This window comes from Bos indicus, chromosome 5, assembly GCF_029378745.1.
Source record: "Bos indicus isolate NIAB-ARS_2022 breed Sahiwal x Tharparkar chromosome 5, NIAB-ARS_B.indTharparkar_mat_pri_1.0, whole genome shotgun sequence".
In the NCBI taxonomy this organism is placed as follows: domain Eukaryota; kingdom Metazoa; phylum Chordata; class Mammalia; order Artiodactyla; family Bovidae; genus Bos; species Bos indicus.
In genome coordinates, this window is record NC_091764.1 from 80,629,317 (window position 1) to 80,701,405 (window position 72,089).

Consider the following 72,089-nt stretch of genomic DNA (forward strand, 5'->3'; position numbering starts at 1 on the left):
CAATTATAATAGACCACAGAAAGTCACCTTATGATAGAAGGAAACCATGTTCCTATAGATGTATTGATGGACTGGAACCAAAATACCGTTACTACTGCTAGACTTTTCAATATACCTGTGGTACAAGTACCCATGACCATGATGCCTCCTCAACCAGGTACATATAATATGGGAAACTGGATCATGATGACATGCTTGAAGACGAATTTTGCCCTAATCTAATGGAGCCAAGGGGAAAATAAGGAACACAACATGATAGGGTGTGTAAACTAGAATAGGTAATGAATATAACAATAGAAGCTGCATGGGTGCTAAGTCGCTTCAGTTGTGTCCGACTCTTTGTGACCATATGGACTGCAACCCACCAGGCTCCTCTGTCCATGGGGATTCTCCAAGGCAAGAATACTGGAGTGGGTTTCCACTCCCTTCTCCAGGGGACTTAACCAATCTAGGGGTCGAACTTGGGTCTCCCCCATGGAGGGCAGATTCTTTACTGTCTGAACTACTACAGAAACCCTATAGATAACTGCAAGAATTTCAAAGAAAACAAAAACATGCATTTCCTAAAATAATGACAGCCTTGAATGCTGCTGTTGCAGCTAGTGCTATGCAATGTGGTAACTCCTAGAGTTTTATAAAAATGCCATTTACAGGGAAATACAATAGTCAAGGAAGCTTAACTGAGTGGGTTAATAAACTTAAATTTTGATTTTTTGGTGATTGGATGTGACACCATATTAAAGAATTATTTGTTATATTTTTGCTGATAATATCAAATATTTATTTTAAAAATTTTGCAGTAGCAAAAACAGAAATTAAGGGGAAATTAGATTTTAAGTGATATAGACTCACAGGGTGGACTGATATTTTTGTGAACTTAGATTTGTTTGGGATTTTGGGCCCTTAGGATTAATTAGTCTATGAGTGGTGGGTCACAGGATGCATTGTTATGTATTGATTTGTTTATGATTTCAAATCCACTTGTTCCTAGTTTAAGTGAAGTTGTTTTGGTCTAAGGATGAATTTGCTCATATAGGGGAGGCCAAGTCAGGATGGTGTCATCAAATTGTGCTGCTGCTGCTGCTAAGTCGCTTCAGTCGTGTCCAACTCTGTGTGACCCCATAGACAGCAGCCCATCAGGCTCCCCCGTCCCTGGGATTGTGCTACTGTGTGCTTATTGACATGAAGTCATAGAGGAGCAACTATGATGTCATGGGCATTTAAACTTTAAATACCAAGAATATATGAAGATTTTCTGAAAGCATTAAATATGTGCAAGGCTACTCTTTGCTGATTTAAATAGCTCTCTGAAGACCTTAGGGCATCAGTTCTTGTCATGGGAAGGCTACTCTTGGCCAACATTGGTGAAAACTATATATTGGATCCATGAAGGGATCTTTTTCATCAACACTGGGGCCTCTGTTCTGTTAGCATTGTGCTCTAGAGAAAAGGAACTTTTGGTTTGCGCTAGCAGCTGGATGTCAGCTGCTGCTTGTGTCAGCTGACTCTTTTGAGAAGCAACTCAGAGAAAGGTACATCTGTACTAAACTTGACTTTATTTCTTTTCTCTCTCCTTCACTTGGAACAATAGTGTAATTGATCTGTCATTAGTTTGGAGTATCCTATTTCTTTATTGGTTTATTCAAAGGCATTATCCTGTATACTATTGGTTTGTGAAATATTGTTATTAAGTATAATTCCACAGTGAACAGGAGTTAAATATATTCCTGGCAAAGATAACCCTTGTCTGTGAGCATAATTTGGTGAAATAAAAAAGTGATGTGTGTGTGTGTGTCTGTGTGTGAGTGATTAGTGATTATAATGCTTCCTTTATTTTTCCTCTTCTTTTAAAATATTCAAATCTAAAAGTTGAAATCAAAATCTATTTACCTCGGTTCTAATCTACATATAGCCACTGGATTAAAACAGTCAATCTGAGCCTAAGTCAAGGAAGAGGATCCTAAGAGAACCAAAGTTCATTCTCACTGCTGACCAATGCGTTATCGGGCTTTTATGCTTGTTTAATAAATGGTGTTAGAAGGTAATAGAGCCCTCAAAATTACTGAGGGAGTTTGCAGCACAGAAACCAGATGCTGTCCTGATATTTCTCCTTCTACATCATAATTAATGGTGTCAGCTTTCATATCCTGAAGCCTTCCAAACATGTATCTCAGTAAAATAGGTGCTTGGGATAGATAATCCTCTTTGTACTCAGAGCTATCACACCCCAACTCTGTCCTCACATTAGAGTTAAAATAACTTAGTTCTGCCTGATGAACATTTATGAGTTCACTCTGATACAATTATGTCAGTCCTTTTTATCCCTAGCTAAACTCAATGGTTCAAGTAAAGGGCAAATTATACTTTGACTCATCTTCTCTTAATTTGTTCAAAGATGAATTGAAAAAATATGTACTCATCTTTTCTATTCTCATCTTCTTTCTCTTATTTTCTATATCCACTTATTTTTTCTGTTAATAAAAATAACCATACATAACAGATAATTTATATAATTGAATATATTATTTTAGCAACTGTTGATCACGGAAAAGACAGGCAGACTGTATTCTGTAACTGGGGCCTGAAAGGTCAGATGTGAATTTTCCCTAAAATTCTTAGGGCTATGAGGTACAATGAGAGTTTATTTAACACCTTGTTGTGCTGTGCTTAGTTGATCAGTCGTGTCTGACTCTTTGCAACCCCATGGATTGTAGCTCACCAGGCTCCTCTGTCCAGTCAAGAATACTGGTAAGTGGGTTGCCATTGCCTTCTCCAGGAGATCTTCTTGACCCAGGGATGGAATCTGTATCTCCTGCAATTCTTTACCACTGAGCCACCTGGGAGAACTATACAATTCTCAGAGAGAGAAATAAAGATGGTTTGTATGATTTAGAAAATTACCTTGAAAGTGACAAGGAAAGGAAAGAGAAACAAGTAAGAAGGAAAATTTACACCTTAGCTCTCAAAGGAAGAACTATACAAAAAAGATCATCATGACATGATGGTGATTGAGCTACAGGTGAGTGATCACTCACCTGTAGCCAGACGTCCTGGAATGAGAAGTCAAGTGGGCCTTAGAAAGCATCACTATGAACAAAGTTAGTAGCGGTGATGGAATTCCAGCTGAGCTATTTCAAATTGTAAAAGGTGATGCTATGAAAGTGCTACACTCAATATGCCAGCAAATTTGGAAAACTCAGCAGTGGCTACAGGACTGGAAAAGGTCAGTTTTCATTCCAATCCTAAAGAAAGGCAATGATGTAGAATGTTCAATCTACCGTACAATTGCACTCATCTCACATACTAGCAAAATAATGCTCAAAATTCTCCAAGCCCGGCTACAACAGTATGTGAACCATGAACTTCCAGATGTTCAAGCTGGATTTGGAAAAGGAAGAGGAACCAGAGATCAAATTGCCAATGTCTATTGGATCATCGAAAAAGCAAGAGAGTTCTAGAAAAACATTTACTTCTGCTTTATTGACTATGCAAAAGCCTTTGACTGCGTGGATAATGACAAAGTGTAGAGAATTCTTCAAGAGATGGGAATACCAGACCACCTTACCTACCTCCTGAGGAATCTGCATGCAGGTGAAGAAGCAACAGTTGGAAATGGACATGGAACAGCAGACTGGTTCCAAATCGGGAAAGGAGTACATCAAGGCTGTGTATTGTCACCCTGCTTGTTTAACTTACAAGCAGAGTACATCATGAGAAATGCTGGACTGGATGAAACACAAGCTGGAATCAAGATTGCCAGGAGAAATATCAATAAACTCAGATATGCAGATGACACCACCCTTATGGCAGAAAGCAAAGAAGAACTAAAGAGCCTCTTGATGAAAGTGAAAGAGGAGAGTGAAAAACCTGGCTTGGTCCCATCACTTCATGACAAATAGACGGTGAAACAGTTGAAACAATGACAGACTTTATTTTTGGGGGCTCCAAAATCACTGCAGATGGTGATTATAGCCATAAAATTAAAACACACTTGCTCCTTGGAAGGAAAGTTATCGCCAACTTAGACAGATTATTAAAAAGCAGGGACATCACTTTGCCAACAAAGATCCCTCTAGTCAAAGTTATGGTTTTTCCAGTTGTCATGTATGGATGTGAGAGTTGGACTATAAAGAAATCTAAGCATCAACGAATTGATGTTTTGAACTTTGGTGTTGGAGAAGACTCTTGAGAGTCCCTTGGACTGCAAGGAAATTGAACTAGTCAGTCCTAAAGGAAATCAGTCCTGAGTGTTCATTAAAAGGACTGATACTGAAGCTGATGCTGCAATACTTTGGCCACCTGATGCAAAGAACTGACTCATTTGAAAAGACCCTGATGCTGGGAAAGATTGAAGGTGGGAGGAGAAGGGGACAACAGAGGATGAGATGGTTGAATGGCATCACTGACACAATGGACATGAGTTTGAGTAAACTCCGGGACTTGGTGAAGGACAGGGAGGCCTGGCATGCTGCCATCCATGGTGTCGCAAAGAGGCAGACACGACTATGTGACTGAACTGAACCGAACTGGAAGGAAGCCAAATTTAAACCCACAGTGTTGGCCAAAGATAGTTATTTAAAGAGATAAGATAGAGATTGGGATAAAGATAAGATAAAAATTGCTACTGAGGCAAAAATCAATCAACTGAAGCTGAAGCTCCAATACTTTGGCCACTTGATGCAAACAGCAAAGAGACTCATTGGAAAAGACCCTCATGCTGGAAAAGATTGAGGTCAGGAAAAGGGGGTGACAGAGGATGAGATGATTGGATGGCATCACTGACTCAATTGACATGAGTTTGAACAAACTCCTAGAGATAGTGAAGGACAGGGAAGCCTAGTGTGCTGTGGTCCATGGGGTCCCAAAGAGTCAGACACTTTAGTGACTGAGGAACAACAGTGGGAAAGGAGCTTAGATTAGGAGTTCTTTAAGAACGTCTGGGATATTAAAGAGAAATGTGCTTCCTGGAAATGGTACAGAGACTGGCTGGGGCCTGGAAAGAAAGGGAGGAAGTGGGATCGAGGGAGGAAGGGAAGGGATGGAGGGAGGCTGGAAGTGAGATAGCGTGGGCAGGGAAGGAAGTGGCAGGGAGCTAAGTGGTAGAGACAGGGGAGGAAACAGTGACTGAGGCAGGGTACTGCCTTTGAAGCTCATTCCTGCCCAAAACTTCTGTAGTAGGAATTCAGACTTACACAGGGAAACATTTGTGTCTAAACTTACAGTTTGTTTTCCAATATCTCTCTCCTAGAAGATACTAATGTAACATCTCTGAAAACAGAAGCATAAAATGGAAGTTCATTCTCTTAACATTTCAAGTTCTCCTAGATCTGTCTGGTTGAGGGCATCCTGGCAAACCAGAAAAATAGGGGAGTCACTTTTCCATTGCTTTTTCTGGAAATAAATAGATTTTAGGGGCTCTTTGGCTTTAGAAATAGGAAATATTTTAGAGGCAATATGTTGTTTTGTGCTCTTATTTCATAGGAAAGAAAAGGAAGTACCTTTCTCCTGGTCACATGGTTGGTGAGTGATTAAATAAGAACCTGGTTATTATTCCATTTTTTAAAACTCTCAGCATGGTATTCTTTTCCTTAGACTTAAGAACATGTATTTACTTTCTTTCAGCAATATTTTTTTTTTTAAATATAGAATGAAGTATTCTCTCATATAAGGGTAGAGTTAAAAAAAGAAGGCCTATATAAAGAATGATTATATATGTGACTGTTGCTCTTCAAATATTGTTTTTTAAAGGGGCTACTTAGGGACCTCTAGAAACTTTCAGCACTCCAGCTTTGAGGCTGACTGATTTGTCTCAGAGATTAATTAGGAAATGATAGGGAAAGAATCAAAGCATTGGCTTTGGCGTGTTTCCCAGTCACACAAACTGCTTGTGTGTGTGTATTATGCCATCCCCATCACGCATTTCTCACTTCAGAAAGAATTTGAGCTTGTGTGTTTTTTATGAGTTTGGACTTTCATTCTCAGCCTATGCAAGTTTCTGTGGGAATCACTCCTGATTATGACCACATCCATTAGGGGAGAACTGATCAATTACAAGCACACTGTCCTCTGCAAGGAGCAATAAGACCCTTGGGACCCCAGTTGGTGCTCCAACTTTGAGATCACTTTGCTATTCTCCCTCCAGCAGATTCCAGCAGGAGATACAATCTAGAGCCTCAAAAGGCAGGGCTGGAAACTAAACGACAACTTGGCTGTCAGTATTCTGGGCTTGAACCTGCTTTGGCATGGGGGTGGATAAGATGACCTCATAGGTCTTTTTCATCTCCAATTTCTGTGAACCATTGTTCTTGGGAATAGATGATTTAATAGGCTAATACACATTTGTGTTTGCCCATCCTGATGTTCCTTTTATTTGTTATATTTTACTTGGTTACCCTGGGAAGAATAAATACTTTATGTAAGTCCAGAGGCACTCAGAGGTCAAAATCTACAAAGGGCAGAGTTTGAAGGGATGTGGTCAAGAAAGAGAGAGATGGTACATAGGAAATCTGAGCTCACAAGTGCTTTATGCATGTTCCTGGAACAAAGTTTGAGGAAAAGCACCAAGATGTAACGTCTTCTGCTACAGTGGAAAGAATATAAATACGGAGACAGAAGACCTAGTTTGAACTCTGACTTACTGGCTTCTAATGACTTCAGCTTCCACATAGATTATGGATTCAATAATAGTTACCTGCTTATTTCAAGAGGGTTGGTTTAAGAATCATCTGAGAGACTATGTGTCTGTGTATTACAAGAGTAAAGAGATATATAAATTAGTGATATTATCAATATTTAATGAAATGATTCTTATGCTCAGAGCTGAATAGAGTACTTCTGTGTACAAAAATCTATGCCAAAAACAGCTTTATTTTCTGAAAGTAATTTTGGGAGAAAGTACAAGAAATTAACAATGGGGAAATTAAGTTTAATCAGTGCACAGGAAGAAGGAGAAATGAAACCTCAAATGTTCCCATCTTATGGTTTGCTTAGCATGTTAACCAAAGCACTTTTCAAAGTCAGAGAAATTGAAAATCACTATTGATCTTTTTCTTATGATGAACGACTCCTAGGCATTTTAAAAGTAACAATCTAAATGGTTTAATATTCAAAGAAGCTGACTGAAAGAATGTAATTCAATATATATTTTTCTCAGCAAGACTATGACCCAAATTTAGAAGGAAAAAAATATTCCCTGCCTTTAAGAAGCACAGTTTAAAGGGGGAAAATGAATTAGTGAATTAACGAATACATTCAATGTTTTTTAGGGGTTAGATCAGATCAGATCAGATCAGTCGCTCAGTCCTGTCCGACTCTTTGAGACCCCATGAATCGCAGCACGCCAGGCCTCCCTGTCCATCACCAACTCCCGGAGTTCACTCAAACTCACGTCCATCGAGTCAGTGATGCCATCCAGCCATCTCATCCTCTGTCACCCCTTCTCCTCTTGCCCCCAATCCCTCCCAGCATCAGTTTTTCCAATGAGTCAACTCTTCGCATGAGGTGGCCAAAGTCCTGGAGTTTCAGCTTTAGCATCAGTCCTTCCAAAGAAATCCCAGGGCTGATCTCCTTCAGAATGGACTGGTTGGATCTCCTTGCAGTCCAAGGGATTCTCAAGAGTCTTCTCCAACAACACAGCATCAATTCTTCAGCACTCAGCCTTCTTCACAGTCCAACTCTCACATCCATACATGACCACTGGAAAAACCATAGCCTTGACTAGACGAACCTTTGTTGGCAAAGTAATGTCTCTGCTTTTGAATATGCTATCTGGTTGGTCAAAACTTTCCTTCCAAGGAGTAAGCGTCTTTTAATTTCATGGCTGCAGTCACCATCTGCACTGATTTTGGAGCCCAGAAAAATAAAGTCTGACACTGTTTCCACTGTTTCCCTATCTATTTCCCATGAAGTGACGGGACCGGATGCCATGATCTTCATTTTCTGAATGTTGAGCTTTAAGCCGACTTTTTCGCTCTCCACTTTTACTTTCATCAAGAGGCTTTTGAGTTCCTCTTCACTTTCTGCCATAAGGGAGGTGTCATCTGCATATCTGAGGTTATTGATATTTCTCCCGGCAATCTTGATTCCAGCTTGTGTTTCTTCCAGTCCAGCGTTTCTCATGATGTACTCTGCATAGAAGTTAAATAAACAGGGTGACAATATACAGCCTTGATGTACTCCTTTTCCTATTTGGAACCAGTCTGTTGTTCCATGTCCAGTTCTAACTGTTGCTTCCTGTCCTGCATACAGACTTCTCAAGAGGCAGATCAGGTGGACTGGTATTCCCATCTCTTTCAGAATTTTCCACAGTTTATTGTGATCCACACAGTCAAAGGCTTTGGCATAGTCAATAAAGCAGAAATAGATGTTTTTCTGGAACTCTCTTGCTTTTTCCATGATCCAGCGGATGTTGGCAATTTGATCTCTGGTTCCTCTGCCTTTTCTAAAACCAGCTTGAACATCTGGAAGTTCACTTTTCACATATTGCTGAAGCCTGGCTTGGAGGATTTTGAGCATTACTTTACTACCGTGTGAGATGAGTGCAATTGTGCAGTAGTTTGAGCATTCTTTGGCATTGCCTTTCTTTGGGATTGGAATGAAAACTGATCTTTTCCAGTCCTGTGGCCACTGCTGAGTTTTCCAAATTTGCTGGCATATTGAGTGCAGCACTTTCACAGCATCATCTTTCAGGATTTGGGAATTCTATCACTTCCACTAGCTTTGTTCGTAGTGATGCTTTCTAAGGCCACTTGACTTCACATTCCAGGATATCTGGTTCTAGGGATTAAGATAGGATCAAAATGATTCTTACAAAAGGGTTTTATTTGGTTCTACTTCTTCTCAAATTACTCATTGGTATCTAGGAGTTGTCTTATGAGTGATCCACCCACTAAATCATTGGCCATCATTTTGTAAACACTATTTTTGTCCTTTCCTATTCCTGTTCATGTAGTAATCCCTCTTGGCTTTGTTAAATTTCAGTGAAGCCCCTATTACTGTTGACCCTCAGGGATGCCTCTCTACTGGTCCCTGTTTGAGTTGCCTCTGTGGCCCATAAGTGCCTCTTCTGGCGTTAGTACAGCACAAGGAACACTAAATAAATAGATCAGACAGGTGTATAAACAAACTGCAGTAGAAATGCCTAGTAGGAATCTATTGATTCTACTTAGCTAGGGGAATGTGGTGGGTTCATCGAATGCTGTTCCTGAAAGAACACATTTATTTTTAAAATACAAAACTAAATGTGTTGACAGAGAGGAGAGAAAAGACATCCAAGGATTATGGAAGTATATGGGCTTCCTTCATAGCTCACTTGGTAAAGAATCCACCTGCAATACAGGAGACCCCAGTTCAATTCATGGGTCGGGAAGCTCCGTTGGAGAAGAGATAGGCCACCCACTCCAGTATTCTTGGGCTTCCCTTGTGGGTCAGCTGGTAAAGAATCTACCTGCAATGTGGGAGACTTGGGTTAGATCCCTTGGTTGGGAAGACCCCCTGGAGAAGGGAAAGACTATGCATGCCAGTATTCTGGCCTGGAGAATTCCATGAACTATATAGTCCATGGGGTCACAAAGAGTTGGACACGACTGAGTGACTTTCACTTTCACTTTCATGGACAAAAGCAGAGACATGTAAGAGTTTATACCATCTAGTTTAGAAAAAAAAAGTAAAGCCTTTTCTCAAAGGCAGTATAATAAAGTACTTAGGTAACAAAAGCACATTAGAACAAAGGCCAACCATGTCTATAAAAGATGGAATGTCTAGTTTTACTCCGCCACCATTCTACCTTCCTATGGTAGCATAAGAAGTAGAGTTAATAGCATTTCTTTTCTCATTAAACAATAAAACAATTTGAATTAAAATTCCTCTAAGTGAAGTTCTGAGATGGAGAAGAGCTGTGGTGAGTTCAAAGAGTAATGAAGCATATTACTGAAATGCCTGGAGACCTAACCACTAAGGGCTTAGAAACCATAACTATAACCAGCAAGTTGTCCATTTGGTGGTAGCAAATATAAACTAAGCTGAGTGTCTGAGACTTTAAAGTCTTTTTACTGAGACACATGTACCCCAGCGTTCATTATAGCACTGTTTACATTAGCTAGGACATGGAAGCAACCTAGATGTCCATCAGCAGACGAATGGATAAGGAAGTTGTGGTACATATACACAATGGAATATTCAGTTCAGTTCAGTTCAGTCACTCGGTCGTATCCAACTCTTTGCGACCCCATGAATCGCAGCCTCCCTGTCCATCACCATCTCCCGGAGTTCACTCAGACTCACGTCTATCGAGTCGGTGATGCCATCCAGCCATCTTATCCTCTGTCGTCCCCTTCTCCTCCTGCCCCCAATCCCTCCCAGCAGCAGAGTCTTTTCCAATGAGTCAACTCTTCACATCAGGTGGTCAAAGTACTGCTCAGCTATAAAAAGGAGGACACGTGAGTCAGTTCTAATGAGGTGGATGAAACTGGAGCTTATTATACAGAGTGAAGTAAGTCAGAAAGAGAAACACGAATACTGTATATTAACACATATGTATAAAATTTAGAAAGATGGTAACGATGATCCTATATGCAAGGCAGCAAAAGAGACACAGACTTTTGGACTCTGTGAGAGAAGGTGAGGGTGGGATGTTTTGAGAGAACAGCATTGAAACATGTATATCACCATATATAAAATAGATGACTGGTGCAAGTTTGATGTATGAAGCAGGGCACTCAAAGCTGGTGCTCTGGAACAACTCAGAGGGGTGGTGTGGGGAGAGAAGTGGGAGGTGGGTTCAGGATGGGGGGACACATGTGCCCCTGTGGGTGGTTCATGTTGATGTATGGCAAAAACAATCACAATATTGCAAAGTAATTATCTTTCAATTAAAATAAATAACTTAATTTAAAAAGGTCTCTTTACCTTGACTCATGAGTGTCTAATGTAGTAATTAGTACATCAGTTAAATTGGATCCTAAATACAACCACTTGTTTTCAGAAACTGAGTAGTTTCGATGGAAGTTTCCGATTAAACATGCAGAAGGCACTCAGGTTTTATTCTAAGGCATAAAAAGTTGCGTTGAGACCCATGGTTCTGAATCCACATAGTCTTTACTCTATGTAAATCAATGTGATTTCCTGGCATCATCAACCACTATACTAGGACAACTTGAAGGCTATCGTTTTGTATAAAAAAGATTGTTTCCTCTTTGAACCACAGCTTCCTATGAGTTGTTTGGTTTATACTACCATCCTCCCCACCTCCCTAAACCACTCAGTAGCAACAGATATGTTGAGTTATACTTTCCTCCAGCTGCTCCAGCAATGCTTTTCTGGTTGGTTTTTTTCCTCTCACTAGTAGGTATATATAATATCAGTTGTGCTCTGGATTAAATGATAAGCTCTGAGAGGGTAGGGACCAGGGAACTATTTGGGAGTTGACTGTGAGTTAATGTTTTTATGTGATGTAATCATGTTGCTGTCTTACGCACCACATCATCAATTTTGGTAAGTCAGGGTCTAAAAATGCATTCTTTAGAGCAGCAGAGGGTTTGAAAACTTCTTAGAAATTTCAGAGATAGATTTCTCTGCTCATGTACCCCCAGAAAATTTCTCTTTGTCCTTTTAACAAGACTTTTTTTACATTTTCACAAACACAGGACAAAAAGATGATAAAAATAGTGTTGAAAACATACTGTGTATTTGGGTCTGTACTAAACAATTTCCATAGAGATGACGCTTACTCTTCCCTGTAACTCAATGATCTCCATATTAAAGATGCAGAAACTAAGACTTTAGACAGAATAAGTAAACATTCCAAGGTCACATGGTGAGAATGTAGCGGGGCTAGGGCTGAAATCCAGGTCTGATGGCACTAAAACCTGTGCTTTTCAGTGGGAACTCTCAGTCTTCACCATTCAAACACAAACAAGGCTAATCTGTGACAGGGGAGGACAGGATTTGGGGTTCTTACTGTGGACCTTGGGTTTGCTGTTATTTCATCTTTTTTTTTTTTTTGCAATAGTGAAGTGAAGTGAAAGTCACTCAGTCATGTCCAACTCTTTGCTACCCCATGGACTATACAGTCCTTGGAATTCTCCAGGCCAGAATACTGGAGTAGGTAGCATTTCCCTCTCCAGGGGATCTTCTCAACCCAGGGATCAAACCCAGGTTTCACACATTGCAGGTGGCTTCTTTACCAGCTGAACCAATACCTGAATGATAAACTTAGAAATTAGTCAAAATTCTTCTGGATGAAGCTATGAAGACACAGATCATATTATCTTGGAAGATTGTTTTTCAAAAAGAGAAATATATAATATTAAGAATGGAATGTTGGTTGATAGACAAGTGCAAAGATTTAATCAAAGTAATAAAATACAGAATAGGAATACCTAGTTGACACAAGCTAATCTAAAAATTATTTGGGTACCAAAACATGTATTGTATTAACTTTTTAAAAAAAAAAGTTAAGGTAGCCTATGACTTAGAACTGAAAAAAGAGAGACTAGGAAAATGCACTTTTCTCATATATTCAGAAAGATAATGCCTTTACTAACATATTGACTTAAATTCGATTTACCCTTAAAGAAAAGTAAAGAAATCAAAGATTATTTAGGGAAAAACTACCAAAAGATGGAAGACATTGAAGCTGAGAATTATAGGTAAATGTTAATAGCATTTGAGTTGTTCAGTTTAGAGAGAAATCAAAGTTAACACTCACTGTACACCTAAAATTGTTGTAAAAGCTGAATTTTTTCATTGGCTTCTACTTTTACATGGAGGGGAAGGATCAGATTGTGTTTCAGATTTATGTCATTTTACGCAAAGAAATTTTCTTTTCTGAAAAATTATATGTAAATCAAGAGTTTTCACCAAAATAAAACTATGAGAGAAAAGAGCCGAGGAATTTCATTAATAGATTCAAGTCTGAAAGAAGTGAAAACCCTGAGTTATTCTTTTCTATGGCACTGCGAACAGACCACAGGTCCCCCACTTCATACCCCACTTCCTTCAAAAAGCCTCTGTGAGTCAGTTCGTGCTGTGACTGACATATAAATTTTTCTAAAGCGATTGAAATGGAACAAAACCAGAACATCAAAATGCTCTCCAAACCCAACCTGACCCAACCTGATATTTCCCTTGGTTTGAATCCCTGGTATTAAAAAAGAAAAAAGAAAAAAAGCTTTAAATGCTCTAGAGAGCCTTTCTGGAGAAGGCAATGGCACCCCACCCCAGTACTCTTGCCTGGAAAATCCCATGGACGGAGGAACCTGGGAGGCTGCAGTCCATGGGGTCGCTAAGAGTCGGACACGACTGATCGACTTCACTTTCACTTTTCACTTTCCTGCATTGGAGAAGGAAATGGCAACCCACTCCAGTGTTCTTGCCTGGAGAATCCCAGGGATGGGGGAGCCTAGTGGGCTGCTGTCTGTAGGGTCGCACAGAGTCGGACACGACTGAAGTGACTTACCAGCAGTAGCAGCAGCAGAGAGCCTTTCTATTTCAAAAAGAAATTCTATGGTGAATGCTTAGGAAAAAAAAAGACACGGATCTATTTGTTTTGCAAATGTTGATATGGGGGTCTGATTTGCTTGAACTATCTAGTTATCTAGAAGTTTTGATTATATTGATGTGGTCAAAGTAGATATAACAACACCACTTTGAGTCCCATGCCTATAATTGAATCAACAAGACAACTTTGCTGATTATTTTATATTAAAATTAATTATGCAATTAGGGTGATAAATGGCATGCTTAGTCTCCTTTACAGAGAGAGAAGTCTGGAAAATTGACATCCTTAGACTTTCCATACTTAGAAAATTTAGGAACTTCAAACAAGAATGTTGCCCATTTATTGGCCCCTTCAGTTTTGCACTCTGTGCAAAACAGTCTGTAGGTGTTGCTCCTACAGTATCTGTGCTAGCTCCTCCTATTAGACCACAGAAAGACTGGGCAGCCTTATTGGAGAGCAGCCTTAGCCAAGGAATAGATACCACTTCTGACTTTCTTTTACTTGACCACTGGGAAGGTTCTTAATAATTTATAATCTTGATACCTCAAGCTTGTGTCCCTTGTTCACATGGAAGCAAATATAGCTTTTTTTTTTTTTTTTTTTCTGAGCAACTATAAGAAGGACCTTCCAAGCCATAGTTTATTGTTCATAGTTTCTGGGTTTTTTTTTTTTTTTAATTTGACTACTTGGTGGGATCCTGGGAATATGGAGACCTCATCATTCTTTAAGATTTGAGATATACTTAGAGGCTAAATTAAAATCAGTCTCCACACAATAGCAAAGGGTATGTGTTAGGAGTGGGTGGTGATGTTGAATTAGGAATGGCTAGGTGCAACTTCTCTTCCAAAGGTGTGAAGCCAATTACCCTGACCTCCTAGAGCAGGACACATAAAAAGCTCCTAATAGAATGTCTACTTCTATTCATTTCACTTCTACTTATTACAGTTGACTCTTTGACTTCTAGAGACTTTAGCATCCACGGATTTTGGTATCAGTAGAAGATTCTGGAACCAACCCATACCAGTCCCCAAAAGTGACTAGTTTAATTGTGGGTTTGGATTCAAAAGGACATGATTGGGATTTGGGAAGGGATTGGTTGCTCAGATACAGATAAGGCAAGAACTGTAAACCAAAGTGAAGAAGTGGAACCTGAGAATTTTGCTGACCCTGAAAAACGGGGACTGTTTTATAAAACAAAAGGTCAGAAACACATGGAGAAGATATCAAATTTTATTGCCAGATAAGTGACATTCCATTTTATTGTTTTCCTCTATTTCTTTGCATTGATCACAGAGGATGGCTTTCCTATCTCTCCTTGCTATTCTTTGGAAATCCACGTTCAAATGGGTATATATTTCCTTTTCTCCTTTGCCTTTCACTTCTCTTCTTTTCTCAGCTATTTGTAAGCCTCCTCGGACAACCATTTTGCCTTTTTGCATTCCTTTTTCTTGGGGATGGTCTTGATCACTGCCTCCTGTGCAATGTCATGAACCTCTGTCCATAGTTCTTCAGGCACTGTACCAGGTACCTCTTCAGGTTCTCTAATTCCTTGAATCTCTCTGTCACTTCCACAGTATAATTGTAAGGAATTTGGTTTAGGTCATACCTGAATGGTCTAGTGGTTTTCCCCACTTTCTTCAATTTAAGTGTGAATTTGGCAATAAGGAGTTCATGATCTGCGCCACAGTCAGCTCCTGGTCTTGTTTTTGCTGACCCTGTAGAGCTTCTCTTCAAGACTAGAGGTCTTTTCAAGAAAATTAGTGATATCAAGGGAACATTTCATGTAAAGATGGGCACAATAAAACACAGAAATGGTATGGACCTAGCAGAAGCAGAAGATATTAAGAAGAGCTGGCAAGAATACACATAACTATACAAAAAAGATCATCATGACCCAGATAACTACGATGGTGTGATCACTCACCTAGAGCCAGACATCCTGGAATGTGAAGTCAAGTGGGCCTTAAGAAGCATCACTACTAGCAAAGCTAAAGGAGGTGATGGAATTCCAGCTGAGCTATTTCAAATCATAAAAGATGATGCTATGAAAATGCTGCACTCAATATGCCAGCAAATTTGGAAAACTCAGCAGTGGCCACAGGGCTGGAAAAGATCAGTTTTCATTCCAATCCCAAAGAAGGGCAATGTCAAAGAATGTTCAGACTACTGCACAATTGCACTTATCTCACACACTAGCAAAATAATGCCCCAAATTCTCCAAGCCAGGCTTCAACAGTATGCAAACTGTGAACTTCCAGATGTTCAAGCTGCATTTAGAAAAGGCAGAGGAACCAGAGATAAAAATGCCAACATCTGTTGGATCATCAAAAAAGCAAGAGAGTTCCAGAAAAACATCTACTTCTGTTTTATTGACTATACCAAAGCCTTTGAAGATCATGTCATCTGGTCCCATCACTTCATGGCAAACAGATGGGGAAACAATGGAAACAGTGACAGATTTTATTTTCTTGGGATCCAAAATCATTGTAGATGGTGACTGCAGCCATGAAATTAAAAGATGTTTGCTCCTTGGAAGAAAAGCTATGACCAACCTAGACAGCATATTAAAGAGCAGAGACATTATTTTGCCAACAAAGGTCCATCTAGTCAAGGCTATGGTTTTTCCAGTGGTCATGTATGGATGTGAGAGTTGGACCATAAAGAAAACTGAGTGCCAAAGAATTGATGGTTTTGAACTGTGGTGTTGGAGAAGACTCTTGAGAGTCCCTTGGACTGCAAGGAGATCCAACCAGTCAATCCTAAAGGAAATAAGTCCGGAATATTGACTGGAAGGACTGATGTTGAAGCTGAAACTCCAATACTTTGGCCACCTGATGTGCAGAACTGACTCATTGAAAAGACCCTGATGCTGGGAAAGAGTGAAGGCAGGAAGAAAAGGGGATGACAGAGGATGAGATGGTTGGATTGCATCATGGACTTGATGCACATGAGTTTGTGCAAGCTTCGGGAGTTGGTGATGGATAGGGAGGCCTGGCGTGCTGCAGTCCATGGTGTCGCAGAGTCTGACATGACTGACTGAACTGAACTGAGCTGAAGTGACACTCCAGTTACTTATCCCAAAGAGATCTTTATTGCAAAACAAGTTGTCTGATCTTTGACAAGTATTTAATCTCTCCCATAATATGCTTCCCTAATACCATTAACTAGAAATTATCTTTTCTCAGTATTATTTTGTGGACTGAATTAAAATATAGAAGTTGGCTGACATAGTAACTGAAGCATAGTAGACTTAGAGAATACTAGTTCTCTTCCTTTTTATGAACTTAACTGTTAAAACATATAAGGATAGCACAACAATTATATCACCCACTTATTGAGTGTCATTGCTCACTATTAAGTACTAGGTGTTTTACAAATTTTCTTTTTATTTTGCAGCGACTCTTTGTGACTCCATGAACTGAAATCTGCCAAGCTACTCCATCCATGAGATTTCCCAGGCACAAGTATTGGAGTGGGTTCCCATTTCCTCTTCCAGGGAATATTCCTGACCCCAGGGGTGGAATCTGTATCTCCTGCATTGCAGGTGAATTCTTTACCACTGAACCAGCAGGGAAGCCTATGTTGGAGCATAGTTAATTAATAATGTTGTGTTAGTTTTTGGTGTATAGCAAAATGATTCAGTTATACATATACATGTATCTATTCTTTTCCAATTTAAGTTATTACAGAATATTGAGCAATGTTCCTGTCCTATGTAGTAGTTCCTTGTTGATTACCTATTTTAAATAAAGCATTGTGTACATGTCAATATCAAACTCCAATTTATCCCTTGCTTTTAGCTCTACTTTTGATTTTATCAAAGTGAAAGAGTCATTTTTACTCAATAATCAAGAAGATTGTATTTTTCTGAGTTATTTTTAAAAACTTTGATATATCTTGGTAATCTAGAAAACATCTAGTTATTTTCTTTGTGAGAGTCCTGATTGTTAACATTGTATTACATTAATAAAACATATATTGTTTTGTATCTAACATTTTTCACTCAACAATATATTTAGAAAGTTCATTTAAGTTGTGCATGTAACTGTAGTTTGTTTATTTTCAACTGTGAATAGATATCCCTGGGGGGAATATACCATAACTGGCCATGTGGAGAGTTTCCAGTTAGAAGCTATGATGAAGAGTGCTGCTGTGAATTTTCTTGTACCTGTCTTTTGGTGCAAATGTGTTTGCATTTCTGTCGGAGTAGAATTGTTGGACTATAAGATATGTGAGATTTCAGTTTTAATAAGTGCTACCAGTTTTGGGAAGTAGTTATATGCTTTACACTTCTACCAGCAATGAATTCCAATTATTACATGCCCATCAACATTTGTTATTTGTTTTTTTCATTTTATTCATTCTGGCAAGTGTGTAATGATACTGCGCTTGTGGTTTACATTTGCAATTCCCTGATGACAATGACACTGAGCCTTTTCACTCTGTTTATTGGCCATTTGTATATCCTCTTTTATGAAGTATTATTTTGGTATTTTTGTATCGAATGGACCATCTTCTTACTGATTTCTCTTTATTTTCTGGATATGAACCCTTTGTGAGTTTTAGGACTGTAAATATCTTCTTCATCTCCCTGGCTTATTTTTTCTATTCTCTTGATATCTTTTGAGGAATATACATTTTTAATTTAATATATTCCATTGTATTAATTCTTTCCTTCAAGGATAGTGCTTTTTACTTGCTGATTAAATCCTTCTTTCCCTTGTCTCTTATATTTTAGAACTTTGCTGTTTTGCCTTTCACATTTAGGTCTACAATCTACCTGAAGTAGATATTTGGAGGCAATTTAAGGTAGAGGATGTTTCGTCTTTATGTATATCCTACTATGTGAACTACTTATTAAAGAGATATCACTTTTTGCTTAGTTGTACAGTGCCACCTTTGTCTTCAATATAGAATCCACATCTGGGTGAGATTGATACAGATTCCTTAGTTATATAGATTCCTTACTTTTTCTCATAGATCTAACTGTTGGTCCTTGAGCCAATATTACATTGTCTTAGTTACTGATGCTTTATAACTGAGTCTGATATAATCTGATATTTGGGAGAGCAAATACTTATATGCTTTTCCATCAGATGATTCTTGGACAGTCTTGATTTTCTTAATCTTTTAATAGAAATTTTAGAATCAGCTTTTTAAGACTCACCAAAATTTTCCAAAAAAAAAAAAAACCCACAAAACTTTAGAAGTTTTTGGAGAGGGGATTGCATTAAATCATCAAAATCAATTTGGGGAGTACTGACATACTGAATATTAATTTTAGCATTCTATAAGTATAATATATCCTTTTATTGAATTCCATTTTCTTTGATTTTTCTGCTATATACTTTGTACATTTCTATGTAGAAGTCTCATAAAACTTTCTTTAGATTTACCCCTAGAAATCTGACAATTTGATACTATAGTAAGTATATCTTTCAAAGAATTCAACTTCCCTTTCTGTCAATTGCAATTGAACACGACTCAACAGTTTTTTTTACATTAATTTTTACCCAGAAATTTTTAAAAGCTATTATTGTAAAATAGCTTTTACAATAACAAAAAAGGCATTACTGTAAAATTTTTATATAATCACATCATCTGTGAATAATAAGAATTTGATTTCTTCCTTTTTTGTCTTTATACTTCTTATTTATTTTTCTCATAGAACATTATGATTTTGAGTAGAAATGGTGATGGTGGCCATATTATTCTTATTTCTGATCTCAAAGGAAAATTTTTCAAAATTTATTATCATAAAGTAAGATGTCTGCTGAAGGTTTTAAAGATACTCTTTATCAGATTAAGAAAGCTTCTTAATATTCAAAGTTCATTAGGAATTAAAAAAAATCATACATATGTTAAATCTTTTCAAATGTGTTTCTGTTAATATCGAGATTTTTTTCTCCATAATTCTATTAATGTGGTAAAGTATACTAGTTGATTTTCTACTGTTAAACCAGTTTTACTCTCCTGATACAATACAAATTGGTGATCCTGGTATGGCTTTGCTAATATAGTGTTTAAGAATTTTGCTTGTATATTCAGGAGTTAGTGAAAGTGAAAGTCACTCAGTCTTGTCTGAATCTGTGTGACCCCATGGACTATACAGTCCATGGAATTCTCTAGGCCAGAATGCTGAAATGAGTAGCCTTTCCCTTCTCCAGGAGATCTTCCTAACCCAGGGATCGAACCCAGGTCTCCCACATTGCAGGCAAATTCTTTACCAGCTCAGCTACCACGGTTAGATTTGTCTGTAATTCTTTTCCCCATATTGCCTTTATCAGGTTTTGTCATAAATATTATACTGGCATTATAAATAAAAATTGGAAGCTTTTCCATCTTTTCTCTGCATTTGTGTAAAAATGACATCATTCCTTCTGAATATTTGCTAAAATTCACAGGTAATTGTTCTTGCTCCAGGATTTTCTTTGGAGGAAGGTATTTATTTACAGAGTAGTTTTTGCTGTTACAGAGTATTGTTGCTGTTCAATCACTGTTGTGTCTGACTCTGCGACCCCATGAACTGCAGCATGCCAGGCTTCCCAGTTCTTCACTCTCTCCCAGAGTTTGCTATCTAACCATGTCATACTCTTCCCCCTTCTCCCTTTGCCTTCAATGTTTCCCAACATCAGGAATTTTTCCAATGAGTCGGCTCTTCCCATCAGGTGGCCTAAGTATTGGAGCTTCAGCTTCATCATCAGTCCTTCCAATGAATATTCAGGGTTGATTTTCTTTGGCATTGACTGGTTTGATTTCCTTGCAGTCCAAGGAACTCTCAAAAGTCCTCCAGCACAATTCCAAAACATCAATTCTTCCATGCTCAGCCTTCTTTATGGTCCAAATCTCACATCTGTACGTGACTACTGGAAAAATCATAGCTTTGACTACAGGGAACAGTGATAGTATTGCTTACATTTTCAATTCCTTCCTTCATCTTTGGTAACTATGTTTTTAGGTAAGTCAGCTATATTTGGAAACTTGTAAAAGTGTGTAATGTTAAGTTTCCAACCTCTGTTTCTTTAAGTTGTTTATGATTATAGCAACCATATGATTCATAATCCCACTGGAACACTTGAGAGTGAGAAGAGTACTACAAATTATTGAAATTCTTTATTTTTGATAGAATTTCTATATTTATTTACCTATATTGATTTCATTATTGTGGTGTACTTATAAAATGATTTCATTATTTTGGTGTAATTATAAAATGACTGAAAGTCTATTTTAAAATAAAAGTCTTTCTACAAAATATAAATAGCATTATCTATTTTCATTAATGCAAAAAAAATCTTTATATTCAATTCCTAAGCATTATAAAATGAACAAAATGTTTGTTCTTAGTAAATATTCATATCATTTAATTAGTTTCTTGGCTGTATTTATCACTGACATTATTGTATTACTGATATTTTTCTGAAGAATATAATTTTTACAATATTTTCTTATTATCCTTAATTTTTTCATATAATTGCCTGCAGTGTTTTCAAAATAGATTTTATCTTTCTAAATTTGAAACTGTTGACAATTTCAGTTGATATTTTTTGTAAAACAAAATATTTTAAATTAAGAACATACTCTTTCTACAGGTGTTGAGGTACCTCAAAGCTCATAGTAGTTTCCTGGAATAAATTTTATTATTTTTTCATAATGAAATACATAAATATTTCAGTCTAAATATTTTCACAAGTTCTGTCTTTTTTCTTCAATTCAGAGTACACGTCTTTGAAAAATATTTTTGCAAGGAAGAATTCATCAAACAAGTTGTCTATGGTTTTGACTCTTTTGAGCATTCACTAAATTCACATGCTGTAAAATTTCGGGCCTTTTCAATTTCATTCCACTCCAATTCAGAACATAAATTTACCCAATTAGAAGTAGAAACTCCATCAAAAGATTCTTATGACAAGTTAAAATTTACAAATTTCAATTGCAATATTTTAATGCTAAATCTTATACACTATTTGAGTTCCTAATAAATTATTTCTCCAAGTCTTCCTTCTTTTTAAAGGAATATATTTATATTTGTCTGAATGTTTGTCACTTAATTACAATTAGTAACTCTGAGAGTTGAAGTTTTATGCTATTCCATTTGGTGAATATTTTCATTAGAGGTTTCCAACTGATTCTGATAAAAATAAAACCAAATTTTGGAGTTTTATTTATCAAGAACTTAAAAAGCATTGTAGGCCATTGAGGTTAAATTATTATTAAGTTTACATATGTGTAAGCATATAAATATTCAGTGTTAATTTTATCTCAAAATTTTAAGTTTATTGTTGAAATTTGCATACATCCTGAGTACTGACAACTAGAGTTTTCATTTCAATTGGTAGAATATAGCAGCTTCTTTGGATGTAATTATGAATTTCCAGGTGGCACTAGTGGTAAAGAACCTACCTGACAAAGCAGAAGACATAAGAGACATGAGTTCGATCCCTGGGTTGGGAAGATCCCCTGGAGGAGGGCATGGCAACCCACTCCAGTATTCTTGTCTGGAGAATCCCGATGGACAAAGGAGCCTGGAGTGTTACAGTCCATTGTGTCACACAGAGCCAGACACAACTGAAGCAACGTAGCACACATGAACAGCAGCTTCTTGGGATGTAATTATGAATTATGTGTAGACCAAATCAAGGATTAACACGTTTGAAATTTAGTAAGGCTATTGCCTTATGTTGGCATCATGCTTCATCAAAATTTGTATATTTATCACAAAAGCAAATACTTTTGTCTTTAATATTGGCTTTTCAAATGAAAGTTACAACAGCATTCACAAAAATGTCCCATTTTGACTTTCAACAGAAGGAAAATCCAAGCATTTGCTTCTGTATAAATGAATTCCCAAGCACTTGATTCTGTGTAAGCAACAAAAGCATTATGAAATCAACTGATGTTCTATTTGAAGCATCTGATGGCACTAATATAAAGAGAGTGCTTACATATCTGGGTATTCATTGAAATAAGGGAGACAATATATTCATGGCTGTCATTTCATTTTCATATGTGCACAAGAAACTTTATCTTAACAAAATGAATGGAAGTAATTATAGCAGTCATTTGATCTAAATGAAAAGCGCTGCTTCACAAAATGAGTGAGTGAAAGTCACTCAGTCGTGTCTGACTCTTTGTGACTCAATCAATGGACTATAGAGTCCATGGAATTCTCCAGGCTGGAATACTGTAGTGGGTAGCCTTTCCCTTCTCCAGGGGATCTTCCCAACCCAGGGATCAAACCCAGGTTTCCCACATTACAGGCAGAGTCTTTATCAGCTGAGCCACAAGGTAAGCCCAAGAATACTGGAGTGCGTAGCCTATCTGTTCTCCAAGGGATCTTCTCCACCCAGAAATCAAACTGGGGTCTCCAGCATTGCAGGTGGATTCTTTACCAACTGAGCTATCAGGGAAGCACGAAGCATGTAAATATATCTACAACTGCTTTGGCTAGTTTTTGTATGCAAGAATAGCCTTCTTAAAATAACTATTAATTTAGAAGTATAAGTGTCTTCTGTCTTTGTGTGTGTGTGTGTCATCAGGAATAATGCCATGACTCCTATAAAGACTGGTAAATGTAAATTAACATTTTGTGTAAGTAACACGTTTATCAGCAATATTCTTGAGGAACTGAAATTTCATACTTAATCTTTACTAAATATTTTAAAGTTCAAAATTCAAAAGATTAGAAAATAAGAAAGCATTACCTAACAATAAAGGAAGCATACAGTTACAGATTTACTCCATTCAATAAATGAAAACCATTGTAGCAAGATAGTTTAGGTTTCTCTAGTCTATATACTTTATGGCAGGGCTACACAGATGTTTTCCCACATAAATTCCTCATTTAACCTGTAATTTCTCACTTGCCTCACAGACTCTACCACTGGTAGCCTGTCCATTTCATGCATCTCATAGGTCACACCTGAGTCATATTACAGCTCATTAGAACACCAAGAAGCTGATAGGGCAGTGGTGTTGAATAGTCCCCTACTTTCACCAGAGCCCAGAGTCAGCCCATAGGTGCCTTTCCTGAAAAGTGCACCTCACTTTATCAGCGAGTGACTGCCTTGTTTCCTGTGGAGGAAGGTGTTAGCTAGGCTCGTCAGGGTTAGCAAAAGGAGTGGCAGGTTGCCATTTATCATCATCAGGTTTATAGTCAGAACTTGGTTCACTGAACATATATTACACATACAACTAGATAAAGCAATGGCATTGAGTCAAAGTACAAAAAAGAAATTCTACTGAATTCATCAGAAATTATTTTACTGCAAGTATTAAAACTGATAATTTATTACAAAAGGAAAGCTCAGGTGAAAAAAAGAGTTAGGATACCAGTGAAAATGATGTAAACTGGAACATTCTACAAATAATACTCTGGCAATTCCCTTTCCTTCCTTCCTCCTTCTCTGCCACCCTCTCTCTCCTCTTTCTCATTTCTCTCTTTCTTTCTCTCCTTTTCCCTCCAACTCTTTGCTTTCTCTCTGAAAAATCCTACCCTTATAGCAAATTAGAGGGAATAATATGATGAACACCAATGTACTTTCTCACAGCTTCAACAGTTTTCAACACATGATCAATTTGTTTCCTCTTCAGTCCTCTCATTATTCACTTCCCCTGCATTACTTTAAAGCAAACCTCAGACACCCTTTCTTTGCATCTGATGATTGTTTTTCAGATATTTTCAGGACATTTAACAGTTGCTGCCTGTTTTCTATTTTTTATATTGCTTGTTTGTGTGTTCTCTCCTATTTTCTTGATAGTCTCGTCCAGCATTTATTGATTTTGTTAGGCTTTTCAAAGAAATGTCTCTTTTTTTTTCATTTTCTTTTTTAATATTTTTTAATATAAATTTATTTATTTTAATTGGAGGTTAATTACAACATTGTATTGGTTTTGCCATACATCAACATGAATCTGCCACAGGTATACATGTATCTCTTTAGTGGCCTTCTCTACATTTTGTTTGTGGTTTCATTAATTTCTCTTATCTTTATTATTTTCTTTCTTCTACTTTCTTTTTGTTCAGTTGGATATTCTAATTTTTTCAGACGTATGCCAGCTCATACATCAACCTTTCTTCTTTTCTAATAAATGTACCCAATCTTGTACACTTCTAAGTAGAGTATTTTGGTGGCGTTTCACAAATTTGAAATGCAATTTTATTTTCAGTTGGGTCAAAAAATTTCCAAAAAAAAATTTTTTTTTCCAAATTTTTATTGTAATTTTTAATTCAAAGTTTGAATTGTATTTTCATTTTCAGTTGGATCAAAACATTTTTTAATAGTCACCGGGATTTCTTTTGACCCATAGGGTATTTAGTAGTACATTTCTTAATTTCCAATCGTAAGAGGATTTTCCAGTTATCTTTTTATTATTGGTTCCTAGCATAACTGTAGTAAGGAATATAGTGAAGAATTATATGCTGTATGGCTTCTGTTCATTCTTTTAATTTAAAAAATCCCACTTGAAAGTTTAATTAATTTGCATTAATTCACTTAAATTCAAGGAAATTGCTTTTACATTCAGTTTTAAATTTGTCATCTCATTCAAAGAGAAGTATTTGTTCTGTCTATTCTGAGTTCCTTGTTTCTCTCTTCTTGATTTTATAAGGGTTGAATATTTTCTTCTCTTGCCTTAGAAGTTATATACACTCTTCATTATTGGTTATTCCATTTGAGACACTGATGAAAAGCTGTGGAGCACAGTTTTCTCAGGTTCCAGGAAAACCCACTCTTTTAACTTAATCCATTATTGGTGGTTAAGCATCTCAGAGAAAATGAAGAAATAAACAGCAAGTGGTGCTTCTTAAACACTTTAGCAAGAATAAAACAAGGCAAGGTCATCACAGTGTCCAATATTAAGTTTTGTCAACTTTCTCATTGGAATTCAGACACGTCTGATCATGGTTAGCAGATACATGCCTATATTATGGGGATGGGAACATTTCCATGAAGATGTTGACAACTAGTTAAGTTGTACTCAGCACATGATTGTATACATTGTATAGGCTTCAAAAATATAGACTCATGAAGGATCTGGAGCTGATAATAAAACTGATGAATGTCACATTATAACTTTCATTATGGTTCTCTAATGCATCCATAACATCTGGAAACAGGAGAAAGGCAGATTTGGGGGCTCTATTTACAACATTCGGATTTACTAGATCAGGCTTGTGAATGGGCTCAGGTAGGTTTTCCTGAGGAGTTAGAGAAATAATGGAATAGAGTCCCCAGAGACTCACTATTGCAATGCCAATGGGCTTAGTGCAATATAATGGTGCAATATAATGGCTAATGTTGTCAGCATCAACCAGCTAGTGACCACTATAGGAAGTGGACTTTATTCACAAAAAAGCTAGTATCCAGAACAAAGTACCAGACCTCTCAAAGCCAGAGTTAAAAAATCGAGTTAATTCAGCTGAAATTCAAATTAAGACACTGTCTCCATGAAAAATTCAATGAAATGAAAAATTTTACCTGTGTTGAATATAATCTGTAAAAAGTATGCCTTCTTGTTACGCTATTTAAGCTAATGTGACTTATTTAAGGTGGTGGCATATTGCTTTCACCATCAATTAAAAATATTTCCCCATCATGTTAAAACTCCATTAAGCATACTATGTGACATACTAAGTGATATTAATACCGCATATACAATTTCTCATTGATCTTCACCACTGTAGGCATTATAAAGAAACTGAGGCAGACAGAGATGAACTCAACCACGATTACAGAGCTGGTGAGTAGCAGAGCCAATGTTTGATGTGTTTATTCCAAAAGCGATGTTTGTTCCAACCTGCAACACTGCCTTCCTTAATCCTGAGAATTTATTAATATGAACATGCTAGGAAGGAAATGTTGTGGTATGGAATTTCTTTATAGGCTAAATTGGCTAAATTCATCTCTAATTTTTCTCCAGCAGCATTTTCATTCAGAGCTGGACCATGGCTGTTACAAAAGATACCTAGCTTTGGGATAGATAGGATTTCATTATAAAAGCACTGGGGAGATTTGAGAGAAATTTGAACTAGGTTTCTGAATGATATGCACATTTCTTCAAAACTGGAGGATACTTACATCAAGCATAGATCTTGTCTATAACTATGAATTTATTTTAAGATGACAAAGAAAGCTGTGAGTCTCAAAAATACAATGTTATATAAAGACAAAAGAAGCACTATTATTTAGGGTAAAATAAATAAATTAAACAATGCCCTAGAGTCAACAGGGGAGAAATTACTGAGACAAAGAAAAAAGGAAAAAGGAAAGAAAAGATGGAGAAAAAGTCAGAGAAGCAAAAAAGAAAAGAACAAAGGGATCTAATCTAGCATATGGGATTCATCTAATGTATGGAAGAAAGAGTCCAGAGGTTGAAATATTGAGTCTTTTTGTTGAAAGTTAGCAGCATTTAGATATTACTTATAAGATATAAGGAAAGGTTTTCTTTTTACTTTTCTGTTTTGAAAATATGTCCCTATGAAATTGTCACTGTATAAGTATTAGATTTTGTTTTATGTATTCTCTTAACATAATGTGTGTTAAGTCGCTTCAGCCATGTCCAACTCTTGGCAACCCTATGGACTATCACTTGCCAGGCTCTTCTGTCCACAAGATTCTCCAGGCAAGAACACTTGAGAGGGTTGCCATTTCCTCCTCCAAGGGATCTTCCTGACCCTGGGATCGAACCTGCATCTCTTATATCGCCTGCATTGGCAGGCGGGTTGTTCACCAGTAGTGCCACCTGGGAAGCCCTCTGAAACCACAGAGATGTCTACAAAAGCGGGCTCCTGCTCAGGACACTCTTGGCTGCAGAAGCAGACACACACCAGGGCACACCAGCTATGCATACGGCTCCAAGGCCACACATGTGCGGGCGTGCAATCCCTAATAATACTTTTCAATTCTTAGCAGATTTACAATGTTTATACCTAATATTTTGTAGATATAACTAGACCTTGACTTCACACATTGCAGAATAACTAGAGTTTTTCTTCCTTATATCAAGAATTAAATTAAAAAGAAACAAATAAAAAAGATTTAAAAATGTAAGAGAAGCCTAAGTGTTCAATGGGGTCACAAAATACTGTGCTTGTTTGAAAAACGAGTTGACTTTTTTTTTAACTTTGTGTAGCCTTATCTATGCATTCATTAAAGTGACAGTTCAAAGTCTCCATGTTCTTGGAGCCTTCCTTTTCTGCAGAGATATGTCTTGATGACGCAATAGCAATATAATAAATCAGCTAGGGAATTCAATCTGGTGTTGCTAAAAATCACAGTGGCAGGTACTTCAAGTTAGGCAGATGGCCTGTTTCCAGAAGTTATTCAATAAAGGAAATGAAGAGACTGTGCAAAAACCAGAGACGCTATAATTCTCCAGCTTCTCAGAGGCTACAGGTCAAGCTAACACACTCAGAGCCTCGCCTTGTCTCACCTTTGCTCAACTGTTCAAGAAACACCACTTGCAGTTTATTTCTTCATTTACTCTGAGCTACTTGCCCCACTGGAGCTGAAATAAGTTAAAACTGTTGGGTTTCTCTTGGAGACCTCAGAAAACAGTGCTCCACAGCTTTTCATCAGTGTCTCAAATGGTGAAGATCTCTCAGGGAGAAACATGTCATCAAAAATTGCAAGTTCTCAGTCACACCTTTCAATGAAAAAAAAAAAAAAAAGTTCCCCATTCTATCCCACCTTAGTTTCGGCCTAGTTAACAGGGAACTCTTTAAATAAAATAAACAAGTTCGTGAACCTCTCCAGGGTCCCTCTTACCCTTGTCAGGTCTGTGTTGCCCGCTTTTGGCTCTAAGATCTGGCTTTTCTTCCCAACTCCTGGTGGTCTTGGCAAAACCCCGAGCAGGTTCCCAGGCCGCACACCCACGGAGGAGATTGTGGGGTTTGGTGGTTACAGGAACTGGCCAGAGAATCTTGCATTTCAGTCTCTGCTGAGCAACTCAACTTTCTGACCTTGCAGATGAGTCACTTGGATAGTATTGACTGAAAGGGAGAATTTGGGGGCAAATATAGGAACCTTCTCTGAAATCCAGATGCTGTTTGTGAGCTGTGTTTTCCCAGATCAAATAAACAAGTACCAAAAAGCAGTCATCCAGGCCCCATGGAAAAAATATGTGCCCCAGATGCTTTCATGGCTAGTGGGTGGCTAAATTAGGTTCTTGTTTTGTCTAAAGGCATTTGAGTATGTAAAAAAAATTACATAGCAAATATCTGGTGTCCTGACTCTCTCAAATTATGAAAACTACTGGTCTTATAATATGTTAGTGGCAAAGAATAAACATAAATTAAAATCCAATTTACCAACAAAACACTTTGCTTGCATATTGTAGAAAAGCAAAAAAGCATCAAGTCAAAACATTTCAATGTCCTAGACCATTACTCACAGTTATGCTATTTTGGAGTCCCATGGCAATCTCTATTGACTGTTGAAATAAAAACCTGAAGACCCCAGGTTTTTCACCTAAAAAAAAAAACTATACATCATTTTAGATTTCTTGTATAACATTCAATCTTGAAGAGAAAAAAGAAATCCAACCAATTCCAGTTTCTGTCAAGGTAACAGACATTTCAACTCTTTATCTAAGAATACTTTCTTTTAGAACATTTGTTGGGTTTGGGCGTTTACTTCCCTCCAACTGTGAAGGTTCAGAATAGATGCACTGGAAATCCCCAAAGAAAGCCAGACTCAGTCATCCCAACCTTTGTTAATCCTGTCACTGCCCTTTTCAACCTCTTAACCAGCTCCCTGGGGGATGCAGTGATTATCTCTACCCTATAGTTTTGCTTTCCTCCTCATCCTTCTTCTCCAGCTGTTTATTGTCCATGGATGCTCACTGGTTGAAAAAAATTTTTCTGTCCGTTGCCTACTAGATAAGGTGTTCTCTGCTTTTCCTTCATCTCTCTGGGGTCTTCTTTGAAAGCATCAGCCAATCAGTGTGCTATCATTTCAGCAATTATATTAATGGCAGAACACGGATGTAGCAGTAAAATAAAATGATTAAGCAATAGATAGATGGAATGATAATCTTGTGTTCACCAGTAAACTTAGAGAGTTAACTTTTTCTTTTCTAGTACCTATTTCCTTTATTGGTAAAATGATGGAGTTGGAAAGATGGTCAAAGACTTTTCTGAGCCCACTGTATTAGTAAGTGTTCTCCAAAGAAACAGAACCAGTGAGATATGTACTTAAATATATATATATATATATATATATATATATATATAAATAAATGAGTGTGTACATATACCTACATTGAAGAGGGCAATATACTTTACTGAGTCCGCCAATTCAAATGCTAATCTTATACTGAAACACCCAGAAATAATGTTTAATCAAGGCACCAGTGAAGTTGATGCATAAAACCTTAAAGACGAAGAGTGCAGTGACTAGCCATTGGAAGTTGATGACCAACTGAGATGATCATTGAAGCTGATCCTCTTACAACTACATGAGAAATTGTCCAAGAGCTCAACCCCCACCATTCTACAATTCTTCAGCATTTGAAGCAGATGCTTCAAATTTGGAAATTTGAAAAAATTGGAAAATTTGGAAAATTGGAAAGGTGAAAAAACTCGATAAGTGGGTGCTTCATGAGTCAACTGCAAATCCAAAAATTGTCATTTTGAAGTGTCATGTTCTCTTATTTTATGTAAATTCTATGAAACAGCGACCAACCATTTCTCAATCAGACTGTGATGTGTGATGAAAAGTGCAAGATTTACCAGTTCAGTGGTTGGACTGAGAAGAAGCTCCAAAGCTCTTCCCAGAGCCAAACTTGCACCAAGTAAAACGGTCATGGTCACTGTTTAGTGGTCTGCTGCTGATCTGATTTACTACAGATTTCTGAATTCTGGCAAAACCATTACATCTCAGAAATATGCTCAGCAATTTGATGGGGTGCACTGCAAACTGCAATGCCTGCAGTGAGCATTGGTCAAAGAAAGGCCCCAATTCTTCTCCATGACAATGTCCAACTACCTGCTGTACAACCAATCTTTCAAAAGTCGAATGAATTGGGCTACAAAGTTTTGCCTCATCTGTCATACTCACCTGACCTCTCACCTACTGAATACCACTTCTTCAAGCACCTCAACAACTTTTTGCAAGGAAAGTGCCTCCACAACCAGCAGGTCAAAGGAAATGCTTTCTAAGAGTTTGTTGAATCCTGAAGCACAGATTTTTATGCTACTGGGATAAATAAACTTATTTCTCATTGGCAAACATGTTTGAGCCTAGTTACAATGATTTAAAATTCAGGGTCCAAAACTGTAATTACTTTTGCACCAACCTAATAAAGACAGGAAAATTGCTCCAGAAACAATGAACAACACAAATAACCAAATCCCCATGTGTCAGAAATATAATGAAATTAACTTACATAAACTCTTCAGAATAAAGCATGTTTTTCAAAAAATCAAGTGTAAAAATATAATCATGTTTATTTTAATCCTCATTCTTGCAATCTTTTGCTCTTCTATAGAATGAGTAATTCTACAGACAGGGACTTAGTCTCCACACCCACGTGTGTACTTTTACATGCATGTGCACCAGTATTCAAAGACACATAACTGCTTATTACTCCTATTTTCATCAGCAGAAAAATAGCACTTCTACCCTCCCTGTCTGATACGCACTTCCTCACTACTGCCATTGAACTCTCTAGCATATTAGCATTGTACCACAGGACAAGTATGCACAGATCAATTTATTCTGTGACTTCTGTAAACTTCTGTGAAACTTTGTTCAGAGATCTTTTATGTTGAAATGGTATCAAAATACTTTATACATTTTCTTGGAATTATAAGATATTAAGAACAAGGGCTAAATGTTGGATGAATCTTAGAAAAATCCTTTTGTCTTTCTAAAATTGTCTGAAATTTCATGGATCTAGACAGCAGTGGTTCCCTATGTCCTACTGTATAATCAATTCATGAAAAGCTCATTTTACATTTTTATTTAATTATTATTTCATTCTAACCACTGATTTTAAAAAAATTCATGTAAAATTCACAGTATGTCCCAAATAGTGGGTGTGTGCTCGGTCACTGACATATCCAACTCTTTTGCAACCCCATGGACTATAGCCCACCATGCTCTTCTATCAGATTCTCCAGGCAAGAATACAGGAGTGGGTTGCCATTTCCTTCTCTAGTTCCAACTAGTACTACCACTTAATGACAGACTCATTTAATTAATTGCAGCTTTCCAGGGAAACCAAACGTAAAACTTTGGTAACCTCCCAATTTTTTGTGTGAGTGACACTCATATTTTTATATGCCCATTATTTATTACAGAAGCCTGCCAACAGTAGATTTTCATATAACAAGGCCAAAGAGCAAGCATAGAGAAAACAGAGGTCAACTGGAGAAGTGACTGTGAAGAGAGAACCCAAGAGAGACTGATAAGAGCTTTGCCTGGCCAAAAATATATTTAAGGTAGGAGGAAAGGAATCAAGACATCTTAAAAGGGGCATTGAGGTGATGTAATCAAGGGCAGAGCCATAATTATATTACCTTTGATTTAGGGGTAATCGGTGGAAAATTATCTTTGTGGTTACACAAAGGATTACCAATGTTATCTGTGCCTTTTCAATTTGAAGCATCGGAGTTATTTTCTGTCTCTAAGATTAAAACAGTTCTGGGTCCTGGGAACTGGGTTCGATGCTTCTCTTCTTTATTTTATCATTGAGCCTGTCCATGTTTGCTACTCTGCCTCCTGTGATGGAACTTGATGCTAAGATCATCCAGCCGGGTGCTTGGTACCGGGAAGGGGAGTAGATGATGCCTCAACAAGTGAATAAGATGGATAAATGGTGGAAGATTAATGACTTTACGGCTCCTTCACATTTAAAGAAGGAATCTGGTCTTGCCTCCAACCAGCTTTTTTTAGCATTTATATTTATTTATTTTAATTGGAAGCTAATTACTTTACAATATTGTATTGGTTTTGCCATACATCAACATGAATCCGCCACGGGTATACATGTGCTCCCCATCCTGAACCCCCCTCCCAACTCCCTCTCCGTACCATCCCAACCAGCTTTTCAATTACAGATCCCAACTTCCTTGAAGAAGGGAATAGATAACCTAAGGGTCAACCAGTCCTATGTATTTATCTTTCATTTTTCAAATATTTTTGATAAATCACTTTTGCACAGCTCTGAGAATATATAAATTCAGTTCAGTTCAGTTGCTCAGTCGTGTCTGACTCTTGTGACCCCATGAATCACAGCACTCCAGGCCTTCCTGTCCATCACCAACTGCTGGAGTTCACTCAGACTCACATCCATTGAGTCAGTGAAGACATCCAGCCATCTCATCCTCTGTCGTCCCCTTCTTCTCCTGCCCCCAATCCCTCCCAGCATCAGGGTCTTTTCCAATGAGTCAACACTTTGCATGAGGTGGCCAAAGTATTGGAGTTTCAGCTTTAGCATCATTCCTTCCAAAGAAATCCCAGGGCTCATCTCCTTCAGAATGGACTGGTTGGATCTCCTTGCAGTTCAAGGGACTCTCAAGAGTCTTCTCCAACACCACACTTCAAAAGCATCAATTCTTCAGTGCTCAGCTTTCTTCACAGCCCAACTCTCACATCCATACATGACCACTGGAAAAACCATAGCCTTGACTAGATGGACATTTTTGGCAAAGTAATGTCTCTGCTTTTGAATATGCTGTCTAGGTTGGTCATAACTCCTTCCAAGGAGTAAGCATCTTTTAATTTCATGGCTGCAATCACCATCTGCAGTGATTTTGGAGCCCCCCAAAATAAAGTCTGCCACTGTTTCCACTGTTTCCCCATCTATTTGCCATGAAGTGATAGGACTGGATGCCATGATCCTAGTTTTCTGAATGTTGAGCTTTAACCCAACTTTTTCACTCTCCTCTTTCACTTTCATCAAGAGGCTTTTGAGTTCCTTGTAAGGGTGGTGTCATCTGCATATCTGAGGTTATTGATATTTCTCCATGCAATCTTGATTCCAGCTTGGCTTCCTCCGGCCCAGCATTTCTCATGATGTACTCTGCATAGAAGTTAAATAAGCAGGGTGACAATATGCAGCCTTGATGTACTCCTTTTCCTATTTGGAACCAGTCCGTTGTTCCATGTACAGTTCTAACTGCTGCTTCCTGACCTGCATATAGTTTTCTCAAGAGGCAGGTCAGGTGGTCTGGTATTCCCATCTCTTGAAGAATTTTCCACAGTTTATTGTGATCCACACAGTCAAAGGCTTTGGCATAGTCAATAAAGCAGAAATAGATGTTTTTCTGGAACTCCCTTGCTTTTTCGATGATCCAGCGGATGTTGGCAATTAATACTAAACTTGAGTTTATATGCTTATTTAGAGATGATGAAGTTTAATAAAAAAGCAGGTATAGAAGATTATTCTTAGAGTGATTATTTGGGTGGCATGAAATTTAATACAAAAGCTAATGTAGAAAATTTCCTTCTACATTTGAAGTTTTAATGAAGATAATTATTTATCCTTCTAAATCGTTAAAAAGTCTTTTCTTTCACTTCCCGTAGCTCTTATTATCTGTGATGGGACAGGATGGAAAAGCCACGTGCAGTCGAAATATTAGTCATCTTCTAGGACTGAAAATAAGTCCGCTTCCCTGGCAGCATTAGACTTTGTGTCTGCAATTTAGGCTCTGGTTCTGTGGGAGACACAGGCAGTGCATCCAGGCTAAGAGCTCATCTTCTGGGATGCAGGATTCTAAGACTTTGTAAGACTGATGTCCCAGTAGCAAAAACCTGTGCTTTAAAGTCAGAGGGACCTGGCTTGGAACACTTGGCTAGAACTTACTAGAATTCATTAGGCTACTTGCTTTAGGGAAGTTATACTACATCTGTAAAATGAAAATAGTATTGTACTTCATAAAATGGTCACAAGAATTACAAGAAAAACAAATCAACAAATGTCCTAGTTCTCAATACATGGTTGTGTAGCCCACCCTCCCTTCAAACACACCCTTGGGCTAGCACACAGGCTATTAAGATGGGTGTATGGCAGTTTCATAGGCAACTCATGAGTTTCTTGTGTCCTAGGTCACCAGAAAGCACCCCAATCAGGAAAATGGACTTTAGCAAATCATAGGTAGGCTTCCCCAGAGTAGCGCTAGAAGAAAAAAAAAGTCTCAGACAAAGGGACCTTGGTTGGAAATATCCATTTCTAGGCATTTGTAATGCCAGCCCTGACTGGCAAGACTCCCTTTTCCACGAGGGAAATTCCCACCACCATGGCTTAGGGAGAAAGTCCAGACGTCACCCTCTTTCCAAAAAACAAGAATCTCTCAGTTTGTGTTTACGAGAAGATAGTCAGTCTCACTCCAGCTGGAAGTGAAAAGAATGTCACCCTCCTCTCAGCAGAGCAAAGCCCCCACAGCATTTGCTAAATGTGTGGGGGGCTGCTTCTGCTTGGGGTGCCTGCATGTTTGTGTGTGTGCGAGGGGGGCACACCAGGAAGGGGACGGGTTAGAATAAGGTCCTCTGAGCTGGGATTCGCCTCTCGCACTAGTACACTGTGTGTGTTGTGCAGAAAGGGTTGGAAGTCAAGCCAGAAATTATCCCTCTTGAGATGGAGCAAGGCAGTTCCTACTGGCTCGGTCAGGGGGTGGCTCCCTTCTTCTGTCCTGGAGGAGCTGCTGTTGACAGATGGTTGGGGTCCTTTCAGTTTAGACCTCCGTGTTGAGAACGCGTGGGGAAGCCCAGGGAGGAGAAAATAAAGCTATTTGACTGTGAGAAGGGGCACTCTGTCTTGAGGCGTGGGGTACTGGCTCCTGCCTGGAGTCTTCACCAGGAGTCCAGGACCATCCTGGGGGCTTGGAGGGGCGCCATAGGTGCGAGTTCAGAATCTGACCAGATTAGGCAAAGTGACCTCTTGTGTGTGGTCCCAATGTGTTCATTTCAATCAATTCCTTGTGCTTTTATCCCAATAGGAATATGACTGAGCAACCCAATTATCAAGAGTGGAGCTGAGAAGACAGAATCAGGCCTGTCCTGATGTGAGTGTTGGGAGCTTCCATTTCCAACTCTAGGGAAAGTAGACCAAGGATGATGTCATGGAAAGGGTAAGCCAAAGTGAAAACTTATGGACTCTCTGGGAGCAAGTATTTTGGTTCTAACATGGGATTCTGCAGTAAATAATGCAGACTCCCTCTTCTACACTCAGCCCTTCCTACTGCCTTCCAGCAGTTATGGGGCTGGAGGGCCACTGGTATTCCCATCCTCCTCTCTTCTCAGACCAGCTTGGCCAAACTGAACCTGAAAAGCAGATTAACTTTTTGATGCCCTCTGTGTGTGTGTGTGTTTGTGTGTTCAGTCACTCAGTCTTGTATGCTTCTTTGCGACCCCATAGACTGTAGCTCGGAGAAGGCAATGGCACCCCACTCCAGTGTTCTTGCCTGGGAAATCCCAGGGATGGGGGAGCCTGGTGGGCTGCCGTCTATGGGGTTGCTCAGAGTCGAACACGACTGAAGTGACTTAACAGCAGCAGCAGACTGTAGCTCCTCTTCCCGTGGAATTTTCCAGGCAAGAATACCGGATTGGGTTGCCATTTCTTCCTTCAGGGGATCTTCCTGACCCAAGGATTGAACCCTCATCTCTGGCTTCTCCTGCATTGGCAGGCAGATTCTTTACCACTGAGAAACCAGGGGAGTTCCATTAGTAATCATATATTCTACTAATCTTGAAAATGATGAGAATATTATTGGGGAAAAAGAGGAGGTGAAAATGTAGTGTACAGACAACAATGGCAACACCCTTCATATGAGCCAGCCTCTCACTTCTCCTTTCTATGTTACTGTAGCTCAGGTTTGGCTGGCCTCCTTGGCTTGGCTAGCTCCAGCCACTTCATATCCCGCTTCTCCTGTTGGCTGAGCTCCGATTCTCCTCTTGGCTCCTGGAGCTCAATTCCTGGCTGGCTACACTAATCCCACATAATATTTTATGCAAATTTATACAACCCCCCCTCCCCCATTACAAAGATTAGCAAAGAGACACTGTTTCTTTTTCTTGATAAAATCAATCATTTATAACTTGGCTGTAAGAAGCCAGTCCAACTTGTGGGTGCTCAGTTTTTGCTCATAAGAAACTTTCTTAGCCCCACTCCAGAAGAGAGAGATTTCCCATTCCTCTGCCCTGCCCCCCTAAAAGTGCTGTCTACTGTGGAAATTCCCACCAGTCTCATTTAGAACCACACTCACAAGTTGCCTGGGAATTTCTCCCAGAAAGCGCCTATTTGCTCCGCCCCTTGGGGCTTGATTTCCCACAGACCCCTGGGTGGTTTAGATTGCTGTCTGTATCAACAACATGATAAACTTACTGTGGCTGCCCAAAGCTTCTCCAAAGAGTTGTGGGAATCATTGGTGAATTACTTCTTTGATTTTTCTTAAACGAAATTTTGCTTTCACTTGTGTTAAACAACTGTTCCCACAGCAGTTTCTTCAGTGGCAATTTACATTAAGGAAGATAACATGCTCTCTGCTTCTAACAGAAATCAACGAAGGCATCAGACTCTTAATTCGCAACTAGGACAATGAAAGTTCAGCCCAAAAGCAACTGTATCAGCTCCTGATGCCTCATTAATAAAGAAGGTAGTTGACTTTTCACCACCAAAGAGTAAATCTAAGGACTAGACTATATGTTTTAGCACATGCATACAGCCTCCATACACAGACTTTTGCAGGAAAGCAGAATAGAATTTCTGTACCCCTGTTTTCTTTAGGCAAAGACAAATAGCAGGTTGTAGCATCTAGCACCTCAAACTTTTCAACAAGTTAGGAGGAATGGAAAAAGAATCTGATGATCCTGTCAATTTTCTCAAGCAGCGTGGGTGGTGGTGCCAGTGGTGATGATGGTGGATGGTGTGTGTATGGGTGTTTCCATTTCTGGTGCTGATAAAGGGTTAGTTGTCTGTGCTTATAGCTTCAGCTTTGAGAATATAATTTCTGTTTCCCTCTAAGTAACTAACTCTCCTTTTTTTTTTAGAACCAGGAATCATGACAAATATACACTCAGGACCTGTATCAACTGACAGTAAATTAGAATGAGCATTGATGAGCACCACCTCCAGTTGAATGACAGAATCCCCATGTATCATTTTGACATAAAATATCTAAATATCTAAAGCTCAGAGATGTGGTCAGATTTGCCCCAGTACATAGAAATATATAGTGACAGACACAGAGTAAGGTGTGTTTCAAGTTCCTAATCTGGTATTTTGTTCTTTACTTCATTTACTGTTATTCGTTGTCCAAAATGTTTCAGGCAGCATTCTGAATGCTCAAGTTATACGTTATAATATTTTCTGGGAAAATTCTACGTAATGTTGTTCAAAATATATTCATGTTATTTACTAAATAGAAAGAGAGTATATATATCTAAATGGGCATCTGCCAAACAATATTAGACAGTGACTACTTTGCACAAGACAAAGTGAGTGCATCCACACACACACACACACACAAATCCAGGAATCAGAACTCAAGACAGCATCTAAAAATAGGGTCCACGTGACCAGATTCTACAAATAGTAGGCAGAGAAAAGGCAGACTCTTCAATTCCTCTTAAAATTGACTTGAGATTATGTCTTTCATTGTTTTAAGTGAGCTTTTTATTTTAAAATATGTTTAAATTTGCAGAAAAGTAGCAAATACAGTGCACAGTTCTCATACACCCAGCATCTGGTGCACCCTTTTGTTAAGGTCTTACATTAGTGTGATAAACTTGTCACAATATTGATACATTATTAACTAATGATATATTAGTTAATACTGATACATTATTAACTAAGTGAATTTTAACTAAAGTCCATGCTTTATTCAGATTTCTGTTTTATTTATCTATTTTTCTTTTTCTATCCCAGATTCAGGATACCACATTATATTTACTGGTCATATATATTACATGTACTCCTTAGGTTCCTCTATACTGTGACTTTCTCAGACTGTCCTTATTTTTCATGACCTGGAAAATTCTGAAGTGGGCTGGTCAAGTGTTTGGTAGAATATCCTGTCATTTAGAGCATCTGATGTTTTTCTTATGATTGAACTGGGGTTACAGGTTTTGGAGAGGAAGATGACAAAGTATTAAGTGCCATTCTCACTCCATCTGTCAAGGGTACATACCATCGACAAGACTTATCACTACTGATGTGGTGAGCTTCATCTCTGGTCTGAGGGAGTGTTTGTCTGCTTTCTCCCACTGTCAAGTATCTTTACCTCTTTTTATGGTACACCCTATAGAAAGGTGTCACTATGCACAGTTCACCCTAAAAAGATGGGGTGTGATTCCCTAGCTCCTCAAGGGGATAGTATTTAATTATTTGAAATTTGCCTTTGCTTTTTATGTTGCAATATATATGTAAACACAAGGAATAGGAACAGCAACATTCAAACATGAAAATGAAGGTAAGATGTGGAAAGGTCTCGGAAAATACCTCCTTCTGCTTTCCTGACTTCGTTAGGATGTACTGAATAATTTGCACAGTACACACATAAAGTGGTCAGGTTAAACCGTCAGCATTCATCATTTATTCCACAAATGCCTTTTGACTGCCAGCTCTTCGCTAAACTCTGGGTTCGAGCGGACACTAGATAACCTCGAGGTGAACATTAGCCCTTGTCATTTTAGTTGCCCTGCTACTTTAACTGTGATGAATGAGTCATTTTTCAAAGAGAGGTCCTCAAAGAGAGGACCCTGAGACATTAGTGTACTATGCAGTCAGTAGACTGACCTGAGACCTATGTAAACGGAAAGGCTACTCCAATACATAAAGACTATTTTTTTTTTTTAATTTTATTTTATTTTTAAACTTTACATAATTGTATTAGTTTTGCCAAATATCAAAATGAATCCACCACAGGTATACATGTGTTCCCCATCCTGACCCCTCCTCCCTCCTCCCTCCCCATACCCTCCCTCTGGGTCGTCCCAGTGCACTAGCCCCAAGCATCCAGTATCGTGCATCGAACCTGGACTGGCAACTCGTTTCTTACATGATATTTTACATGTTACAATGTCATTCTCCCAAATCTTCCCACCCTCTCCCTCTCCCACATAGTCCATAAGACTGTTCTATACATAAAGACTATTTTTATACTAGAATTTGCTAACTTGTAATATGGAATTTTCCTTCTGGCCAGTAATCAGGATTTCCCTATAAATCACTTGTAAGAAATGCAAACTCTAATTAGGACAGCTACATTGAAAAGTAATTGTACTGAAAGTCACTTGTCTATCTTCACTTGGTTTCGATTTTTAAATTTTGTAGAAAGAGACTGTTTTGGAGGTAATGGGGTAGAGGGTGGGGGATTTCTTTTATAAATGTAAAATAAATGAACACACATTGAATATCAAAAAAGAAGAAAGAAAAGGAATGCCCAGGCTTTTGGACCAAAAATGCAATGCTTGACTATATTCAACACTAAGGGCTTCCTAGCACCACCGAGCTGTACAGAACAGGCTGTTTTTATTAAACATTTCCAAGGGTAATCCTTATTTGCTAAACCATACCTGCCACTGAGAAATCAAGGACTCAGCTTAAAGTTTTACTTGGCTCATCCTGGGATTCCATCTCCTCCAGCCACAGTCTCCTCCCCAGCCTTGCTCCCACCTCAGTAAACTATGACGCTGGCTACGTCTCGATTCCTGCTACTCAAAATAAGTAGTGTGTGGACTACTCCAGCCTTGAGTACCTACTGTTTAAATTATTATCAATGTGTTTACCCAGAATCTGTTGCTGTAGAACTTTGGTGTTCTTATAAGAGCTCCATTTATTCAGGCACTTTACAAATCAGCCTAATGGTCTTTTTGGAAATAATGAGTATCTTTTATGCACATAACATCGTATTATGTATCTAGAAAATGCTTTGAAAACAGAGGTAAGTGATTACAACAGGATAATTGGTACTGGCAGGCTTACTATCTAAAAATTTCCAAAGAAAAGGAAAATTCCAGGACTTGGAAAAGTATTTCTCATAGTAAAGAGAAAGATAGGACTTAGCAGGTGTCACTAGTGGTAAAGAACCCACTTGTCAATTCAGGAGACATAAGAGATGTGGGTTCGATCCTGGGGTCAGGAAAATCCTCTGGAGGAGGGCATGGCAACCCACTCCAGTATTCTTGCCTGGAGAATCCCATAGACAGAGGAGCCTGATTGGCTACAGTCCATTGGGTTGCAAAGAGTTGGGCACAAATGAAGTGAATTAGCACACAGCACCATCAAGAAAGATAGCAGTGGTCAGAGGGATGATTGAAGAAAACACTGAGGTGAACTAAAGAAGTTGGGCCGAAATGAGCCAGAAGGACAAAGTTAAACTGGGAAGGAGTGAATTCTTGAAGATTAGATCTAACATCTTTACCTATAGGTATGATGTTCATTGCCACACAGATTGTTTCCCACTCTTTTATAAGACTTTTTATAACTTTCCTTTATAATGAAGTATTTGAAACCAGTAATAGTGGTGTCCTGTGGTCCTCTTGGGAGTGGTTTAAGGCAAATTCAGAAATCTTTATTCTTCTTTCTTCAGAATTTTAGGAGCAGAAACCACACAAATTCAGATTCATCATATGGTTATTCCTAATACAACACACATTCAAATTTCACAGAGCAGGCTTACAGTGTCTTATTTCTTGAGCTCTCCCAGTCTTTGTTTTTTGGCTATTTTTGTTCAGACAGGGTCTCCTGAGCTAGTTCACTCAGCATGCAAATATCTGCTATGAAAATACGTCCTATTATTCTGTAATCATTCTCTTTTTCTCGCTCTGGGCCTAATTGACTTCAAGGGTGAATAGTCTCAAAAGATTTGACAAGAAGAGAAATTTCTAAAAAGTTTTTGGGTCGTTGTCCCATGTGCTGTATAGCAGGAGACAGGGAGCAGTATAATCCAGCCTCAGAGTGGGAAACTCCAGGCTGAACCTGCCCCACCACATAGTATTTGGATGGCATGAATGGGATCATTTACACGCTTTGGCAGCAGAACTGGAAGTCTTAATGTCACTATGCCTCAGGTCTAAGAAGAGAGAAAAGAGATTTAAGCAAAAGAAAAAGACAATGAAATGGCATCTGTCATCTCTTTTTTCATCCACAAGTTCACATTTCCTGTATAATAAACAAACCATGAGTTTATCTTCTGGCCAATGCATTGATATCAGACTCACATTTTGGCAGAATCACTAAGCAGACTTTTCTTTTATTTTCAGAGTAAGAATATTTCAAAAATCAAGAAGTTTTGAAAGAAATACTGGTCTCTTTCCTTATAACTGTTGATAGAGAGAAGAGTAAGTCACTGTTCAGGGCTTTGTGATTTACATGCCAAACCATTTTAGACAGATAGTGCATAAGCCCCAAGGAAGTTCAAATGTCAGTCCTTCTATAAATATTATGATAAATTCTTGTAGATTCAACTCTTTTTATCATCCAGACTCTACTGTTATACTAAAAAACAGCCTCTAATTTAAGAGAATTTAGCAGGGGATGCAAAAATCTAGATTTAACTTAGATGAAAGGGTGAAAATCTGTATTTTGAGCATAGAAAATATGCATATAATAAGTTTATATATCTGGAGAAGGGAAGAGCTATCCACTCCAGTATTATGGCCTGGAGAATACCATGGACAGAGGAGCCTGGCTGGCTATAGTCCATGGAGTCGAAAAGAGTCAGACACTACTGAGATGCTAACACTTTCACTTTTTTTCAAACTTATAAATAAGATTTGTCCCAAATGAGAAGGATCATCATGTTAGAAAGTTTTTCAAGTTATTAAATATCATAACATTTTATCACAAGATAGATTTATATAATTTCCTCTATCTTCCCTGCTCGGCTCTCTGCATAAGGGATGAGGAAAGAAATCCGGACAGATAAACTCTAAATATTAAAAAAAAATGTTTTTTACAAAAGCTATTCAGAAGATTATAAGGTACCATAATAACTTAGAAGGCAATGGAGAAGGCAATGGCACCCCACTCCAGTACTCTTGCCTGGAAAATCCCATGGACGGAGGAGCCTGGAAGGCTGCAGTCCATGAGGTCGCTAAGAGTTGGACATGACTGAGCGACTTCACTTTCACCTCTCACTTTCATGCATTAGAGAAGGAAATGGCAACCCACTCCAGTGTTCTTGCCTGGAGAATCCCAGGGACGGGAGAGCCTGGTGGGCTGCCGTCTATGGGGTTGCACAGAGTCGGACATGACTGAAGTGACTTAGCAGTAGCAGCAATAACTTAGAAAGGTTGATTAGAAAGTTATACTTCTGCTAGGTTTACACTTGAGGGGAATGCACTGTAGGCTCAGAAGGGGAAAAGAAAGCAGAATGAACAAATGTAAAATTCTTTATTTAATTATCAAGATAATAAACTACATCTATCTCTTCTTTAGACCATTGTTCTGCCCAAGTCCATGTAATAGTTTACTTTTAGCAGCCTTGTGTGTGTGTGCTCAGTCATGTCAGACTCTTTGTGATCCTTTGGACTGTAGCCTGCCAGGGTCCTCTGTTCACGGGATTTTTTTTTTTTAGACAAGAATACTGGAGTTAGTCACCATTTCCTCCTCTAGAGGATCTTCCCAACCCAGGGATTTTAGACAGATGGTGCATGATCCTCAAGGAAATTCAAACTTCAGTCCTGTGTCTCCTGCACTGGCAAGTGGATTCTTTACCACTGAGTCCCCTGGGGAGCCCAGCAAGCCACATAAAATCCCACTAATACTTCTTGGTTCTTCTTTATCAGGCCCAGTCTCATTTTGCCTTCTGGTTGGCACATACATTCATTCTTGATGCTTCCACTCTTTTTGCATAAACTGAATCATCCTTTTACCAGTGGGTTTCATTGATGTTGTTCATATCCTACCTGGAATATCCTTCTTTCAAACTGCTGCCTACCCTGGACTCACAGATTAAAAAAAAAAAAACATATTCAGCCCACATTCCTTCTTGAAAACTTCGCTTTTTAGACTACTTGGATTACTTATTTTTTATTAAACATAAAAAAATTTACTCTGTATAATTTATCCATTAATGATTTTCTAATGGTTTTCAAGTGTGTTTGATAGCTTGACTTCTAGGCTATATTATTAAATTCCCTAAAGAAGAAAACATCTTAAATTTCTACTCAATCTAACACAAATCTTAGCAATTCTGGACTTAAACTGATGTCACATAGATACTGGATGGTGACTGATTTGGCTTTGCCTGGCAAAAATGCATGCAAATTTTCCAGTTATTTCAAAAATCTGTATGAAATGACTGCTGCATCAAAACATATAGAATAAAATAATGTATCTGGAAAGGGGTGGGAGTGAATGAATGTGAATGAGGAAGAGATATGGAGCAAATGTTATACTTCATTTTATTTAATTTTCTCTGAATCTGATATTACAGACTCCATTTTAAATTTGAAGAGACTGATAATGAGAGGTTATATGATGTGCTTGAGTTTATAAGGCAAACATGGCAGACATAAGATTTGAACACCTGTCCTTAGATTCAATGCCAGGGTTCTTCCTCCTATGTTGATAATCAGCTTTTTCAACAGGGGTCATAAACTATCAAGTGAATATGAGTCAACTATTTTATTAAGAAATGAAGTGAATCAGAGCTAAAATATACGGTCCATATTAAACCTGAGGCAGGGTGTTCAAACCATGTAGAAAAAGAGTCAAAGAAAGCTTTGCCTGTGAAGGAGAGCTTGATCTGGGAGTCTGGGAGGGGACAGAAGAAGGGAACTGGAAGAATAAATGAGATTGTGTGTGAAGAGAGCAGAAAACCTAATTAGAGTGGGAGATATATTTTAAGGTGAAAAAATAAAGTTGGAAGTTAGTGTATTGGTCAGTTTTGCTGCAGTATTGCTGTGTATCATACAAGCCCCAGACCTTATTGGCTTCCAATAACAAACATTTCTTTCTTTTTCATGAGTCTGCCCGGTAAGTATACTTTTGCTGTGTCTGGTTAACATTACCTGGGTTCAGCTGTTTCTAGTCTTAAGTGGTATTTACTCATCCTAGGACTCAGGCTGCAGGATCTAGGGTGATCTGGAGCATGATTTCTAAGGGAAGATACCAGAAACTGAGGAGAGTTACAATAACTTGCCATGCCTTTTTAATTCTTGGCTCAGAACTAACATCTTGTCCCTTTCATTCATTCCCTTTGGCAAAACCAAGTGACATGTCTACACTGAATAACAGGAGAGTTGGGAAATAAACCCAGAAGGAAGTCATGACAAAGAGGAAAAATTGGGAAAAAATAACACTATCTGTCAAAGTCAGACTGGGTAAGTTTGTGTAGCGGAGCAGGCAGATGATGGCAGGCCATAGATTAGAAATGGGTTCACACGATTGAAGATATTTGGAAGAGGTGGCAAGAATACACAGAAAAACTATACGAACAAGATCTTCATGACCCAGATAACCATGATGGTGTGATCACTCACCTAGAGCCAGACATCTTGGAGTGCAAAGTCAAGTGGACCTTAGGAAGCATCACTATGAACAAAGCTAGTGGAGGTGATGGAATTCCAGCTGAGCTATTTCAAATCCTAAAAGATGATGCTATGAAAGTATGAAACTCAATATGTCAACAAATTTGGAAAACTCAGCAGTGGCCACAGGACTGGAAAAGGTCAATTTTCATTCCAATCCTAAAGAAAGACAATGCCAAGGAATGCTCAAACTACCACACAATTGCACTCATTTCACACGCTAGCAAAGTAATGCTCAAAATTCTCCAAGCTAGACAACTCCATGGACAGAGGAGCCTGGTGGGCTACAGTCTGTGGGCTCATAAAGAGTCAGACACGACTGAGCAACTAACACTTTCACTCTCAGGCTTCAACAGTATGTGAACTGAGAACTTATAGATGTTCAAGATGGATTTAGAAAAGGCAGAGGAAACAGAAATCAAATTGCCAACATCCGTTGGATCATAGAAAAAACAAGAGCATTCCAGAAAAACATCTGCTGCTGCTGCTAAGTCGCTTCAGTCATGTCTGACTCTGTGCGACCCCATGGACTGCAGCCTACCAGGCTCCTCTGTCCATGGGATTTTCCAGGCAAGAGTACTGGAGTGGGTTGCCATTGCCTTCTCCGAGAAAAACATCTACTTCTGCTTTATTGACTACACCAAATCCTTTGACTGTGTGAATCCCAACAAATTGTGGAAAATTCTTAAAGAGATGGAATACCCGTCCACCTAACCTGCCTTCTGAGAAATCTGTAAGCAGGTCAAGAAACTACAGTTAGAACCAGACATGGAACAACAGGCTGATTCCAAATTGGGAAAGCAGTACATCAAGGCTGTATATACTGTCACCCTGCTTATTTAACTTACATGTAGAGTACATCATGTGAAATGCTGGGCTGGATGAAGCACAAGCTGGAATCAAGATAGTTGGGAGAAATATCAATAACCTCAGATACACAGATGACATCATCCTTATGGCAGAAAGCAAAGAAGAACTAAAGAGCCTCTTGATGAAAGTGAAAGAGGAGAGTGAAAAAGCTGGCTTAAAACTCAACATTCAAAATTGAAGATAATGGCATGTAGTCCCATCACTTCATGGCAAATAAATGGATAACAAAGGAAATAGAGAGATACTTTATTTTCTTGGGCTCCTAAATCATTGCATATGGTGACTACAGCCATGAAATTAATAGATGCTTGTTCCTTGGAAGAAAAGCTATGCCCAATCTAGACGGCATATTAAAAACCAGAGACATCTCTGTTTGCTGACAAAGGTCAATCTAGTCAAAGCTATGGTTTTCCCAGTAGTTATGTATGGATGTGAAAGTTGGACCCACAAGAAGGCTGAGTGCCAAAGAATTGATGTTTTTGAACTGTGGTGTTAGAGAAGACTCTTGAGAGTCCCTTGGATTGCAAGGAGATCCAACCAGTCAATCCTAAAGGAAATCAGTCCTGAATATTCCTTGGAATGACTGATGTTGAAGCTGAAACTCCAATACTTTGGCTACCTGATGTGAAGAACTGATTTGTTGGAAAAGACCCTGATGTTGGGAAGGATTGAAGGGAGGAGGAGGAGGGGATGACAGAGGATGAGGTGGTTGGATGGTATCACCGACTTGATGGTCATGAGTCTAAGCAGTCTCTGGGAGTTGGTGATAGGCAGGGAGGTCTGGAATACTGCAGTCCATGGGGCCACAAAATGTCAGACACGACTGAGCAACTGGACTTTCCTTTTCTTTCACATGATTGAAGGAACCATGTATTCTCTTACACTAGTAGATGACAGGAAAGAAGGAAATCCTTTTTTCGGGATTTCTAAATTACACCAGACTGTAAGGTAGGACAGAGGTGGATAAGAATGACTTACTACCAAGAAAAGTACCTGCCATGGTAACAGAAGCCTAAAGCCTGGTTAAAGGCACCACTGGGATAAATAGGAAAGAATGTATTAAGGGTACATTTAAAAAGTAGTAATGACAAAAGAAATTTTTAAAAATCATCCTAATACTTTAGTCTTGGTCTCTGGAAGAATTTTATCACTGATAAGAGGGTAAAGGAGAGACAGGAAGGGACTAGGATACTGAGTCCCTTTAGGGACTGCTGATTTGCAGTGATGATTGATTAAGTGGATGCACACTGCTAACAATAATCACAAAGAAAAAGAACCCAAGTAAGAGGTCAAAATTTTAAAATAAATATATGTTAGGATACACACAGATTATGATTTTAATTATCGAAGTGCATTAAATAACATAAAACTAAGAGTGAGAAAATAGTTAAATATGTTTTATTATTATTATTATTATTATTATTATATTCTAATTTGGGGCTGTGCTGGGTATTTTGCTGCTGCACTCAAGCTCTTGTTGCTGTGCATGGTCCTTCTCTTGTGGTGAGCAGGGCCTACTCTCTAGTTGCAGATCCCAGGCTGTACGAAGTGTGGGTTTCAGTAGTTACAGAACTCGGGCTCTGTAGCACGGACTCAGTACCTGTGGCATACGGCCTAGTTGCTCCATAGCAGGTGGGATCTTCCTAGACCAAGTATCAAACCTGTGTTCCCTGTTTTGGCAGGCGGATTCCTAAGAGGATTTCAGTGTGTAAATTCTGACATATGCTACCACATGGATTAACCTTGAGGATATTGCTGCTGCTAAGTCGCTTCAGTCGTGTCCAACTCTGTGCGACCCCATAGACGGCAGCCCAGCAGGCTCCGCCGTCCCTGGGATTCTCCAGGCAAGAACACTGGAGTGGGTTGCCATTTCCTTCTCCAATGCAGGAAAGTGAAAAGTGAAAGTGAAGTCGCTCAGTCGTGTCCGACTCTTCACGACCCCATGGACTGCAGCCTACCAGGCTCCTCCGTCCATGGGATTTTCCAGGCAAGAGTACTGGAGTGGGGTACCATTGCCTTCTCCGTTGAGGATATTATGTTAAGCAAATTAAGCCAGTCACAGAAAGATAGATACTGTATGATTCCACTTATATGAGGTACTTAGAATAGGCAAAATCATAGTGACAGAAAGTAGAAAGGTGGCTGCCTGGGACTTGGGAGGTGGCCAGGGAAGGTCATTGTTTAATAGGTATAGAATTTCAGTTTTATTAAAACAAGATGAAAAGAGTTAATGGAGATGAATAGTGGTGGTGGTTACACAACTTTATGAATGTATTTAATACCACTGAACTGCGTAAGATGTTTAAACTGCGTAAGATGGTAAATTTTACATTGTGATTATTTTAACCTCCCCCAACACACACAATTACAATATGATTAGATGAAAAACTTCTGAAACTAGATCCTTTCTGATATCCATGGGGAACATAGTAATGATTACTTTTACTGGGTCAGATCAGGTTGAACAAAGACCTTCAATAAACTTGACAGAACACCAAACTGGGTGTCAAAGTCCTGATAGTCAACATCACCAAGATCTAGTATTTTGAGGTGATAATCTCCCTAGACTAGGATTCAAGGCTCAGGAAATTTTTTTGAGTATATTAGCCATGAAATCTTAAGGAATCGTTCAGGACTTTACCCAAATCGGGAGTCACTTTAACAAGCTATGAGACAGAAGTTTCAGGGTACCAAGACACTAGTCAATAAATTAAATCATGGGGATGTAATATACAGCAAAATGAGTATGGTAAATAATATTATAATCATTTTGCATGAGGATGGACGGTTTGTATTAGACCTGTGGTAAGTATTTTGTAATGTCTGCATATGTAAAATTATTACATTGTACACCTGAAACTAACATAATATTGTACATCAATGATATTTTGATTTAAAAATTCAATAATAAACTTAATAAAAGATAATCAAAGGTATTTCTTTGACCTTTTATTGTCTACCCAATCCATCATTAAACCCCATTCAGATATTATTCACACAGTTTCATCCTTCTGCTGTTAAGAATTCTTTCATCTAAAGTCTGAATAGTTCTAGACTTCACTCCTTTTTTGCCAGTGGGTGGCAGACAGAGATGTCCAGATGACCTCTTCAAAGTGGTGCTAGGAGTTTGAGCGTGTCCTGAATTCTTCATACCTACCTTGAAGGCAACGGACGGCTGTGGTAACATCCACCCATGATTCTATTATTATGCAAGGCAAGTTCCATGCCTTTCTTCTCTGACTTTCTTCTTTCTTCTCTGACAACAACATTAAAAAAATGGAAGAAGCATTCTAGCTTTTATTTATTACAACATCTGGAATCTTCTTTCTGGGAAAACAGCACACAGAGGCCTTGCTTGCCAGGTGGCAACGGGATGGGTTTCAGACATATACAAGAGAATTTGGCCAAGAATCTCCTGGAACAGAATGGCAAATCAACCGTTCCAATGCATCCCAAGTGTCAGTGCCACCCACTGCCAAGTTTTTACTGTTAAATAATACAAATGTTAGAAGCAGCACAATACAGTACATACAAGCATATACAATTATATGTATACATATACTGGGGCTTCCCTGGTGATTCAGTGCTAAAGAATCCTCCTGTCAATGCAGGAGCATGGGTTCAACCCTTGGATCAGGAAGAGCCCCTGGAGAAGGAAATGGCAAGCCACTCCAGTATTCTTGCATGGGAAATGCTATGGAAGAGGAGCCTGGCAGGCTATAGTCCATGGGATTGCAAAGAGTTGGATGTGACCTAAAGACTAAACAATAGCAACAATACATATATTAAATAAATCAAAATATATAAATATACATTTATGACTTTGTAAAATTTATGTTTTCTGCGGAGAATTGTCCTTTCTTCTAACACTAAATTTTACTTAACTTTGGGTTAAAATGTCCCCTTAAAAAATACAGTCTAAAGGCTAATGCTCAGTATTGCATGGTCCCTTCAGTGAGTGACTTCTGGACTCACGTTTTCAGGTAGAGCATTATTTTTTACCACCTGTGAGCTGTGTGGCCTTTGGCAACCTAGTTAACCTTGCTACTCGTTTTTTGGGCTGTTGTGAGGATTAAATGAGATTGTTTTTCATTCAGTCACTAAACATGTCCAATTCTTTGTGACCTCATGGACTGCAGCATGCCAGGCTTCTCTGTCCTTCAGTATCTCCCAGAATTTGTTCAAACTCATGTCCATAGAGTCATTCATGCCATACAACCATCTCATCCTGTATCACTCTCTTCTCCTTTTGCCTTCAATCTCTCCCAGCTTTGGGGTTTTTTTCCAGAGTCTGCTCTTTGCATCATGTGGCCACAGTACTGCAGTAAATGAGATTATTTGTTCATTTAATACCTATAGTGCTTCCTGAGCCAGACATGGCTCTGAGTATTTGCCAGTGTTAACTTACATAATGCTAACAACAAGCTCATGAGATAACTGCTATTATTTTATCTTAAAGGTGAGGAAAGTGACGCACCAATAGGGGAACAGGGACTTTACCGCCCACGATTCCACAGCTCACGGTAAGGGCTGTGGCATTGATCTTCTGTGATTGATGAAAATGTTTTCTAATGTCCTTATTTGTCAAAATTCTAATCATGCTAAATGGCCTACAGAGTTAGTTTTAAATTTTTAAACAGATCGTAAAATGGAAAAGCCAGAAATTATTCAATTTTGTGGCTTTTCTGACTCTGTTTCCTCATCTCTTAGGTGAAAATCGTCCTTTCTGTCCTCTGAACTGCACTGAATTTTTGTGAAGATTAAATGGGCTAATTAAGTGAAAATATTTTGAAAAACCATGATTGTTTTCATCAACCCCGAGAAAGCCTTTTCATTTTTGTGGCGAATGAAAGGAAAGTTCCCGGGCCGCTCTCACGCAGCCGCACACATGCATACTCTCAGAAGGACGAAAATCCCTTCAGTGTGTTGATTTAATGACACAGCCGGGTTTCATGCTGTTTTACAAAATACAGCACAGGCTTGAAACTCTTTGGACATCAGAGGGTACATAACTGCCATCTTTCTAATTGGGGGTTAAAAAGTGGGCAGAAGAACCAAGGAACCTCAAGACACTGTATGCAAGACAGTCAGGCTGTGGCGAGCAGAGCATCCAGGCTGCAGATATTTGCACAATTTTACTAGTGCAAACACCCAAGGTACCAATGCTTTCATGGAAATGCTGGCTGTGTAACTATATTAGCATTGGCAGAGACTGGAAGCTATTTTCAGAATCCTTCGCAAACTTACAGGAAGTGCCTTCCTTTTTTATTTACATTTGGTATTGTTATTTTTAAGTATTGCACATGCAGGAAGACATTTTTTCTTTGCCTCCATGAACAGTCACTTTTTTCAAATTACACATGTAGGGAACAATCATGAAAGCATAACACTTTGGTTGAGCTAATTTTAAAAAAACACCACCCTCTCACCTGATTGAGACGCTAAATCTGATGGCTCTTTCTAGCAAAGTTTGAGTGCTCACAGACTTGGTGGAGTAGACTGGCCCTCCCTGGACTCCAGTGTGAGCTGTGGCAAAATCAATAAACAAATAAATAAAGTAAAGTAAAGACCAGAGGCTCCGTGGAGAGTTGGGGCTCCCTGTCTCTTTTATGAGTAATGAATGTGGCAACCACAGAGACTTGGAAAGAACTTGGATTCTCAGATCTGCAAGCAGACTTTCAAGTAGGTCAGTGCACTGTTACAGGGATTTGCTGGGAGTGGGGGAATCAAGGAATAAATAAGAAGGGCGGAATCACGCAGAGCAGTGGGGGGTGTGAAGCTTGGAAAGTAAGCTATGCTAGGGACTGCTGTAAACCCACTCTTCCTCCCTCCAAAATTTGCATATATTACAGTTTGAAGCCCCAGGATCTGTTATGCAACGTGACTGAATTTTTCAGCCAATCTCTTGAGAAGTAAGACGACTTGTGCCTGAAGAGGCCCACTTGATGAGGCCATCTGTCTGAAGGTTGTTTCGCTGTCCTGGGTGGTCCCAGGCTCGTGAAAAGGAACATCTTTCTCTTGAGAAATACACATGAAGTAAATAGAACAGAAGCTGGCTCTTACACACTGGCCTCCCCACTCCATTCCAAAGTCTTCATGTTTTCTTAAATATGTGTGTGGGGGGCAGGGGCAGGGGGGATCTCTCATGTGTCTATTCGTTATGTGGCTGCTCTCAAATGCCAGCAAAGAAAGATGGCAAGAGGGAAGAGAGGGAGACCTGAGGGGCAGAGAGAGCACTTGCAGATCGAGACATGGTAAAGCAACTGTAATTATCTTAGTAACTACGACCTCTCCCCTGGCAACACAGTAGTTCATGTTCAAGGTCATGGGAGGTCAGAACAATAGATATATGGCACTGTATTTCATGGAAAATAGTTGCTATAGTATAACACCAATTCTTTTCTGTGTTTACAGTGAAAAATATCTTTAGAACACCAATGTGGACCTTAATGTGTTTGGGAATTGCCTTTTCACTAATGTATCCACAGAGGTCAAGGAGAACAAAAAGATGATTTATTTTTTATCACATTTGTTGAAAGAGGTTGGCACTCACTTCTACACAGAATTCCTATTTAATGGGTCACTCAACCCATTCTGTATATTTAAAGCATTTCACAACTCAGGAAGCTGTCAATAATTCCTCAGAAGAGAACAATGTACCTAAGGGACTGCTTCTTTAAGAGAAAGTCAGAAGCAGGAAATTGGTATAAGAGGGAACAAACTTGAAGCTGTCATGTGGTTCCTTTTCCTCTTCTGGAGTAACCAAGACTGACCAGGCTTTGCTCTGCTCTGGAAGTATGTGTGGGAACCTGGAGAAAGAATCTCCACTTAGCTGCACTAGTCATGAGAAGGCTCATCACTTACCTAATAAGAGAAGTCCTGGGGGCTTAATGTATAAGGAAAGGAGATGGGAAAGGAAAGAGACTTTTAATAACTTCTAAGATATGAGATTAAAGAGAATAGATGAATATTGGAAACTGAAGAGGATGAAATTAAATGGAAAATTAAATGGAAAATTAAAATAAAATGGAAAAATAAAATGGAAAATTAAATGAAAAAAATTATTATCACAATAATAATTTAAATAAGAATAATAAATTTAAATAATTTAAAAAAGAATCAGAGTCATCTGACTTTGATTCTTTTTTCCATTTAAAAACATCAGGATATAAGTGAATTTCAACCTTTGTCTCATTTTTTTTTTTAATGACTCTTTTAGCAATTAGTTTCATTTCCAAAAGCACTGATTTTCTCAATGCATAAAAAGTGAAATCCACTTAAAGATGATATATTCAGGGCAGTGTTGTCTTCCACTCTTCAAGGGGCTGAAAGGGAACCCATACTTGCTTGTAAGCAGCAACTTAGAGATCACATCCTTCACCAAAGGGCTGCCCAACTTCAGAATCCACAGTGAAGTAAAATGTTTTACAGAGGACAAGAGTAAATATCTGTCCCAGGCATGAAAAATAAATGCTCTTAGAAGAAGCCCAGGGTGCAGTGTTGGCAAGGATAGTAAGTTTTATATTCTGTGGAAGATGAATAAAATCTACTGCAGTGCTTGAGGATGATGGGGTAGCACAAATGTTATGTTTACTGTCTTTGGATGAAATAATATGGTTCTTGAGGCACCTATAACAGGTGTTATTCATAAATATTTCATTAACTGCTTGCTAAGAATGGAAAATCATTTGAGGAAGTGGAAGGGGATTGACTAGGTCTCTTTAGCCTATAAACACAAAAGAAGTTGCAGTGAAAATGTCTTGGAATAAGGAAAAAGCTCATGTTCCATGTATGGAGGTGGTGATTGAAATCAGAACTTCTTTTATTGATAGTGGGAGTGTATATATGGAGAAGGAGAGAGGAGTGAAGAGGGGTCAAAGCACTAGATGCCCAGTTACAGGGTAAGAGAGATGCAGACTACAATGCCCTGAAATTTACTCTTTGATCAGTTGTAATCTTTTGTATCTAAACTGTCCCAGAAACCTGCTTCTGTGAGTCTGGCAGCTGCAAAAGAAGTTACTGTTTTTCTACTGAATTATTTTATTGAGAAATCCATTTGAGGTGCAGAAAATTAAAATGTTGGGACATTTATTTTCAAGCCCTGCCTCCAAAAAGAGCAATGATGGACAATAACCATACAGGTCTTTCTTAACTCAGGGCAAGTTTAGGGAACAAGTAGGGTAAAGGAAAATATTCTGAATATTAATTAGTTAATGAGACATATATTACATTGTCTAAGACTACATGTTATGTTTCTTTAGCATGATAATGCATATCTACAAAAATCTTATAACAAATATCTTACTTAATGGAGGAATACTGAAAGGTTATTCACAGTATAGAAAGAGATAAGGTGCTATTTACAGCTTCTCTGATAGCTCAATTGGTTAAGAATCTGCCTGCAATGCAGGAAACCCCAGTTCAATTCCTGGGTCGGGAAGATACACTGTAGAAGGGCTAGGCTACCTACTCCAGTATTCTGGCCTGGAGAATATTCTGGACTGTGTAGTCCATAGGATCACAAAGAGTTGGACGTGACTGAGTGACTTTTACTTCTGCAATGCAGGAGAACTGGGCTCGATCCCTGAGTCTGGAAGATCCCCTGGAGAAGGAAATGACAACCCACTCCAGTTTTCTTGTCTGGAAAATGCCATGGAAAGAGGAGCCTGGCGGGCTACAGTCCATGGGGTCTCCAAGAGTGGGACACGACTGAGTGACTAACACATACACACACAAACACACACACGGTACTATTTCTTTTCAGCATGGTACTACAAGACAATAAAGCTAAAAATGGAAAACAGAAGATAATAAGAAAATTCTCATGCTTTTGGAAACTGAAAATATATGAACTCACATATGGAGTTCATATGTGGAAAGTAGAAAGCATTTTATGCTGAGTGATAATAAAAATGTAACACATCAAATCTTGTGGGATAGGCAGTGATTACAAGGAAGTGTATAGCCTGCAGTGTATACATTAAAAAAGAAGGAAGACTAAAATCGATGTATCCTTTCTAAAGAAAGAACTAAATACAGTGATGTAGACACGAACAATAAAGACAGCAGCAAAAAATAATGAAGAAATAAATAGATATAAATTAAAATATAAATATAAACAATGTAAAAAACCACAAAATTTGATTTTTTAAAAAGACCAGTAAGATTGACAAGGGGTAAGGAGAAACAGTGAGGTGAGGGAGAAAATTTACTAATAATCAGGAATGGAAAAAGTAGTCATTAAAGCAAATCCAATACACATTACAAAGACAATAATAAGACATTACTATGAATTCATGCCAAATACTGTGACAAGGTACAAACATGGCACATAGTCTTAGCAAAACTCTGTTACAAAAATAAAAAGGAGTAACAGAAAATCTGACTAGCTGTATAACTATTAAATTGAGTGCGTAATTAAAAACCACTCCAAAACGTAATCTCAGAATCACTCAGATGGCCCCTTTAGTGAATTTGACCAAATATTTAAGACAGAACAAACACCAATATTTCCAGAGAATTAAAAATGTAGGATCACTTCCTGTTTCCTTTTATGAGATTCACATAAGCTTAGTCCAAAACATGACAAAGACTTGACAAGAAAGAAACATTGTAGTTCAATCTCTCAGAAACAAAAATACAAAAATTCTAAACAAACTGTGAGCAGTGAAATATAGAAAGGATAATACGTTATAACCTGGCAATATTTAATCCAGAGGCACAAAGTTGTTTAACATTGAAAGCCAGTCAATATATTTTAATGCCCTAAGAGAATAAAAGAGAAAAATCATGTAAACTCACAAATGCAGAAAGTACATTTGGTATATTATTCAACAGTAGGTCAGAGAAATAAACAGAAACTTTCTACTCTAATAAAGGGAAGTTAGAAGATCATATACATATAGCAAACACATATTTATGGTGAAATAGGAAAACTGGCCATGAGATTGGGAATGAAATATGAACGTCCACTAGCATTGCACTTAATATAAGTCCTAGAAAGTTCAGTAGGTAAGGGCAAAATGTTAAAATATATATGAATAGGAAAAGAAGAAATAAACTTATTCAGAGATGACAATTATGTATATAGAAAATTCAAAACAGGCAAAGTTTTTGGATACAAGTACATTTACAAAAATCAATTGGACTTCAACATAGACCAGTAATATGTAGAAGACAAATGTGAGACCTTTATATTGAAAAAAAAATAGAAACAATATTGAGAAAAATTAGAGAAGACCAAAGTAAATGGAGAGCTATATAGTGTTAAGAAATTGCAAGATTCAACGTTTTGATAGATATTAAAATAGGTTTCCCTGTTATCAGAAAGTAGAGCTTCCTATGAAGTTTTTTATAAACTGAAATGACATAAAGTGAAGAGTATCCCCCAGTTTTTGAAAGTTAATTTTATACCATTTCATTTTTAGAAAAGACCTGCAATATTATTTGTTTTCACTAACCAAAAGAAGAGAATTTTTGCTTTTACAAAAAACACTGTTACTAAAATGCATGCTATTCATGCTTAGTTGCTCAGCCATGTCCGGCTTTTTGTGACCCCATGGACCGTAGCCCACCAGGCTCCAATGTCCATGGGATTCTTCAGGCAAGAATACTGGAATGGGTTGCCATTCCCTTCTCCAAGGGATCTTCCTGACCCAAGGATCAAACCCAACTTTCCCTCATTGCAGGCAGATATTTATCACCTAAGCCACCAAGATTATTATAATTGTGTGGGTCTTTTAGAGGAGGTACACTACTAGCTATCTAGACCTATTTGAGAGCCAGAGTAACTAAGACAGTGTGGGATTAACTTAAGGATAAATATATGATCAAATCCAGGTCTCCAGGATTGCAGGTAGATTCTTTACCATCTGAGCCATCAGGGAAGCCCAAATATATGACCAAAGGATCGACAGTCTAGAAACAGATCCATACACTAAATTAATGGCAAAGGTGACAATATAGTGTGATGGAGAAAGGAAAAATTTTTAATCAATAAACGATAGCAAGCAAAAGATACACTCTCACACACATATGAATGTTTATATCTTAACCGCTTACATGAAAACATAAATTAATTCCAAATGGACTCCAGACCTAAAGATAAAAATAGGGCAAAACAGCCTTTAGAAAAAGATATAAACACGATTCCACATGTGCCCATCATAAAGAAAAATTATAAAGTATATTATTGCTTTAAAGTTGAAAATTTTAATTCACCAAAATACATCATTAAGACAGTAAAAAGGTAGCCTATAGAGTGGGTGAAGATAATTTCAATACCTCTATCTGATGAAGGACACTTAAACACATACACATTTTAAGAAGATATATATGAACGTGTAAAGACTGTCACAAATCAGTAAGACAGATAACCCAATAAAAAACAGGCAAAAGATTTAAACAAGTACTTCACAAGAAAGGATATCCAACTGGCCAAATTTATTAATCATGGCAGAAACATAAATCAGCACTAGCATGGCTAAAATTAAAAACATGAGAAATATCATGTGTTGGCAAGGATGTGGAGCAATTCAAATTTTTGTGCACTGCAGATAGAAATTTTAATTGGCATATTATTTGGGAAACTGCAGTATCTGCTAAAGTGGAATGCATGCGTAATCAATGACTCGGCAATTCTACTCTTAGGCATGTACCCAGGAGTAATGTACATACACTAAAAACTAAAATATGCTAGAATTCTTATAGCTGCTCTATTAGTAATAGCCCAAATCTGGAAAATATCCAAATGCCCATCAATAAAAGAATGAATAATGAAATTGTGGTATATTTACACAGTGGAATAGCAAATAGGAATGGGAAGGAAAAATCTAGAACCTCACACAATATGTATCTATCCCACAAAAGTCATGGTGAGCAAAGGGAGCCAGACATAAGAAAGTACTATGTTAGTCCATCTATGTTTATTCCATTCATGTAAAGTTCATAAACAGGCAAAATTAACCAATGTGGTTAGAAGTCAGAAAATGGTCTCCTCTGGGGATGGGGCAGGTAGTAATTAGGAGGGAGCATCAAGACAGGGCCTTCTGGAGTGCTAATAATGTTTACTTTCTGGATTTGGACAGAAGTTACTGGGTGTGTTCACCAGTGAATATTCATTGATCTGTACACTTAAGATTTCTGCATGTGCACTATACATCATTAAATTACCAAGTGATTTATAGTTCATTCTAAATTCCAACAAAGTTTTTTTTTTTTTTTCTCATAGTGTTTTTGGCTAAGTCAATGAAAATAAAAGTGGACTGATTTATGCGTTAATTTACAAAACCTTTTGGCCACACCTTTAACTATGAAACCCATTTCTTTTTTTTTTTTTCCGCCAAACCAGGATTTTCCATTACTGCCTGCTGCTATTGCATGAGAGAGTTGCCATTTCAAACACTACTGGGAGGTTCCATTTCTTCATGGAGCCTATTTAAATTACGCATTTAGAACTTTTAATTACCAAAAAGTCCCCTGTGCCCTTTATAGGCATTTGACAGTTCTCACTTACCATCTTTAAATGGAGGAAAAGTTGTGTCTTAAAGTTTATTTTACTGGCAAGTGGGCATAGGATGTTGGGGTAGAAGTTTTTGCACTCACACCTGTGTCTGGTATTCTCTAGAAGAACTGTTCCACGGAATCATACATTTACTAGAAATTCAGAAAGCTGAGCGGGTGGGCAGGAGAAAATGGAGATCAGGTCTCTGAGCCACCTCGTCATGTGTAGCCAAAGTTGCATAATGAAATATTATACAGAGTGAAGTAAGTCAGAAGGAAAAGCACCAGTACAGTATATTAATGCATATATATGGAATTTAGAAAGATGGTAACAATGACCCTATATGCAAGACAGCGAAAGAGACACAGATATAAAAAACAGACTTTTGGACTCTGTGGGAGAAGACAAGGGTAGAATGATTTGAGAGAATAGCTTTGAAACATGTATATTGCCATATGTGAAATACTGATGCTCTCTAGAGGTTAAATTTCATGAAACAAGCTGAGTTTACTGAACACACACACTGGGAAGCATCTACTTCTGACCTTCTGAAAGCCATTGTACTAAAACCATTTCTATACAAGGGCAGTCTTGGCAGGGAAAGGCCAAGTGTTGTTAAAAACCTCTATGTTGATGAAGCATTTCCTGATTATCCAATGCATAATTACTTTTTTCTTCTACTTTAATTCGATATGCTTTGTTCATATCCGTTTTTACCTACATATTCAAATAAATGATATTGTCCCCCTTTAACCATTTTGGTTAAACCATTTTCATTTGCCTTTTTGATAAAAACTGAGGTGTTTCAAGGATGGCAATAGCATCATATTATTATATTTTGTTTAATGTTGCCCGAGACAGTTGAGATTCCCTTGGACTGCAAGGAGATCCAACCAGTCCATCCTAAAGGAAATCAGTCCTGAATATTCACTGGAAGCATTGATGCTGAAGCTGACACTCCAATACTTTGGCCACCTGATGCGAAGAGCTGACTCATTTGAAAAGACCTTGACGCTGGGAAAGATTGAAGGCAGGAGGAGAAGGGGACGACAGAGGATGAGATGGTTGGATGGCATCACCGACTCAATGGACATGGGTTTGGTGAACTCTGGGAGTTGGTGATGGACAGGGGGGCCTGGCGTGCTGCGGTTCATGGGGTTGCAAAGAGTCAGATACGACTAAGCGACTGAAATGAACTGAACTGAACTGAAATTTTCCTTAACTAGCTTGTCATTACAACTTTCTCATTACAATGTGCATAAAGACTTCTTAGGTTCTTTATCTTTACACTCAGATAACTTTACACTCATATTCATATCAACGTTGTTCATAAAATCTAAAAGATGAAGCAACCCCAAAGTCCACTGAAAGATGAACAGATAAACAAAATGAAGCTTATACATTTAATGGGATATCATCTAGCCTTAGAAAGAAGGAAATTCTGGCATTGGCTCTAAGGTCAGATGAACTTCAAAGACATGATGCAAGGAAATAAGCCAGGCATAAAAGAACAAAAATTGTATGATTCCATTTATATGAGATGCCATTCATAGACACAAAAGTAGAATGATACTTACTGGGGGAGTCAGGACTGGGGAGTTATTGCTTAATGGCCATAGAGTTTCAGATGGGGAAGATGAAAAAGTTCTGGAGACAGATGATGTTGGTCACACAACAATGTGAATACACTCAATGCCATGGAATCATTCACTTAATAAGAGTAATTTTATATTGTGTATATTTTACCACCGTAAAATACTTTTTAGGAATTAAAAAAAGAATTCTTAGTTCTTTCCCTCAGAAAGTCCTGGGGTTTTAGCCCATTTTTGTTTCCAACTTTCCATGCTGCCTACCCCCAATTCTCCTGTCTAAAATACTGACAATGCCTATATTTGACTTTAAGCAACACTTTAGTTGCAAACACAAGTGATAAGCACATTACCTAAGGAACATAGATGCTGTTTTATTTTGTTTAACAGTAATGCCTTAGAACAGAGAAGCCTAGTTACATTTTAGTTCCATAAAGAAGCTGTCTTGCCCTGGCTAGTTTTTTGGACAATGGGAAAAAATACAGCACAGTACAGTTCAGTCGCTCAGTCATGTCCGACATTTTGTGACCCCATGGACTGCAGCACACCAGGCTTCCCTGTCCATCACCAACACCTGGAGCTTATTCAAACTCAAGTCCATTGAGTCAGTGATGCTCTCCAACCATCTCATTCTCTGTCGTCCCCTTCTCCTTCTGCATTCAATCTTTTCTAGTATCAGGGTCTTTTCCAATGAATCAGTTCTTTGCATCAGGTGACCAAAGTACTGGAGCTTCAGCTTCAGCATCAGTCCTTCAGGACTGATTTCCTTTAGGATGGTCTGGTTGGATTTCCTTGTAGTCCAAGGGACTCTCAAGAGTCTTTTCCAACACCACAGTTCAAAAGCATCAATTCTGCACTCAGCTTTCTTTATAGTCCAACTCTCAAATTCATACAGGACTACTGGAAAAACCATGGCTTTGACTAGATGGACCTTTATTGGCAAGGTGAAGTCTGCTTTTTAATATGCTGTCTAGGTTGGTCATAGCTTTTCTTCCAAGGAGTAAGCGTCTTTTAATTTCATGGCTACAGTCACCATCTCCAGTGACTTTGTAGCCCAAGAAAATAAAGTCTGTCACTGTTTCCATTGTTTCCCCATCTATTTGCCATGAAGTGATGGGACTGGATGCCATGACCTTCATTTTTTGAAAGTTGAGTTTTAAGCCAGATTTTTCACTCTCCTCTTTCACTTTCATCCAGAGGCTCTTTAATTCTTTGTTTTCTACCATAAGGGTGGTGTTATCTGCATATCTGAGGTTATTGATATTTCTCCCAACCATCTTGATTTCAGCTTGTTCTTGATCCAGCCTGGCATTTCGCATGATGTACTCTGCATATAAATTACGTAAGCAGGGTGACAATATACAGCCTTGACCTACTCCTTTCCTGATTTGGAACCAGTCTGTTGTTCCATATCCAGTTCTAACAGTTGCTTCTTGACCTTTATACAGATTTTTCAGGAGGCACATAAGATGGCCTGGTATTTCCATCTCTTGAAGAATTTTCCACAGTTTATTGTGATCCACACAGTCAAAGGCTTTGATGTATTCAATAAAGCAGAAGTAGATGTTCTTCTGGAACTCTTGTGCTTTTTTGATGATCCAACGGATGTTGGCAATTTGATCTCTGGTTCCTCTGCTTTTTATAAATCCAGCTTGAACATTCTGGAAGTTATTGTTTCATGTACTGTTGAATCCTGGCTTGGAGAGTTTTGAGCATTACTTTACTAGCATGAGATGAGTGCAATTGTGCAGTAGATTGAGCATTCTTTGGCATTGCCTTTCTTTGGGATTGGAATGAAAACTGACATTTTCCAGTCCTGTGGCCACTGCTGAGTTTTCCAAATTTGCTGGCATATTGAGTATAGCACTTTCACAGCATCATCTTTTAGGATTTGAAATAGCTCAGCTGGAATTCCATCACCTCCACTAGATTTGTTCATACTGATGCTTCCTAAGGCCCACTTGACTTTACATTCCAGGATATCTGGCTCTAGGTGACTTGATCACACCATCTTGGTTATCTGGATCATGAAGATCTTTGTTTTTTGCCATTTAAAAAATTTTAATTGGAGGCTAATTACTTTACAATATTGTTGTGGTTTTTGCCATACATTCATATGAATCAGCCATGGGTGTACATGTGTTCCTCATCCTGACCCTCCCTCCCACCTCCCTCCCCATCCCATCCCTCAGGGTCATTCCAGTGCACCAGCCCTGAGCACCCTGTCTCATGCTTCGAACCTGGACTGGTGATCTATTTCACATATGATAATATACATGTTTCAGTGCTATTCTCTCAAATCATCCCACCCTTGCCTTCTCCCACAGAGTCCAAAAGTCTGTTCTTTACATCTATGTCTTTCGCTGTCTCATATATAGGGTCATCGTTACCATCCTTCTAAATTCCATATATATGGGCTAATATACTGTATTGGTGTTTTTCTTTCTGGCTTACTTTGCTCTGTATAATAGGCTCTGGTTTCATCAGTTCTAATGAGGTGGATGAAACTGGAGCCTATTATGAAGATATTTTTAGTACAGTTCTTTTGTGTATTCTTGCCACCTCTTCTTAATATCCTTACTTCTGTTAGGTCCATACCATTTCTCTTCTTTATTGTGTCCATCTTTGCATGAAATGTTCCCTTGATATCTCTAATTTTCTTGAAGAGATCTCTAGTCTTTCCCATTCTATTGTTTTCCTTTATTTCTTTGTATTGATCACTGAGGAAAGCTTTCTTATCTTTCCTTGCTATTCTTTAGAATTCTGCATTCAGATGGGTATATCTTTCCTTTTCTCCTTTGCCTTTAGCTTCTTATTTTTTCATGGGAAAAAAATAGTTTAAACAAAGAAATAATGACACTAGTGATGATGTCACAAGAGGTTGCCTAATTCCCCAGTGTAGAGTTCAGAGCAAATATTCTTTAGAAATTAAAGGGTTCCTCATTTTCTGAGTCTACACAAGCATGAAAATGATGTTGCTTCATGGAAAAGCTCATTAATTAAAAACATTAAATTCAGGCTGAAAGAAAAAATAATTTCTACTGTATTTTCTAATTTACCTGCTACTTTCTAGTCTATTAAATAGCAAGCCCCCAAAACTACTCATTCAGTCTCTGCTTTCTCTTGTCCTCTCATTCTTCTTTGCACACATAGAGCTCCTTAGAAATCACAGAAGAAAATCTAAATTCTTCAACAAAGATTGCAAGATTCATCACAATCCAGCTGGAGACTGTTTTTCTTACCTTCTCTCTTCATGCTGGTCCCACACACCCTAGTTTTATCCTGTCGGCACACCAGCCACCTTTCACAACAGGCCATGGTACCTGCATCATGTGGTCCTTTTGCTACTAATGCTATTAATATATGCTCTGATCAGAATATCTTCCCGTTTTCTCCATGTGGCAATTTTGTTTCCATCTCTGAAGCAGTTGATATATCACCTCTGTGAAGCACTTTTTCCTCCTCTTCCCAGTCAATCATCTGCTCTTCAAGGATCCTCAGGGATGCATATTCTACCATGGTGCTGATGACACATGGTAGCCGTTGCACACAGGTAGGTTTCAGCCCCGAGACAAGAAGTTTCTCCAGAGCGGTGTCCTAAATGCATCACAGCACCTGCCTGACACAGTGCCTTCACATAAACTCTCAGATGCTTATTTGAACATACGAGTGAATAATGAATGGAGGAATAAGTAAAAATCAAGACATACACATTCATTATTGTGTATTTCACAGACAGAACACAAAAGCTTGTGTGTCCAGAGACAGGAATGAAAGTGAAGTTTCATTTTGAAGGAAGGGAGCAGTTTTTGTACTTACTGGTTAAATGTCAACCTGACTTACAATACAAAATCATTTACTGTATATCTGCCGGGCAGGGCACACTAACATTACAGATGAGAGGGCTGTGAAAATCAATTCACATCAGTTGACTGCTTTCAAGCTGAAAAGTAAATTTTATTCAATATATAAAATAAAAATAATGTCCTCCAGCATTTTTTTTAAATAAAAAGAATCCCTTTCTTCATAGAAAATGCGTGGTAGGAAAGTAAATAGAATTGTTTCCACTTACAATGCTTTCAAGTTTTATCCCTGGAGCCATTTGGCCTGAGATATAAAGGTGGAAAGAAACTCAGTTTTATGCATACACATGCTCGTACACAGTACACCCTCACGAGTAAACCAGGCAGTGACAAGTTACTTGGATGCTAAATCGAAACTTGTGCACCAAACAAAATTGTGCACTGTGTGGGAGAGCATTAAGGCTGCTGGGTTTGAAGGTTTGCCTTGGCTGGAATTCACTGCAACACCACCCACCTCTCTCCAGTTGCAATATTATAACCAGGTCACCTAGATGCTGTGAAACAGATGTTCATTGAAGAGAAAAGGAAATAGGTGGTGTCCATTGAAAAGTGATAGCCAGGGCAGAGGAGAAAGCATATTTTTACCTACAACACAAGCTTAATATTCTGGAAAATTCTTTGTAGGGCAAAAATTCCTAGCTCTCCAGGAATCTGCAGCACTTAGTAAGCACTTCAGTATACCAGGAGGCAAGAAAGCAGAGTGGGGAATGGCTCAGACTTTGGTATCAGCCTGGCTTTGACTCCCAAGTCTTCATTTCCTAGCTGTGTGCCCTTGGGAAAATTTTGTTGTTCAGTCACTCACTTGTGTCCAGCATGCCAGGCTTCACTGTCCTTCACTCTCTCCTGGATTTTGTTCAAACTCATGTCCATTGAATCAGTGATACCATTCAACCATATGTTGGCCCCTTCTCCTCTGTCTTCAATCTTTCCCAGCATCAGAGTCCTTTCCAATGAGTTGGCTGTTCGCATCAGGTGACCAGAGTATTGGAGCTTCAGCTTCAGCATCAGTCCTTCCAATGAATATTGTACTTAAGCTTTATTTTCAGTTTCTTATCTACAAACCTGGGACAAAAACAATACCTACATCATATGGTTCTTGGGATAATTACATGTGTTGATACACATAAAGGACTTCAAATAGCCCATAGCACAGTCAACTATTGTCACAATGATCATCTCCACACAGAGGGACAGCACTGCCCGATTGGAGTTGACAACTAACTTTATCTGTTTCTAAAGAAGGAGGAACAGTGCTCAGGGCTTCCTCAAGGGGCTAGAAAATCCAGTCAGTTCTCAGTGCTGAGAAGACTTGCACTTACAAAAGCCAGGAAAGGACATGCCAAAAAAAACAAATACAGAACCTCAAACCATCCTTCGACTTTCCAGAAGCTACACTTTACAAAAGTGCACCACAGGCTAGGACTGATTGCAACCTTCTGCCTCGGAATCTTCTCAGCAATTTGACAGAGTTATTACCCAGTAACGCTTGGCCTTAGTTCTGGGCCTCCAGATTCCTCACTTGAGTCTTCCTCCCCTTTCCAAACCTTCACTCATTATTTATTTCCTTCTGAAAGAAGTTCTATAACTGAAGTTATTCTTACCCAATTTAGGTAAGATTGAAAGTGAGTGATTCAAGGTGAGCATATGTTATTATGAATATCAATATACCCTCTGATGTCACATTGCAATGCTTACTAAACTAAGTCACTAATTGGCAGAAATAGGAATTAGCAATTTGAATCCAGGAATTTCTCTATTTAAAAACTTATTTTTAGTAAATTTTTGCTAATATAAGCAAAGCTACACAGCATAGCCTAGCATTAACAATGTGTTTGTCAGTAAGAGATGATAGAAACTGTGAGCTATTTCAGCCTTCATTTCTGGCATATTGTTCTGTTTCTGTGCATGTTCTTACATATTTTGTGAGCAACATTAAGTCCACCATATCCAATAAATACAAAAGTTGCAAATGGCTGATTAGAAAAGGGATTCAATTTTGATACAAAAATAAGCAATATCCTCTGCTTCTGGTTATGATGGAGTAACTGATCCCCGACTCACCTTCCTCTGCAAACAGCCATAGGATGGACATATGAGTCCTCAATATGAGACAACTGTGCCCATACCTTGAACAATAGACAGTGCAAGTCAGAAGGCCTTAAGAGAGAGAAAAACCACCAGGCAAGAACCGTGAATATACCAGCCTGTGGCTATATATAATTTTATGAGAGGAATGTAGAAAGCTGGAATCCAAGCAGACACTGGTTCTTCTGGGCAGAGAGAGAGAGCAGAGTCCAGAGACCATTGCAAAATCTGAAGGGTTGTTGTTGTTGTTCAACTGCTCAGTCGTGTCCGACTCTTTGTGACCCCATGGACTGCAGCACACCAGGCATCCCTGTCCTTCGCCATCTCCTGGAGTTTGCTCAAACTCATGTCCATTGAGTCAGTGATGCCATCCTACCTTCTCATCCTCTGTCACTCTTTTCTCCTTTTGTCCTGAATTTTTCTCAGCATCAGGGTCTTTTCCAAAGAGTTAGCTCTTTGCATCAGGTGGCCAAAGTATTGGAGCTTCAGCTTCAGAATCAGTCCTTCCAATGAATATTCAGGACTGGTTTCCTTTAGGATTTCCTGGTTTTATCTCCTTGTAGTCCAAGGGACTCTCAAAAGTCTTTCCAGCACCACAGTTCAAAAGCATCAATTTGGCATTTAGTCTTCTTTCTGGTCCAACTCTCACATCTGGACATAATTACTGGAAAAATCATAGCTTTGATTATACAGACCTTTGTTGGCAAAGTAATATGTCTGCTTTTTAATATACTGTCTAAGTTTGTCATAGCCTTTCTTCCGAGGAGCAAGCGTCTTTTAATTCCTTTGCAGCAGTCACCATCTGCAGTGATTTTGGAGCCCAAGAAAATAAAGTCTGTCACTGTTTCCATTGTTTCCCCCATCTATTTGCCATGAAGTGGTGGGACCAGAGGCCATGATGTTAGTTTTTTTGAATGTTGAATTTTAAACCAACTTTTTCACTCTCCTCTTTCACTTTCATCAAGAGGCTCTTTAGTTTTTCTTTGCTTTCTGCCATAAGAGTGGTGTCATCTGTATATCTGAGGTTATTTCTTCTGGCAATCTTGATTCCAGCTTGTGCTTGATCCAGCCTGACATTTCACATGATGTACTCTGCATGTAAGTTAAATAAGTAGAGTGACAATATACAGCCTTGATGTATTTCTTTCCCAATTTGGAACCAGTCTGCTGTTGTCTAGTTCTAACTATGGCTTCTTGACCTGCATACAGCTTTCTCAGGAGCCAGGTAAGGTAGTGTAGCATTCCCACCTCTTTAAGAATTTTCCACACCATATTTTGACCCACACAGTCAAAGTCTTTATCATAGTCAATGAAGCAGAAGTGGATGATTTTCTGGAATCCTCTTGCCTTTTCTATGATTTAACGGATGTTGGCAATTTGATTTCCAGTTCCTTTGCCTTTGTAAATCCAGCTTGTACATCTAGAAGTTCTTGGTTCACAGACTGTTGAAGCCTAGCTTAAGGGAATTTGTGCATTACCTTGCTAGCATGTGATATGAGTGTAACTGTGTAATAGTTTGAACATTCTTTGGCATCGCCCTTCTTTGGGATTGGAATGAAAACATTTCCAGTCCTGTGGCTGCTGCTGAGTTTTCCAAATATGCTGACATATTGAGTACAGCACATTAACAGTATCATCTTTTAGGAATTGAAATAACTCAGCTGGTATTCCATCACTCCATTAGCTTTGTTCATAGTAATTCTTCCTGAGGCCCACTTAACTTTAGACTCCAGGATATCGTGGTTATCCAGATCATTAAGACCTTTTTTTTTACAGTTCTTCTGTGTATTCTTACCACCTCTTCTTAATAGCTTCTGCTTCTGTTAGGTCCATACTATTTATGTCCTTTATTGTTCCCATCTTTGTATGAAATATTTCCTTGGTATCCCTACTTCTCTTGAAGAGAACTCTAGTCTTTCCCATTCTATTCTTTTCTTCTATTTCTTTGCATTGTTCACTTAATTTGAAGGTTAAGTCCCCAAAAGGGAAATCGCAGAAGATGTGGGATTCCCAGTGGGTCTTTGGCTGAGATGGGGGCTTTGACAGCCACAGAGTAAATATCTTGATATTTTACATCTCTTCCAGTTCACTTTGTGTTTGTGTGTGTGTTTAAACCCAGGTCATTCTTTTAAAATGTCTTCATCCGTTTGTTTCTATAATAGTCTTTAACATGTTTTCATTTTGTTGAATATGTACCTAAGCCTTACATTAAATTTTTTGTTGTTGAAAATGGATATAAGGCTTATGTTGAATTTTTTTTCCTTTTCTTGCTATTTTTGATATCTAATGTTCCATCTGAATCTGCTATTTGTCCAAAAGTAACATGGGAAGTGGTGGAGAGAATGATCAGGTCATCAGTGGAGTCTGCTGTCTCGGAACATGTTCTCAGGGTGTGTGCTTGGCCTTTTTCTGGAAATGTCTCCTTTCCTCTCCTGGGAATTACACATGTTCATTCACAATCTGTGGAGAGAGCAGATGGCCCAGGAGGCGGCCAAGATAACTCTCCCTGAAGCTTCATAATGCCAAATCCTTCTGTTTGGTGACGTCCTTTCACTCTGGTAGGGAATACAAATCCAGTTGGTTACACCTTTTCTTCTCTCTTCTAGTTGGGAGTTAGGAGTCTGATCAGAAAAACTCAATATGGTGTGACTGTTATGCCTCCCGCAGACTCTTTCTTACCACTCTATGTTTAAGAGTCAAACTTCCAGAGACTCGTTTCAGGTTTTTTCTCTGGCTCACCCCAAATGCTACTTTCTGTCATAAAGGATAAAAAGTTTTTTGATGAGTTCAAGAGAAAGTAACATGTAGGATGACATAGTTTTCACCTGTACTACCTTGATTTCACCCTCTTTCATAGATTTTTACACATTTCTGAAAATCCAAGATGGGGTTGTAGTCATCTCCTACTTGTGTTGAAGTATTAATTTTTTTCATTTGTTCATCATTTTAAGTAGATTAATATATACTGTTTAAAATTGAGAAATTTTAAAGAGTTTTAAGTATTTTATATTGCTTAAAATAAAAAAGCTTAGCAGTTGCCGAATTGATTATCAGGAGTAAAATAATACATACACAAAGAAAAGCAAAACTGCCATGTCTAAAATACAATGTATACAGAAGAATGGACACAGAAGATGTGGTAAATATATACAATGGAATCTCATTCCATAAAGAGGAATGAAATTGGGTCATTTGTAGAGATGTGAATGGACCTACAGTCTCCTACAGACTGAAGTCAGAAAGAAAAAAATATATATCATATGTTAATACATAAGTATCGAATCTAGAAAAATGGTACAGATAAACCTATTTCCAGGGCATGGACGGTGACACACATATAGAGAACAGAAGTGAACACAAGTGGGGAAACGAAGGGTGGGGTGAATTGGGAGATTAGGATTGACATATGTACACTATCATATATAAAATAGACAGCTAATGGGAACCTGCTATAAAGCACAAGAAGTTCAGCTCAGTGCTCTTGTGTTGACTTAGATAGGTGGGAGCAAGGTCCAAGAAGGAGGGAGTATACGCATGCACGTAGCTGATTCACTTCATTGTATGGCAGAAACTAACACAACATTGTAAAGTGATTATATTTCAATAAAAAATAAAACTAAAAAATACAGATGTAGAAATCTTATGTTACTGGGGGTAAGGAGTGGGAGGGATAAATTGGGAGATTAGGATTGACATATACACACTATTATATGTAAAATAGATAACCAGTAAGGACCTACTGTATAGCACAGGGAACTCTACTAAATACTTTGTAATGTCCTATATGAGAAAAGAATCTATGGATATATGTATATGCAAAACTGATTCACTTTGATCTATACCTGAAATGAACATAACATTGTAGATCAACTATATATATATATATGTAATTAGTACTATAAGGAAGTTATAAAACAGTATGAAACTGACTTCATTTAAGAAAAAACTTGATACGTGTGTTATAAATATTTATGAAAGTGAAAGTGTTAGTCACTCAGTTGTATCCAGCTCTTTGTGACCCCATGGGCTATAGCCTACCAGGCTCCTCTGTCTATGGGATTCTCCAAGCAAGAAGACTGGAGTGGGTTGCCATTCTCTTCTCCAAGGCATCTTCCCAACCCAGGTATCAAACCCAGGTATCCTGCATGGCAGGCAGATTCTTTATCATCTGAGCCACTAGTGCAAGAAAACAAGGTATAGAAAACATCTGAAAACACATAATATTTCCTTGAGGGAGTTGAATTTGGGAGATTGTGAAAGGGAGAGGAGATTTTATTTTTTACTTTGTGGGATTCTGAACTGTTTATAACAAACATTGCTTTTATAATAGAAATATTTTAAATAATTATCACATACAATCTTATTTAAATGATGAATTGTCCAATATTTTGCATATGAAATGCATTCTTTGTCTATGCCAAAATCATTTATTATTCATTGGATTACTCAAAAGGAATTTTCAAAGTTTTCTATGGATTAAGAGTTATAACCTGCCATAACTGTGCAAAAGTGGAAAATCAGAAGATTAGAACCTTTTAGATATTTTATGACTGAGGAAAAAATATAACTATAAAGTGATGAAAAATAAGGCTTCAGAGGGAAGCAGGTGCTGAATACTTCTTTATTAAGGTATTAGACACTAGTGAAAAAAGCAACTGAAATGTGATAAGTAGAGTAACACCATCAAAGCTGCATTTCCAACACACTGCTGATTGAACGTTAGGGCAAAAATTTGGGAGAAAGCAAGAGTGGGAAAAGAATTTGTGATTTAAGCTGTTAATCTTAAATGTTCTGCTTAACTCAAATATGCAGTTGAGAAACATGACCTGTGAGTCAGACAGCTGGAGCACAAAATATCAGATTTTTATTTAACTGATGAAGTTAAATTTGATGCTTGTGGCCATGGTTCAGCTACCTCATTTTCTCTTCCTTCAGTTTGAAGTCAAGACTTTGTATTGATCCGTCCGTATGACAGCTTTAGTCTGAAGAGCTAGGTATCTGTGTTTTGCAATCCCTAGAAACTAAAATTAAAGGCAAGCACAGATTTTCAAGCTTGTCTTTTGAAGACAGCTTAGATCCAGACCAAGGTCTAGTTACCTTGGTCTGAAGAGCAGAGTAGAATGTATCCTTTTTTGGGGCTGGCAGATTCTAAAGGAGGGAATCCAAAAAGGCTGAACCATGAATGCTTACTTCTCTTCTTTAGGGGTGGGGTCATAGCTAGAATGCAGAGAGGACAGACTTGTTCCTTGCATACTCTCTCCTCCTTCTTTAAAAATGTGGGTGGAGAGTAAGTGTGACCAGGAGCAGAGGAGCCAGGCACAGTGGGCTTCAATCACATTATAGGCTGGAGTATTTTCAAGTGAAGGATAGACTCCCTTGGAGCAGAGTAAGCATCTCAGAGCCAGCTGAGTATAAAGGCTATTTCTTCAGCATAGAGTAAGAGTTCCTATAAGATAATGAGCTAAGATTTGTTTAGTTTAAAAGGAAGATGAGAATGCTAAGCTATGTTATTCCTGTAGGAATAAGCTAAGAGCTTAAGGAATGCATTTGCCAGATTTCCTGGTTAGAGTTTGAAGTCTGCCATTTAGAAAAGGCATTCATTTTCTTCCTTCTTTTACTTTCTTTCTTTCCTTCCTTCCATCCCCTCTTCAACTTCCTGTCTCTCCCTTACTTCTTTTTTTCCCTCTTTTCATTTCTTTTTTCCTTTTTCCTTGTCTCCAATTTTACAGTAATATTGTTTTCCAAGCTTTTGGCTAGATACTATTTCATTGAAAAGTTCAAAAGAAGTATATACAATGCCTTAAGGAAAACGCAGGCTTCCCTTGTGGCTCACCTGGTAAAGAATCCATGAACAACAGACTGGTTCGGTTCCAAATATGGAAAGGAGTATGTCAAACCTGTATATTGTCACCCTGTTTATTTATCTTATATGCAGAATACATCATGAGGAATGCTGGACTGGATGAAGCACAAGCTGAAGTCAAGATAGTTGTATCAATATACAGAAGTATCAATAACACCAGATATGTAAATGACACCACCTTTATGCCAGAAAGCGAAGAACTAAAGAGCCTCTTGATGAAAGTGAAAGAGGAGAGTGAAAAAGTTGGTTTAAAACTCAACATTCAGAAAACTAAGATCATGGCATCTGGTCCCATCACTTCATGGTAAACAGATGGGAAAGGAGAAACAATGGAAATAGTG

General features: G+C 38.3%; 1 long non-coding RNA gene across 1 annotated transcript; it reads left to right on the forward strand.

Annotated features, from left to right (window-relative positions):
- Nucleotides 1–1,254: 1,254 nt before the first annotated feature.
- Nucleotides 1,255–37,672, forward strand: LOC109558798 (uncharacterized). The gene is made up of 7 exons (XR_002180654.2): nucleotides 1,255–1,532; nucleotides 5,482–5,520; nucleotides 16,895–17,042; nucleotides 26,181–26,236; nucleotides 31,800–31,940; nucleotides 35,439–35,570; nucleotides 37,489–37,672. It is a non-coding gene; the product is annotated as an uncharacterized lncRNA (long non-coding RNA).
- The last annotated feature ends 34,417 nt before the right edge of the window (nucleotides 37,673–72,089 follow it).